Here is a 60,827-nt window from a genome sequence, read left to right on the forward strand (position 1 = left end):
TCAACAGTAAGACTTTAATTATCATGGGCATTTTTTAATTAATTAATTATCCACGTTGGTAGTTAGGATAATCCAATACTCAATATATTTAACAGTTTATTTCGCATAATCCAAGGAACCAAGGACAATTTAATGCTATTTACACTAATTTATTTAGAAGAATCTGTAGCTCATAATGGGTATACTTAATTTATTATTTTTGTTTAGTTGTTTATGGTCTTATTCTTACCAGATAAAATTATATAGAACATTTAATTTCAATGATTGAACTCTGATTTAAAAAAGGATATTATAGTATTTTCAACCTTGTACATAATTTGTTAAGTTTTTTTTTTAATATTATAATAATTTAGATGTTAGTTCGGAATGTTATTTCACTTAAATATGACACAATATTAAAAACTAAAAAATAAGTTAGGGACAGCTGACGCTAAATTTTTAAACTCTCGTTTCGTTTAGATTTCCTTGAAGCTAAGATGATGATATTTTGTTATATTAAATATAAAATTAACTCACTACGTGAATATACATTATGATTCTGAGAAAATCTTTCCAAAATTTCTTCTAACATACTTTACGGTTGTCTGTAATATTTTTTTATGCTTGGTGAAAGTATTGAGATTATTAAAAATGACCTATTCAAAGTTCTAATTGAGCTAAAAAGACTCAAATGAATACATGAAACCTTTCAAGCAGTCCTTTTACTCGAAAATATTTTCACTGAAGGAAATAATAAAAAATAAAATTATAAAATCAATATATTTCTTGCTACATTTAGAATCTAAAATTCTGAAATAACTTGTATAAGACATTTTAAAAATGTTCAAATACGGTAAAAAAAAAAAAAAAAATAACTATAGAAACGACAAAACAGCTATGACAATATTCATAGAAATTTTGACGAATTTTTAGAAATCTAGTTGTAATAAATTATATAATATAATAAAAATCTACTCACAAAATTGGCATATTGGAGTCGGTGTTAACTCCGCAGTAACTCAATAATATCATTAATTTTGGAATTATCGTGCTGAAGAAACTATAGTCTATAGCTAGATCCTAGGTATCTACAATAATAAAGATATACCCTAATATAATTTAAATATTATTTTAATAAGTGAACTCATTTTTTCATTACACAATAATAATATATTATCTCACATTAAAACATTCAGTTAATCTCTCTATAAATTATGTATAATAAAGTTAAGTCTTTCAGGTAAATAAACCAATAAACAAATTATTGCATAGACATTAGGCATTTTATATATATAATAATAATATACGATAAAAGGAGTTTCAATCACAGCAGTTACTGCCATATACATAAATATATAAATATGTTTTCAGAGAAACTTTCACAGTCGTTCCGGTTGGAATATTTTTAGACCCTTTTCTTCCTGAAAAAAAGTAGATCTATAGGCGTACGACGAATATAAATTATTTACTTTTTATTTTTTTTCTCACGCATCGGCAATTTATTATACACAACCATTAGTGATGGTGACTCGTTTGTGTAGTCGTATGTAAGTTTATTATACACTTTTGCAGTACTTACAGAAAACCCAGTGTAAGCATCTCAGTTCTTTTACTCTGTCTTTCGCTCTTTTTCTTTCTCTCTCTCTCTCTCTTTATCTCTGTTTCTCTTTCATTTTCTCGTAGAAGACACACGCCAACATACAAGATTCGTATCAAAAACAATTTCTAAAAAGTTATGAAAAAGCAATTATTATAACATATTCATATTTCAATATATAGTTATGAAGATAAAAGTTATAAGTTAATTTTATCTCAAAATTATTTTATTAAGTACACAAGATAAACATTATTCAGTTCATTAATATATTACATACTTTCTTAAAATAACCATTACTATGTTATAAATTTTTAAATAGAATGCAATTGTATTTGTATAGCTGGATCATTTTTTTAGTATACCTGCAAGAATTAGATTATAACACTATAGACAATAATTCTAATTACTAAATTTACTAAAGCCTTCTTCGGCATAATTGGTATAAATAACCAATAGAGTCTAAATCAATTTAAGAATCAATTAATGTTAATATAATTCAAAATCGCGTAAAGAACGATTCATGCTACTAAATATACCCATGTCTATTTTTTTGTTAAATAATACATTTATTCAAATTTTAATTTTCAAGTATAATATAATATATTATATTATAGTTTGATCTTATTTTTAAATACTTAGTTTTGAAAATCTTTATGTATCTATTCGAAATTCGAATGAGTTATTTTCTATGCTAATTATTTTGACGTACTAAGGATAATAGGTTCATATCCATTGCGATAATATGCTTAGAAGATATGTGGGTGATAACAATTTGGAAATTTAAGTTATATTATACTCTTTGATCTCTTTATACATATACGTTTATTTAAAATTATTTGAGTATAGAAAGTACCAGATTGAATATTACCATCTATTCAAAGTTTTTTTTTTTTTTTTTAAACCATTTTAACGGTTATTAATTATACTATAATATGCGTACTTTAATAACTCAAAAACTAATTGTTAGAATTTTTGGTTTGGATAATTTCATCAAAATTTTCAAAAATTATCTTTTCATAATGTACATAAATAGACTCAAAACAACTCTTAAATTAAATAAATAATCTAAGTAGATTTTTTTTATATAACTATTATATTATTAAGCTGTTTTAATGACTTTTTACTGCCGAAGAATGTTTTTAATTATTTTCAGAATATAATTTTTCTATGTGAGCGTTAAACTATTATAGCAACCATTAACCTATTATAATACTAAATAATAATTATTATACTGCAATGTATTATATAACAGACACATACTTGTATACATTATTGTCAATGTATTTTATTTCTAATCCTAATTCTATCTACCCACTCATATAATTATAGATCACCTCCAGTACAGGTATATAACAGTTAAACAATTTATGGTCATTTTTCGCATTTTGTGTTGTTGACATTTTCAATTAAATATTCGACCAACACAATCAAGTCAACCATTTGTACACAAAGTGTCATAATGCGATGGATTAATAATCGGAAAGGTTTAATTATCTAATTATTTTTTCATTATATCCACCTATTCCCTACTTTATTAATTATCCCACCAATAATTGATCAAAACGGCTTAGATGAACGAGTTAGGCATACTTATATGTTTAATGTCAATTCAACTTCGTGCTATTTATTTTAAAAATAGTAAACGATAGCAGCTCCAAGAAAGTGTTTAAAACGCGTTTTTTTAGCAAAACTCCCTTTACACACACATAATATTGATTAACAGTTGAAAATTAAACTTGGTATCAATATCAAAAATATAGTAACCATGTTCCATATTGAAATTATGTAGTAGGTTTTTATACCTCATAAGAGTAAATATGATTAAAAATCTGGAGTACTAGAATTATCAATCAATACGTAGAATCATGAATAATATTAAAATAAGATAATTTATAATACCGATAATGTTAAGTTAGGAATTATTTGGGTGAGGGGGACATATAAAGAACATTAGCTACATTATTTATAGGTACTTATTAAGTTATGCTCAAAACAAGATACTAGAGCAAGGAAATTCGTGAGAAAACAAAAAGGAAATCATTGATAATAAATCATTCTTCTTCAATCATGATTACCTACTCTGATGAGTCAGATTAAAATGGATCTATAATTACAACATTTATCTTATAAGCAGATTAAATGATTGCTGATCAAAATATAGTGTTTTTGTAACGCAATTCAGCTGTTCTGTTTTAAAACAATTATACTTGCACCAATTTATTTATTATACAATGATAATTATTTAAATATACGTGAATTCAACATACGACAAAACATAGCATATGGGCAACAACAGCACGTGAATTATGAGGGAAGAAGCTAACATTTTTAAAAATAAAATAAAGATTTTAGTTATTATATTTTAATTTAATAAAATATATTTACTTTATACAGAGACTTGAATTTTAACGAAATTATATATAGATTAATATTGTTTTCAAAACACAATAACATTTTCTTTTATTTAGTCTAATTTTAAACTATTTATACCATCAACCTATTTACACCGGTTTATTTTTTTTTTTTACACATCCAGTTGTTTTCTTTTTTTTTTATAAATATATTAATTTTTTTTATTTAGTTCTTAAATTATTACAAAACATTATGTATTAGTGAATAGTATAACACACAATGATTTTACTTTTGAAAATTAAATAAAATATTTTAATCTACACTGTCACATTTGTCAATCTATGTAAGTTCATACAAATTTGAATACAATAAAAGTGTAGAGTTGACAATTATTATGCAATATTACTACTATATAATATACATATTATATATTTAAAATCTTTAATCAACTTAAAATATCTTGAAGTAAAAATTCTTTAATACCTATAGTCAACTAGTCATTTCATTGATTAATTTTCTCTTTATCACTTTTAGTATTTCAATTAAATTTTAATTCGTTTTTCTCCACACAAAATGTAAGCAAATACAATACCAAAAATAATTTTCATCACAAAATTATAATAATAAATATTTCTGATTCTTGATAATTTTTCTTTTTACAGAGTTATTTTAAATGAATCATTCTTATTTTCTAGGTCACCTGATCTATTTGATTATTTCTTTAGGAGATTTATTAAAATATTACGTACTATTATTATTATTAACTACAAAGGAACTAAAAAATTGGCAATGTCAATTACATTGACTTTTGGTTCAGACTTGATGTTGTATGATTGACTAAGGGATACCAATAAAATATTTATAGATACCATAAAATATATTTGAAATGTTATTCTTTTATTTTATGTACCACAATATATTATTCTAAACCTAAAATCTAAAAATATATAAGTTTTTTAAACAGGAAAAATTATTTTAAATAACCATATTTTATTATTAGAATATGTCTCTCTGCTTGAATAACTGGGTTAAAATATTATTCGATTCACGTAGGTTTGAAGAAATTTTTTCATAGTTTTAACTATAATATAAAATTGTGTTGCGAAAAAAATTAAGTATTAAGTATACATTTTAGCAAGTTAGGTCAAAGAATTAATGCTGTAATTTGTTAAATAGTCAAAATTATACTGTACTTTTTAGCTTATATTACCTATTTGTATATCTACTATAATAATATATATTTCTAACAGAAGTAATATTACTTACATAAAAGAAAATATTATAAGAGTAAAAAAAATTATTTTAACCCTTTTAGACCCCACTATTTTATGTCAAATAAAAAAAAAAACAAAAATATTTTTAAATTATTTACAAGTATGTATCTATGGGTAATTTAATCCGTATTCTACAGAGTTCGGACAAATATTGAAATACTTACAGAAAGGTACACCATGGTGTACTTTAGAACTTTAAAACTTAATGGAAACTAAAAATTATTATTGATTTTCACTTTAAAATAAACAAACCTCGTTTAATAAAATTATTCTTAAATAACAAAAATAATATTTCATTTTATTTGAGCAAAAAAAATCATTCATAAATAATAAAAAAACAAAAACTTAATAGCCATAAACAAGTAACTAACTATGTATGAATTTCTATAGACAAACAAACTTCATTTACTAAAATATTTTTAAAAAAATCTCATATCAACTTTAGTAAGTATACTTACTAAATTCAGTCTTTAGTATAGTTTAAAAATATCGCAAAATTCATACTAAAAAAAATAAAAAATAAATAAATAAAATACTCGTAATAATAGATTTTATTTTATTTTGTATAATGCTAATCAAAACAACTACTTATTTTATCTATCCATAAATTACGACCGCACTTCTTCAAATAATAATGAGTTTTTCTTTTTTTTCACTTTTTATTTTTACACTATTTTTAGAGTATTAAAACCGGGTGCGTGGTCTAATCCGTTAAAACGATATTCTTTAGTTGGTTGTACAAAGTCCGCTTTGTTCCTCTTCAATAATGATACTAAAAATAATGTTACTCTCCTGATGGGCGTTCTCTTTTTCTGGAAGTGATTGTTTTTTGTCCAGAATTAATTTGTCAGCTAATTCCATTCAAAATCGCATTAAATTCATTATTTCTTTTCTTTGATACTTTAAAAATTTCAACGTCATTTTATATTGAATCCAAAATTAGAAATCGCCACATCGAATATATACATTATCGTTCTCGGGATCCATTTTATAGATTATATAAATATACGATAATTAGTTGATCCATTTTATCAACACATTATAACCTCTATTTCTGGCTTTTCAGTATCCACAAATTTCTTTTCTTATTTTATCTCAACGAATAACATAGTTTATCTCTCTAGATGCTATGAAATTTAATCCTAAATTTACTGTTTATAGTTGAACCATTTTATGACGCCATTATTACAACCTAGTACATTTATTGTAACTTCGAATATGGTTCCTCTATCCATCTTACGTGGCAAACATATATTTTAAGTTACTGTAGTCTTCCAAATAAGCAAAAATAAAAAAAGTATCAAAAAATAAAAAATTGGCTTTGCGTTTTGTGTAAGATACAAGACTACACTATTTCCAGAACCAACGATTTTTATTAAATTTTGGTTGCATTCTTAATATTCTTAAAATAGCAAAATATTATTAATCGTTCCATTTTCTCCACTTTGAAAACATTTTACTCTCCATTTGACAGATTTTCCCTTAGGCCTTAATACATAATTGTTTAATAGATAGTTTCCCTTTAAAAGAAACTATAGGGTGTTTCATTAAGAATGCCGGATTTAATTTCGTTATTACTTTATTAATATTAAATAAAGTAAAAAAATTATATGAACATGAAGTATACACACTCCGATTTATGTATGGAAAATAATATCTGGCATATGTCCACCTCTGCTTCGCTGGCAAGCTTCAGTTCTGGCCACAAAAAAAATATCCTTAAGTTCTTCAATGGTTCGCGGTTTATTTTCATAGACGTGAGCTTTAACGTAACCTAGCGTAAAGATAACCGATGATATTTACAAAAAACACAAGTCAGCCAACTCGTAATTTAAATCCGGCGTTCTTAATGAAACACTCTATATATGCTCATCAAAACACAAAATTATTTTCATTGGAAGACTGTGACATTTTTTTTTTTTTTTTTTAGAGCCTGCTTTTATAAACTTGTCTTTACTTATCCATTAAGAATTTCGTTGTTGTCAATGACATTTAAATTATTACGAAAAAAAAATAATCTGTCTTGAGGCATATTATGTGCAGTTAAAGTTAAATTTACTCACGAAACATATTACTTTTATAATAATGTAAATATCATAATTATTGTAACTTATAAAAACCTAAAAACCAAATAACAGTTCACAATAAAATAATTTAGTAAAAATGTCACGTTCGACGTTTGTATACAACATGACCAACACGTAAACATTCACCGACTATTATCAAAAAAATACACTGCGAGCATTTGCGCAATAAGATAGATGCGGTATACCACGAAGACTTATGGTACACTATGGTGTACTTAATCAAACAGCTCTCAATAAGTAAATAATAATACTAACAGCTTATTCGTTGCGTACACATTGATATTAATTCTTCTGATGAAAAAAAAATATTTATTCATTTCGATAAATATTTCGAGAAAAAGATTCGATGTAAAAACTCCACGTTTTGTCAATAAAAAAATTGTTAGTTTGGCTGTTTAATCAAAATTTAAACTTCTCAAATTTTGTTTTATAAAATATACGTTATTATTATCATTTATTTAATAATCAATAGTAACTGCCAATCGATAATATCTAATGAAAAAAATATTATTTATTAATAATACTGTGTAAGTATAGATTTCAACGTTGAAATATTACGAATCAGAAAAAATTTCAATAAGCCGTAAGGTACATTAAGTATATTTACGATATTTACTAAAAATACCAAAACGCATGTCGCTAAAAAATAAGTATCAGAAAATTAATTTTACTATTATAATAATATTATATTATAACTTAATCATCATTATTATTATTATTATTAATTGATTTTTTTCAATAGTAAAATTCATTACGTAGTAATGCGTAGAGAAATAGTTTTAATTTATAAATTGTCTGATTAGTTCTGCATGATCATCTAAAAAGATAAGAATTTGAAATTATCGGTAGGTGTGGTTTTTATCTAAAGTTAAAAACATTTTCACCAATTTTCAAATGAAGAGTTCCTTTGATTTTTTTTTTTTTTTACTCAATTGTAAAAGTTTTTTAGTTGACTTATTATCTCTGTGAATATAAATAGATTATTGCCGTATGTCGATTTGAAGCTATTTGTATTGCATGAACCCAGAAGTATTTTGTATCGGTAGTAGGAATTTTTTCTAGAATTTTCATTAAAAGATTTGATCATTATTTAATATTTACTTACGATTTACGAGAACTTTTAACACAGCGCACAAGTCAGATTGCTTTCAACCGCTAATTTTGTACAGATAGAAAAGTGATATTGGCATATGGCAGACATAATGCTATTGACCCAAAATCTACAGAGACGCAACTCTCTACGCTGAATTTTATTTAATTTTTATTAAATATTTCATAATATTTTCATTAAAAAATTTTAATTTTAGTTCAATGTAATAATTTTATTGTTTTACAATAACATTAAGAAAATACAATAGATGTTCAAAAGTTCAAAAATAAATTTAATTTTTGATCTTGTATGATATAATTAAATATGATTAAATATATTTCATACATTGTGTAATTAAAATTACATTTTTTTTAAATTATTTTAAGTGTAATTGTTAGAATTATTAAGAGGTATTGACTTATTTTTTCACAAACATTATATATCCTATACAAACCAATAAATCTTTACGTTTATTTCATAACATAGATAATAAATTGAACAATAACCGATTATATACCTATGTCAATCATAAATTTATAAAAATAATAATGATAAATTCTCCTCCAAACCGTGGTTATTTTTTTGCACTATACAAAAATATTAAACGATACATAGGGTTAAATATTAAATGCAAAAATGAATAATAAAAAATGTAAAAATAACAATAAATTATTATTTTTAGAAAATTAATTTAGACTATTTAGACTTAAAAACACACTGAAAGAGTAAATAAATAAAATCATTTTTTTTCTCAAATACCCACAAAAAAATTCACATATATATTATTTAAGGATATTTTTGCGTCGCGTTCTTAACTCCCACATGGGCCGTTTTATACCCGCTCCTCGGTTGCCATTGAAATGTTTAATAATTACGATTTCTTATTAACTACATTATATTTTATTTTTCAGTCCCTCTATCGTATAGGGTGATTCATTCGTAAACGTTTTAATGAACTTCAAACTTCAACTCATAGACCTAGTGAAATTTTAAGTCTCCTATAGAATCTTGTTTTTCTTTACCTTACTCAAACTCTTGAATTATCACTATTTTAAATAACGAATATACTTATCACTACAATGGATACAGTATTTTTAATTTTGGATAACTAAAATTAAGTTTTTAGTCAAACGTCTAATAGAAAAACTGAAAAAGATATTTTTAAGGTAAGTTTTTTGATTTAAAAAGTATATAACACTTGCCTATGACGGATTTTCTGGAGGAAAAATGCCATCTATATTCAAGAACTAAGGTTTATTAAAAAAAAAAAAAAAAAAAAACTGTAAACATTTAAGAGAATGGTTACCCTGTGTAAATACTAAATACCAACACATTCAATGCTGCTACTATCACTCCCGATGGTGTTTAATACTTGATTATTTTATAAAACATGAGCTGGTATCTCATCACAACAGCAATGGTATAATAATGATTGCATCGGCCGTTTCGTAGTATACACAGTATGTACCATAGATTAAATATACAGTATATACTTAATATATTTAATCTATGGTATGTACTAACTACCATTAAATATGTGTATATATAGGTAGTATTTTATAAATCAAATTTTTCGTCTTAATTCGAAATTCAGAATAAATTTTTATTTTTTGTTTTCCAAAAACGTGTGTGGTAATTTCTCAGTTCACTGTACTGTACGCAAATTAGCTAACCAACCACTTTCAATTTTCTTAAAAACGATAAAGCCGGTTAATCCTCTTGAGACCCGAACAAAAGTATAATATACAGTGAAACGTCCATATAACGAAGTCGAATAAACAACAAAAAAAATTCGTTATATAAAGGAATTCGTTAAATAGAATTACGTATTTTTTTCAACATTTTTTTTAAATTTAATTATATGTATATGTATGTAAAAACAACATCAAACATCATATTACAGTTTAATTTAATTTTTAACCTTAAATTTAATTTAAAAGAAATAATCAATAAGTTTTGTTTGCTTATTATTTTCGAAAATTGTCCTTTTTTCATAAAAAGTTTCTATATCGTCAAGTTTAAAAAAAATTTCATCGGGAACATTTCCTTGTTATCTAAAACCATTTCTTACACTGATAAAGCGTTTAACATATCTTCTTCTATGAGTTTGATTTGTTCTACTGCATGTTCCTTTTCGTTTTCTTTAATATTTCGACATTTTTTTTGTACGGACGAAGAGAAAACGAAAGAAAATTCGTAGTAAACTCGTTTGCATCAATATTGGAACTGAAGTACTACAGTAAAATTAATCAGTTTGCCTACCTTCGGTGTCTTATATTTATCTGATACATTGTTCATGTACAATTTTAGAACTACAGTCGAATTCGCTTATAACGATGCCGTTTACAACGATATTCCGGGTAAAACGATTCCAAGCAATGTATTTGGTTGGTTTTATATCTTATATGTTGTTACATTTTATAATCCGGATATAACGAAGTTCGGTTACAATGATCAGATTCTCTTGGTCCCTTGAAGATCGTAATAAACGAATTTGACTGTATGACTAAAATTTGATAGTAACAACATTTATAAAAACCAGTGTTTAATTCATAAATTTTATGAATTTAATAATAATAAGAAGAAAATAATTATATTATGTATAGATGGTGTAAATTAAATTAATATTTTTAAAAAAACCTAACACACGTGTATATTATGATCATTAAGTAGTAAGTATATAGTCATTTTCATATACAATATGCTTAATTTAAATATTAAATATTTAAAAAAGTATATTTTTTAAATTATATTGTATTACTTAGAAATGTGCTAAATATTGAAAATTTTTAGTGAATGGTTGATGTTATTGCCTATTTTTTGCTAAATATTAATTAGGTATTCTTATTACTAATGAATAAATACATTATTAGCGCCATTAACACCAATTACTCCCTGCGGTTTTTCTCAAGTCCTGTCCTCTAACCTAGGGTATTTACTTACAGCGAGTTTCATCGGTTCTAGTAAGAGTATAACATTATTATAATAATGTATATTTAATATTTATACTATATTATATCAATAACATAATATTTCTATCAATACTGTATAACAAAAAAATTAGATTATTTAGATTTTTAGTAGTACCTGTAAAGTAAAAATAAATAAAAAATGTCATTGCGTTCGGTAAAATTCATAGTAACATAGGGTGGAATACTTGAAAGGCCGATTTTAAAAATATATTTTCTCAGTAAAATAAGAATTATCGCTAAATATTATTATTAATTCTAAAACAACGCGTGCCATTTACTATTTAATATTCATAGAACAGTGGAGTGGTGCACAACGTGGTCGTCCGATAAAATTGTTTTACAAAAATAATGACAATTACGTAGCCGCACTGCGTTCATTCCGTCTTCGCTTTCATCTTAAACGCCATGATCCGGTACCATCTGCTAAAGCTATTAAAATATGAATTACTAACTTCGAAAAAATGTGTTCCTGGAAGAAACCTGTACAAAAAACCATTCGTCAACTTGAAAATGTACCACCTTTGGAAGTGATACACCGTATAGTGAAAAATATATGAAGTAGGCTCGAGAAAAGATGGCCATCATCTCGAGGATGTGATTTAAAAATAATAAGTGGTAAGTTATTTACTTCATTATAATAGATAATAATTAATTTGTATTCGTTTTTTTATTTTATAGCTTATCTTTGAAAATCGGTTGTTTTAGTTCCTCACTCTGTAAAATACATAAAAGTTTAGGAACCCACGATTTTTTTTAAACTACAGCAAAATAATTATTAAATCGTTATTTATTGTTTAAAAAGTAAATTACTCGAAATCGAAACTTTAAAATTTCTATAAATAAATAATTGCCTTAATATACACTATTTTACGATGAACTGACAACTGCAATAACTTTTATTCTATTCAACATTTTCAACTTATTATATTTTTAAATTATCAATTGTCATCTGTGTTACATTCAAGTTCATTTTTTGACTCTTATTTTAAATTTTGTATTATATACACAATAAAGAAATTAAAAACATTTCTATTTAATATTTAAAAAAATAAAATAGCCATTTTATTGATATAATTTTTAAAACATGTTAGCAAAAAAAAAAAAAGAAAAATTTTCAACTGTTTATTTTCTATGATTTTATGAAATTTGCATAATTTTAATTATTTCAAATAGATTTTTTAGATAATCGATAATCGATAATCGCTTTAATACTGATAATCAAGAAATAAATTTCAATTTAAGCAAACTTTAAAAATTGTTTAAAAATTATTGAGTCAATATCTTAGTAAAAGTTTTTGACACCAAAATTTTTCTAAAAATCAGATTTACAAAATTACTATCTTGATTTTTTTGAATATTAATGAGAAAATGTTTTAATTTTTTAATTTTACATAAAAAGGTAAAATATCGAAAAATATTTTAAATATAGCATAGATGACAATTATAAATTTAAAAAGAAAAAGAAAAAGTTGGAAACGTTCAATAGAACAAAGATTATTGCAATTGTCAGTTCATATGGTGAAACATTCTGTATTTTTATATTTTATCGTTTAAATATAAAATATTTATAAACTTGTGTTAAATTTTTAAGTATTTCTACTTGCAAAAAATTTTAATTATTTATTGAAAAAAAAAAAAACTAAAAAATTGAAAAATTCTTATGCCAATAAATAGCTCAAAAATAGTTAAAGTATTTTGAAAATTTAATCATAAATAAAAACGATATTTGATATTTTAAATATTTGGTTTAAAATTTCAAGTATCTGCAGTTACGTAAAAAATATATAACCTAAATTAAATTAATTATAATTTAATCATTAAATGTCTAAGCACTAGTGTAAAAAAAATAATAATAATAATAATAATAATGTAAGAAAAAGTTGCATACAGTATGGCTGTATAATTGATTGTTATATTTAATAGGAGAACTGAGAAAATAATATTATATTTTATGCATAGAGTATTTATTGTTGGAAGTTACCTATAAGTTAAGTAATAAAACATATTATACATAAGCCGTTTTTAATTTTATATGTGGAGTAGATGGGTAACTTTAATATTTGCATGTTTGCTCTTAAAAATAAAATCTTCCCAACGGAAGGTGATAATAAAGTGACTTTGTAGTTATAAAATTATAACTCAATATTTTAATAGCTGTCTTTTATTACCAATATAAATTCATATTATTATCAATGACATTGTATATAAAAATTTTTAATTTTAAATGTTATATACATAGTAAAATTTAAAATTCAAATGTATAAAAATGTTTATGCTTACTATAAATTTTGATAAAATTTAATGAATATGAAATCTGAATGTGTTGATGTGTTATTAATTATCTATTAACGGTTTTAGTAATACACTAATACTCCTGTATTGAAATTCTAAAATCTATCTCCATAAAATAAACACCCTAATATACTCTACTCTACCTATAGAAAATCTGACAAATATGTTTATGAAATTAGTTGAAAAAACACCACGAATAAAAATTGAGTGTTTGAAATGCTTCTAACCGAATTGTACTCCATTCATTAACCTTTTTTTTTTTTTTACCTATCAATTAATAATAATTAATCATTACGTTCAATAATGAAATGTGTAATAATAACAAATTAAAATGGTATTATATTAAAACCGAGGTTATATTTTAAGAGTTGTGCTAAGCAGGTGAGCGAAACCAATGCCTGCGACACCCAGCACTATGTATGATAATTATAATGTGTACCTAAGTATTCAAATATGCCACGAATTTGTATCTATATGGACTTATAGGTATCTGTTTTAATCCTGTCAATGCTTTTTCCGACATGGGAGTACAAACGGAACGCTTAAGACTATAGCAACAATATTTTGTATAATACCTATTAAATAAGTAGGTGTGTATTAATATTTGTGATGTGTAAACAAAATGTACTCGATTAATATTCAGTTCAAATATTACCCGAATAGAAAAATTAATTATCCGAAATAAAATTCAATTATCAAGACATAAAATTCCTAATATCTGTAATTAAACAAACAATATAGGTATACGTTATAATATATTAATTTGTTTTCATTTATTTTCATTTAAACAACTGTATTCCATTATTCTTACAGACCTGCAATATCCTGTAATCTGTATCAATTAGATTATTTCCATTAAAATAAAAACAACAATGACCCTAAGAAACACGCCCTTTCTACAACCCGAGCCAAGCTGCTAAGCACGTGCATGATTTAAATAAAAAGGATAGATAAAGTTAAGATATACAGATTATAATAAAAATAATTTGTTCTATTAACAGAATATCACTGTCTAAATTGATTGAATTGTGATATATGTTATAGTTTTAGATGTTGATATTATTCCAAAAACTTTGACACTATCTCTACCATATTTGATATTAGTTATCACTCTATACGCGTGGACACTGTTTTTACTTATACCACGGTCTTTACAAACAAAAAGTACTACTTTTAAATTTCTTATCAAAACTATTAGTATTCGGCCTAGCCGCCATTGAGATATATAAGAATTTGTATCTATCTCGATGTACCAGGCTTGATTATATCTAAATTAGATATAAAAATAGGTATGTAATTAATTCATTACATATTGGACAAAGTTCACTACTGCGTCGAACAATAGTCGATAATGAGTTATTTACACGTAAAAATATGTACCTATATTACTATTATTTATTACCTACGTAACTGCAGGTCTTCAAAAACAAGAAGTATAATAAAAACCAAAAAATACTTAATATTTGAGCAGCTATAAATCGTTAACGGTTAAATAGAAACTAATAATTATAACGTTAAAATTCATAAAAAATAGCCCTATTATTATATGACATTTAAAATATAGGTTGCCGTTTGAAAATTAAAAGTAAATAGTGGTTTCATTATTAATTATTAGCGTGAAAAAATAAAAATTTTGTATAATTCTAAAAAAAACATAAAACTAAATATTTTGAAAAAAAAAATTTGAAAATGCAAACAGTATTAGAATATATAATAACACTGTATAGAAAATTATATTAAAAATAATATTACTAGAATGGATCTTACAACTTATCTATCGGTATTTAGTTCTTAAGTGGGTAGACAAATTGGTTGACGTAATTTAACAATCAACAATTTAGCAAAGAAATACACACAAAACTATTTTTACACATGTCAGAACTCCAAATTTGTTACATACTCTTTGGCTTCCACTACCGACTCTTTTTGAATAGTTTTTGATCATTTGAAAATGTTAATGTATGCTCAAGTTTTCGTATAATACAATATACTATAGATAAGAATAAATTAGATAATTATAGTGATATTATATAACATGAACATCTGCTGCCCTGCAAGTCATGAATTTATATTACAAAAAAAAAATCATCTTGATACAAAAATGTATAATCACGTTCGTGTCTATAAATATGATTATTTTATAAGTCAATTTTTAATAAATTAATTTTTTTTAAATTATGTAGTAAATTAATTTACCCTATCCAACTGAGGCGAACTATCTATTAGTTGAACCAAGGAACAAGAAAAAAGTTTGATATTGATATATTTATAATTTAATACTAGTTAGGGACATACTAATTGCATTAAAAATATTTAAGAGAATATTTTTACAATATGAAAATACAAAATACTACAATTAATTTATATTACACCACTCGTAACATATTATGGATTATGATCACAACCGGAGGCTTACGCAGGGAAAAAATGCAGTTGAAGAGATCCGGCTGATGGTCGATGGGTACAATCCGAATGGATAAAATAGTCAAATCATAAAAGGACATAACAATATAATATAATCACAGATGTATGTATTATAATATAAACATTTGTATGATTTCATAAGCAATAAGATTCTGATGATGACACATTTTAGCCATCATTACAGTATCCAAATATTTTTATTGTAATAATTATTTGAAAAATTAAAATGAGATGAATAAATAAATAATTAAAAGTATAAGCATATAAATACTAAACCATAAATATATTTATTATAATCAAGCCGATCACACCAATGTCGTAAGCTAATAATCTTTTTACTACTGTAACCTGTAGGTCAAACGTTTTAAACTTTTAACAATTTTATTTGATAATCAGGTACAGTATACGTACTATGTAAAACATCTTAATACTAGTCAATGTTGCCAATAGATTCGGGGAATCTGATCACGTGTCAATTTATATCATAATTTTGTGAAAAACAAAATTATTTTACCTTCCCGAGTTAAATATGTAAGTTAATTATTCAAACGTAGCCATCAAATAGCATTACTATATACAATGTTATTTTATACGATGTATCTAAATATTATAAGTTTAAATAAATAATAAATTATAGGTAATAATTACCCCAGCGCATATAAATAATAATAACAATATCATACATCATATAAATAGCATGTAGAAACATATATTATATAATTATAATCTATTCTCAAAGTAATGAAGTGTAAGTTTATGAATTGTGATGTTTAAGTTAAGATCATATTAATTATTCATAGATTAATAAAAATCTATGATTGATAACAATCATTGCGTGATAAAGTACACAATTATTTCATGATATATGCTTAATTAAAACGCATAACAATAAATAATAATTTATACAATTATCAATCTCTGGCTAAAAAAATTGTACAAATTTTTTTCTTTTTTTTTTTTTGCAACGAAATATTTGTGTAAAACAGGATTTTCATCAAATGCATCAATTAAAACAAAACATCGCAATAATAATTAGATACTGAAGCAGACATGTGCATCCAACTCTCATCTATCAAGCCAAATATTAAAATACTAATCTGTGAAAAAATTCAACATCATGGATCACATTAAAATCGTTAAATATTAAAATTTATAAATTACTAAAATAAAATGTTTTTTTCTATTGAATTAATTAAATATCTTGTATATAAGTATTTGTATTTTAAAGAAAAAAAAATTAAAGAGTAAATTATTCACTATTTACATAATTTTTTATGAATTATTGTTGTCTCAAATATAGACTTCCTGATTTTTGGGGCTCCGTAATTTTTTTTTAAGAACATACAGTCTCCGTGAATAAAAAAGGTTGAGAACTGCTGATTTAGTGAATATTTTGTATTATCATGCGCATTGCACATCATATTTTATTCTTTTTTTATTCGATAAATATTTACCCAGGTAACCCAGACCCATTTCCTCGACATATTATCATCATCGCAAGTCGTAGTCCAATAACCGTGAACATAACAGTAGGATCAGAATCGGAAATTACAGTACTGAAATACTCATTTCATGAAATTTTAAAATTTTAAATACTTTTGGTTCAACATAACATGTAATTTTTTAACGATAATACCTATTTTTAGGAAACGATTTGGATTCATCGAATTTTTTAAGTCAATTTAACTTACATCATTAGTCTTGACATTCATTAAAATAAAAAATAAAAAAGTTTTTCAAAACATAATTATTCTAAAGGTAGTGTACTAAATGAAGTGTTTGATATACCTAGATATTAAAAAATTCAATGAAAAAAATAAAATAACTTGAAAAAAAGTGACCAAGTGGGTACTATTTTTCTTAACATTAGATGTCAAGAGGATCACTGTATTATCTAAGTGTCTGTGATAGATATGTTTAAGTTGAATTCAATTATACACCATTAATCATTATACATCAATTATATGTGAAAAACGATTCTGAGCGGAGAAAAATTATTAAAAGTAATATAGATTTTTGTATTGCTATTGGAGTAATTTATTTTACTTTTATTATCTATAAGACTATAACACTTTAGATTGATTTAATTTTTGTCGAAAACATTGTATTTATTACACTATTGTTACTAACTTTTGAGTCGATACCACTTAATCAAAAAACAATGTGAATAGGTTCATAGTACAATAAATAATATCTTAATTTAATCTACATATTTTTTAAATATCTCCATATTATATACATTTATATTTAAATCCCCTATCAATTTATGTTTTTAAACTATAATTATTGATAATATTGAATTATAATATTTGTAATAATACTAATGCTTAACTGTTTATCCTTGTCGTCTTCTTCTTTTTGCTGACGGTTCTAAGATCTATTATACAATATCCTCGTACAATGTTTGCTTCACACTCCAAAAAACCTTTGACAAATTTTCTACCTGGTATAATACCTTCAATCTATCACCTAATGACACTAAATGTAAATTAATGACTTTTCATGGCTCTAGGCCGACAATACCCTTTAACTACAAACTAAGCAGTCAATTTATTTAACATGTTAACAAGACCCAGGACCTGGCATTTCATTTGCATCTTCACTTTATTTTGACCCTCATATCGATTTTATAACTGACAAAGCCTTTCACGTGTTGGGTTTTATTTAGAAACAGTCAATTTTAATTCGCTGTTTTGCTAACTAGCTAAAAAGTAGTTAAAAATAGTAGTATATTCTATCCTTGAATATGAAACCGTCGTCTGGTCACCACACACCACCGTCGACATTCCACGCATTGAACGAATACAGAACTATTTTATCAGCTTTTCTGGTTTTTGCCTTAATATCTCTCATTTTAAATATGGTTACTTACTATTAGTTAAGCTCTTAAACTTAGTTTCCTTTCAGTTAAGCGTGATAAATTTAGTACCAACTTCATTCTAGATCTGGTAGAGGACTAAGTCGACGCTCAAAGGCTTTTAAATTATTTGATCTTTGTATTTCCAGTACTACTACACTTAAGTGTTCTTTTTATCCTCCCTACAATAAGTCTAACTTCTCCAGGAATGTTTCTCTTTCAAAAATGATAAACAATGCAAACTATCCTTAATACTTTTAGTACAGAGGCACACAGCTTTTATTTTTTTTATCATTTAAATGATTCATACCATATATGAATAAGTAGTATTATAATTTTCCACTACAATGGAAAATATTAGTAATAATTTTATTTCCTAAACCACCCTCGGAGTTGAAGATCAAAACATTTTTCAAATATGGTATCATGTACCTAAGATCATATACGTGCTCGTATTATTCATATCGTATTAATGTTGTCTAAAATAAATTATGAGTACATACTCTATATTAAAATAAACAGGACTATAGTAATTATGTAGATACCGAATAAAATATAAATTTAATTGGTACATACTATAAATAACAATAATATTAATTATACAAATCCTATAAGGTGTTACAGTAGTGGTGCCAGACATTTTTTATTAGATAGTCAAAGCCGGGCAAAATATATTCTTAATAGAGTATTTATATTCATATAACCACGTATTTTCAAGAAAGTATCAGTAAAAATGTTATGGGTAGATAATATTACGCTATTTTTGTAAATAAATAATCAAAACAAATTTTATATTTTATATTGAACCGAATATCTGAATATCAATAGATTTTATTAATGCTATTAAAATAAAAAACGAATAGATGAAAATAATTATAACAGTATAATTCTTTTATTACAACGAATGGAATAAAATTTATTTACAACTATATATCCAAACTTAAGTTCTTGTAAAGCTTTTTTCAATAGCTAATACTACAATAGATTTAAGTTTTTTTGTTGGACATATAAAATAATTGTGTTTTTATTTGTTTCAGTCTCAAAAAGTTTCTTCTTTTCATTGTGTTGTTGTTTTTTTTTAATTTATCACTACAACTTGAACTTAAACTATCTCTAAACCTTAAGAGCAAAATAATTATTTTAAAATTGAAACGCATACCTACATTTTATGAGTTAGAGAATGAGAAAACACAATGAGATACTCATTTTTTCACTTTTCAAGTCTTTTATTTCTTCAATTAATATGAACATAAATAAACAAATATGTAGAGGCAGTCTGGATTTTTACAATTTTTTTTTATTTCTATTAATTTTATTATAGATATAAATATTATGAAATTTAACCAATTGATAACTTATAATTATTACTTAAATTAATATCATTGTTTCTTTGAATTATATATTTAGTTAAATCTAGCTCAATATTATCTTCTGACACGGTTTATTTAACATATTTGTTTACCATGGATGAAAAATAAATGTTAATTGTTCTGGTTTGATCATTCTTTATCGCACTTAGTAAAATATTTAAGATGCTACGGATACAAAGTGTATATTATCTCATTTTGCATATTTTCATATAATATTTAAAGGTTTTTTTTTATCAATTTCGAATATGTAAGCGTTTATATATTTTATTAGGTATACCTAGCGTATTTTTTACCAACATTTTATGAAAAAATTATATTTTTACACTGTATAAAGTACTTTCAAGAATTGTCGCAACCGCAAAATGATTAAAAATAAAACACAGTAGGTAACATGATCATTATTTTATTCGGTTAATCAGTGTGTTGTGCTCGGATTAAGAAATTAGTGGGAAAAAAAATTATATGAAATAGCCATATCTTCTTAATAATTTTACAATGATTTATTCCGACCATTTCAGCCTTTTTTTTTTTTTAATCTGCATTTTTTAGTGCATTACGCATAGTTTTAGATTTTTAGTTCGTATTAATAAATATTTTATAGATTTTTAAGGCATATTGCAATGCATATATTAGTAGGTTTCAGTGCACAAATACGTACTTATTCAGGCATTTTTTTTTTTTTTTTTTTTTTTTGTTTTTAGTGCATGAACTTGGAGCCCTATAATAATAATATAAATAGCAACTAATTTTACGTTATTTCATATATTAACGTACGTTATAATAGGCGTGGTTACGGCCTACCGCGACAGCGAGAATACGGGCAACAACGCTATCTCTGGAGCGTTGCACGCGTACACGTTTTGGTGTGACGTCCTCTCAACGCGTATTATAAAATAATAAGATTGTATTTTTTTCCAATTATAATAACACGCCGATCAAATGATTACTGCATCACCGTAAAACAATTAAGTAGGTACCTGCAGTAAACGCGCCACTGTAATTTGCATCTTACACGCACGCACACTCGCGGCACGTTCAACAGCTCGTCAAATTAATGATTAAGAGTCTATTAATTATGAGTATATTACACTACAATATAATATTACTTATACCAACCGGTTAGCATTCTGCGAATTGCTGCGATACGTGCGGTACGCTCTCGTCGAGCCGTCGCAGTCGTTGTCAGTATGTCCGTACATCGTGGACGCGGTCTCTACCGAAAATCAAGCACGTCCGTTCTACGTAATCTGTGATAAGACGGTGGAGAAAACAAAAACGCACACTTGAGCACCGACCGAGTAAAACGTCATAACTCGACGCCGTAGCGACGTGGCGAACTTGAAGTCATTCCGAGGCAAGTCTAATACTTCACCCCGCACCCAAAACCCCACAAAGTCGTTTGCCCTTTCACATTTTTAATACTCTGAAATATTAGTCGATGCTAAATAATATTGTCGCCCATCTGCCGCCGTTGGTACCCGACCGCCCACCCCAGCCGTCGAAAAACTCGAACCGTCGCCAATCCCCTCCCCCGACCACATTGCAACCCGTATACCGCTGCCGTGACGGGATGCAGCGGTTACCGTCGTCGTGGCCGTTGGTGGTCGCGATAGTGGCCGCGTCGGCGTGCGCGTCGTCCGCGGCGAGGATATTGGCCGTGGAGACGATGGGCGGCATGAGCCACTGGAACTTCATGAGCGGCGTGCTGCGGGCGCTCGTCGACAACGGGCACGCGGTCACGGCGTTCACGCCGTTCCCGGCGCCGGACGGTCACCGCCTGCGGGACAACTACACGGAGGTAGACCTGTCCCAGAAACTGCGGGTCTCCGTGAACGACCGGTTGGAGGTAGTGCAGAGTGGGGTACGCCCGTCGGCAACGGTGTACGGGTGGGTGCAGTAGCAGGTACAAGTGCGACCAAATCTACGGCCACCCGGCGATGGTGGACGTTCGGCGGCACCGGACGGCCACGCGCAGTTCGACGTCGTCGTCGTCGAGCCGTTCCTGTCGGATTGCGTCGTACGTGGCCGGCCGGTTGCGCGTGCCGCTCGTCTACGTCATGCCGTTTCCGGTCGTCGGGCTGATGGATCGCGCGCACACCGGCCACGCGGACAATCCGCGGTCACGGCGCAAAATGGCCGACCACGGGATGCCCAGGACGTTCGCGCAGAGGGTGAGCAACGCGGCGCACTCCGCATACTGCGGTTTGACGATGGCGTACGCGAACGCGGCGCTCAGGTACGTCGAGCCAAGAGAGTACGACACGGTGCCGCCGGTCACGCCGTCGCTGGTGTTCGTCAACGGCCACTACGTCAGCGAACCGCCGAACGCCGTCCCGCAGTCCGTCGTCCACGTCGGCGGCATACACCTGAAGCCGCCCGGGAGCTTGCCGGAGGTACGTACGTAGCTTGGTATGCGTCAGCGACGCGCGCAGATTTTTCCGTCGGGTACTGTTTCCGGACCGATTTCTTGACACGGCGTGATCGTATCAACCGTGGTATGACGTTAAACCACGACATTATAGGCGCTTTTTGTATTATTGTCGTCAACAGTGTAAGACATCGGGATGAACAAAAACAAACTTATCCTTGTAGATTCTTGAGACAGTACCAGCTATACAATCGCCCGCGATAAAAGTCGTTCGTCAAAACGTTAGTCAACCGTGGTAATAGTTGTTGTGTATTACTGAACACTGTCGGTTTTCAAGTCGACGCCACCACACCGATGACCAGAACAAAATAACTATTGTTAGGTATATGCAGGGCAGTGTCCATGATGTCGATTGCGTGCCGGCAGCGGCGTTGAGTATATACTATTTGGAAAGAACACGTGTTCGCGTCATTTCTTTGCATATACACGAAATACATATTTTTAAGGAACTAGAACTGGTTTTTAGGCCGCCTGGATTAAACAGCACAATACTTTAAAAATAATGAGTTTGAACACTTTAATGAATCATACCTAACAAATGTGCATGTATATCATATATATAATATATACACTTTATTTAATTTAACTTCGTCCCTATGCCGATTTACGTGAAGAATAGTCGGTACTTGACTACAAACAAAACTTTGTTTTTGTATTTCATAAAAACTTGAGATAACCAATGTAGAGAACTATATTTTGAGTTTTAATGTCTTGAAACAGTTAAAAGTTTAATTATTAATTTCCATTAAGTACTTGAATAGTTTTGTAAGTTTTAAAGTTGCATAAATATTTGGATATAAACACGGCGAGACACTTGGTAATACCTATTTTAAAGTGTATACATTTTAAAGTTAAGTTTTTATTACTATGCCAAAGTACATTATAAAAACTTTTTGAAAACCATCAAAATATGATACCTATATACGGTTAGTCTTATTATTATTTAACTACGGTTATAAAATACATTGCACATTTATTACTATAATTTTCCAGTAATTATTAACAAAATACATAGATGCATATAAAGTTTTAATGAGCAATTCTCGTGTTATATTACTAACATTAACATAAGTAAGAGTGTAAGACGAAAAATCATTGCTATATATTATATATAATTATAATAATTTATATCATATTATTATTTGTTACCTACCGTACAGGTAATTTTATTAATTGATACAAGTACCATAAAAATGCCATAATTGACCCAAATCTGAACTTTAACTTAGTATATCTTCATAAAGATTATATTCTTGGAAAGCTGATTATAGTGGAAAAATTTGATGTTCCTTTAAACACGTTTAAAAATGAATATTAAAGTACTTTACAAATGTACATAACTGATTTTATATTATTTTTAAGTGATTACTCCAAGTTACTATTAAAAGAGCAAACCTTGGGCCATGGATCTATTATTTATTAAAAACTCATTTTACGCAGTAAATATTAAACTTGAGCAAAATGTATAAACCAATATATTATATCTAATGTTGTTAAATATATCTAATCATGGTTTTATAGGGGATTTATTTTAAAGATCGTTATTTCACCTCAAGGGCCAAGACTATAAAAAAAATTGAAAAAAATTCTAAAGAATTCCTGGAGCCCCAAACTACTGCAGTAGTCTCTCTTATGGATCAAAAGTAAAAAATTACCAGAACTTGAAAAAAAATAATCAGAAAAATACGAAAAAAAAAATAAGGAAAAACTGAAATTATTACTTATAACTATCATTTAACAAAAACGAAATTGTTTTTTTAGTCGTAAACTAAAATTTTATAACAGAGATTTTCTACCAAAAAATTATAAATGAGTTTTTTTTTTAAATATATGATATACATTTAAGAATATTTCTATTTGTGCTATTTTTAAAAGATTTAAAGATTTCAATATTATTAGTTTATTTTCCATTTACCATAAACACACTACCATTTTTGTTAATGAGTAAAAAAAGCTTGAAAAAATAATATAAGGTTTCTTATAGTATAATTAAATAATATAAAATGTTCAAAATTGACATTATTTTAAATTTCAAGTTTAATTTCAATTTTTTTTTTTTAAATCGTCAAAAATAACAAAAATACGTAATATATAAATTTTAAATTATTATACCTAAAGATTAAAAATCCTTTTTAAACTGCAGAGTGCAGAGTGGCTTTTTTAGTTTTTTTTAGACTATTAAATTTATACACTGCAGAAATTTAAAATAAATAATTTAAAGTTAGTTGACTATGCAGTATGCGACCAAACAAAATAAAGTAATAAAAAAATCAATTCATATAAAATATAACATGAAATACTCTAATTTCAGGATATATTAGAGTTCATACAACAATCTCCACATGGAGTTATTTATTTTACTTTTGGTTCAACTGTTAAATTGTCTTCGCTTCCTCAACACATCAAAAATGTGTTTATTGAAGTTTTCGCACAAATTCCTCAGAGAGTTTTATGGAAATATGAAGATGAATTAGAAAATAAACCAAAAAATGTGATGATAAAAAAATGGCTTCCTCAACAAGATATACTTAGTAAATAAATTATAAAATACTATTGAATTATTAATACAAATTTTAAATTTTAATTATACTTAATTCTACTCTTTAGTGCACCCTAATGTAAAATTATTCATTTGTCATGGTGGTATATCTGGTTTATATGAAACCGTGGATGCTGGTGTACCAGTTCTTGGATTTCCATTATTTGGTGATCAATACAGAAACATAGACAATTTAGTCAATGCCGGGATGGCAATTTCCATGGACTTGTTTTCTGTATCTAAAGAAGCATTATTAAAACATGTTTTAGAACTTGTCAACAACAAAAAGTAAATTATTATTATATTATAATACCTTTTACCGAACAAAATGTGTGAACATAATTTGATTCATAAGCACCAACTATATAATTATTATTTATTGTTATTTTCTATAGGTACCTAATAAATGCTAAAACTACCTCGAACATATTCAAAGATCGACCGATGACACCTGCACAATTGGTTGTGTACTGGACCGAGTATGTTCTTCGTCACAATGGTGCTCCACATTTAAAGTCTCACTCACTTAATCTAACATGGTATCAATATTACTTATTGGATATTATTGTTTTTTCAATAATTTTGATTTCTGTAATTTTTTTTTCAGTCTATAAAATTTTAAAATTTATTTATAAATTGTCTTCAATATTTTATCATAATGTGAAAGTAAAGACAGAATAGGTTATAAACTAATAACTGATTTGTAAAATTACAACACTATTTCAGATTAACGAAATTCTTTTTTATTTATATATTTTTTTTATATGTTTTTCCGCGCTTTTGTAAACCATGTCAAGGTGTATTAATAATATATTGATAGTAAAAGTTAATTAGCTATTAGCAACTCTAATCTTACTCGACTTGATTTTGAGTAATTAAAAATTGTGTTGCTGTAAATTCCGTCCCATTTTAAATTTTTTGTGTAAATTGTGGCCCGGGTATATTTTGTATATATATAAACTACGACCGAGGTATAATTTGTATAGAATCAATTTATTTATTAAAACCAATATTTTCATTCCCATTTTTCAGACTTAGGACTGGCAGTATAATTGTTTTAGTATGTGTATAGTTAAAAATATTGGTTTTGCTGTTTTTTGTTTATAATTAAAAATTTATGATTAAAAAAAATTGTAATTAAAAAACTGATAAAAATTTATAAGATGATGATTTCCGCACAAAATCTAATTGATTAATTTTTTTTGCTTGCAATTCATACATTTTTTCCTGTATAAATGTTTCTTTTTCTGTCACTTTTTTGCTCTTTGTTCCCTGACTTCTTAAGCTGATATACGTATCACATTGCATGTATTTTAAAATTTCAACGAAAATAAATATATTTGGGCTGAATTTAATGTACTGTTTAATTTTTATGAAATGATTCACAATTATTTATTGTACACGTTGTTAAGGATATAAATTCGGCCCATATCTGTGGTGGAAACTCTGCGTCATTGGTTAAATAGGTTTCAAATATGTAGTCAGTATTATCCTATTACCTTGCGGTTGCAATGCCTTTATATCGTACACAAAACAATCCGAAATCGGAATATCCAGTGCCGCAATTTACGTATGTCATAAAAATACACAGGCCGCAATTTATACGCATGTTTTAAAAGTACATGAACCGCTATTTACATAATATATGACTATGACCTTTTTTGGGGGATGCAATTTACAGACTCTATAAAAAATAAGCATTACCTAATTCACTAAACATAATATTACCCATAATTATGCAGATTGTAGATAGATAATAAATTGTAAAATTAGGTACCCATTTATTTCAATATTAAACTTCAAACAAGTAAACGAGATAAGATAACACTATTATATTCGAAATATAAGTACCTACTCAGTTGATACGTTTTAAATTACGTATAACTGTATAAGCACTATAGTATATAAAGATATAACCCATGTCAATATTACATCTAAATATCTAATAGCATTAATAAAAAAATACTTTTATGAGAATTAATTTGAGCAACAAGTATAATTTTTAAGTACTTGACTGTAGTATTAGTAGTTTTATTCCATTGGTAAAAATTAAAACTAAATACTAAAATTATTAACTAAAAATTTAATTATACAATATACGTCTAACGTTAAACCATTTAAGTAAAAATAAGCGTTGGAATAGAATAAATTTAACTACATGTTATCATAGGATAGATTGACTCAAGTCTTTAAGGGGAATTTATTCTATCCCTTGCCTACTATGAAAAATATATTTAAAATGAAAATTATTTAAAAACATATATTTATAAAAATCCAATTTGCTATAAAGTTGATGGTACCTACTACCCATACTACACTAGTTTACAACAAAGCCGAGACTAATCGTAACCCACAAATGCAGGCGATGGGACACACTTGATCTGATAGGAATCACATTTATAGTATAGTGATGCCGTGGATTTTATGTCATAAAAATGTTAACTAAATATAGTATAAAGCATAATAATATTTTATTATGACGTTACAGAGAAATTTGTATTTAAAACATAAATAGTTACAAATAATTTCTGTAACATTATCAAATATAAATAGTTTCAAACAATTTCTGTAATATTATTATAAAATATTGTGAGACATGAATGCGTGGATTGTACGAGTACCTATAATAATAGTCCGATAAAAGTTAAATTATATAGGTACCTAGGAATTATTATAACTGACGAAAATTATAATAATATTACCAAATAAAAAAAGTTTCAAGACGATAAATAACACAATTTATTTTCATTAAACAGTGAAAAAAAATTAACATAGACAATATTATTATAATTAACGATTTTAGGAAAATCAAATAATCTAAACTAATTTTTATAATAATATGATATCATTAAAACAATTTTAAGTTAAGCGCTTGGAATATTTATTATTTTTCTTATTGCTGTAATTTTTCCTACATTTAAATATGTCTAGAATTTCCAACTTTATCTGCAGCATTGGCACAAATACAATTTGGAAGGGTATTGACGTCGATTTATTATTAGCCACGCCCTTTTTGCGCCTATATCGATAGAACTAGATGCACCTACTGACAACTGGCATGCTGCCATAATAATAAGTCATATTCTTAAACAATAAATCAATGCTTGAGTATATCATCTTTTATAAATTATTATTATGTAGAACGACATTAAAATATTTCATGGACAGTAAACTTTCATTAAAAAATAGCATGTATATTACAATGTATAACTACTAGTTGCTGATAACTATCTTAGTATCTTATCCATTATGTTATAAAATAACAACAGAATTAAACGACTAATCTCGTTTTGAAATAATATGTTTTAATAAATAAAAATTTAAACTTAATCAATAACGATTAGTTCGAAAATAAGAATCTGAAGATTACCGCTTTGCTGTACATTAGGTGTCGAGTGACTCATTGTAATAGATATGTTAAATTTGAATTCAATGATATTTTATCATTGTATGCAAAAACTGATTTACCATAAAAATTGGCATTTTTCCTTAATTTTTTCTTGGTTAATGACAGAAAGAAAAAAAACACATCATTATAATATCAATAGATTCATCTCTCCGCTTGGAATCTAAAACAAAATTCGCATACAGCTACGCCATCAAGCGGCAATCAAAAGAGGTTTTTTATGCTCTTATTGGAAAATTGAAAACAAATCATTGTTTGCCGTTTGGTTAGTTGTAAACGGAAGAGATAGATGCCGATGCCGTTGTTTTCGGATAACCGAACGGCGGCTCAGATGTTCGGTAATAAAAACAACAAAAAACAAAAATAATTATTTTAAATTTACTGTATGGACAACAATACATAATATTATACAATATACATAATTAAAATATTATTATTTAGATACACCATTAGTCATTACCCCCATTTTATATTACCTATATAAACCTATTTAACTCAATTTACACCTAAATATTTTGCGTTTAATTATAAGTATTTTACAATTTAAAAATGTACTTGAATAATTAAATACCAATAATAACTTCCAAATACAATGCCACAATAATTTACTTTAATATGTGTCTAATTAACCCGTAAAAAGCGTACAGTACAGTTAAAGATTTAAACCACAGAAAAGATAAAATTTCATCTATTCTGTGGTTAAACTATTAAAAAAAAATAATAGCTATGGGCGTAGACCGTTTGGGCGAATAAATAAATACTATTTGGGTGAGGGTTTATTCAACTGAAAATACCGTTAAGGCGGTATAAAAATACTTTTAAATTTTAATATACATTATACATTCAACAATTAATTAAACAAAATCTTATAAAATATAAATAATTAATAATAAGTCATATTTAAAAAAAAATATTGGTATAGATATTAGTAGTATTATATAGGTAGATAGTAATCTACAGTCAAAAATAATTTCACTCGCCCAAACGATATAAAATATGATAATCGCCCATAGTATCGCAGTCTTCGTTTAGCGTACACTACTAGAGCTAAATAATATTTTATTTTATTTATTTATTTCACATAATATCACATTATATTTAAATATTTTAAAGACTAAAGTAGATGATCTATCATCTATGATACAATTTAAATAGCATCAAAAAGTTAAATAGTAAATTTATTTTTTAACTATTAATCATTTTAAGTATCTTCTACTACTATAAATACATAACTAAAAACATGTATTATTTATGTAGGTAGGCACCTATATTGATAATAATTAATATAAGATACAAATTGAGAATGAAGATATTTATGCCATGTTACCAGACTATCCATAGTATACGATACTGATCGTTTAAAACGAAAAACAAATACCTGACTTTTATTTAATTTAATGAAAAAATTAAATAAGTTAAATTTTAATAGGGATTCTTTAAGTTTATCAAATGCTCATAATTTAATTTAATACAATATTTATTGTGTAAACATATTTTTAATTATATAGATAATAGATATTATCTCTATATGCAAATAAACATATAATATAGATATTTGAATTTGAATAATTTGATATTATTTTTTTTAAGTTTTAACTACTTAGTACCCATTAATTTCATACTTATAGATTTTAAACAGAGCGATGAATATATTGATATAGGTATTCAACATTTTATTAAATATTTATACTATGATTTTCTATTTACGATCAAATCTTTTTTGAGCTATTTAAAAGCATAAGAATTTTCAATTTCTTTTATAAATGGCGATTAAAAACTATTCGTTTGGTAGAAATGGTTGAAATTTTAAAAAAAAGTTCTTCAAACGTTTTTAATTTATTAACTAAAAAAATTGAAATCTACTGTCTAATCACAATATATTTTTATAAGCGTTTAATAATCAAAAATTCATAAGAATTCATGTTTTCTACTTAAGAAAATCAAAACTAGGTTCTTTATGGGGTTTTCAACCAATAAATTAAAAATAAAAAGCAAAATAAAGTTTTTATGAGCATATTAACTTCAAATTTTTACGACATTCACTATTCACCCTTAAACTAATTATTTCTTCTCAATGTTTGATATTTTGTTGTAGATATTTCAAGATTAAAAAATTACATTAGATGCTTGAAATATTTCTATAACCATACGTAGGTAATATGACTTGTATACTTCAGTTTATTATTGTGTAAGAACTATATAATAAATGACAATGATCGAAGAAGATCTCTTCCGAATTCTAAGAACTAAAAAGTCTATGATAATTATTTATCATAATATTATACATTTGCAGGTACAACATTGTATTTTAGAACTAAGAAGTAAAGAACTAATGACTAAAGAGTAAATCGTATGATTTTATTTTAATGTTTGTTAGACAATAGACACCATTCGACAATACTAGCTATAATAAATTATTGTTACCGAAATGCATATAAAAATATTTATGGGTTTTTTCAAGTTTTTCTGTTTTTGTTTATCGATATCTACTTATCGGTCGTTGATTACCTAATGACACTATACAGTGTACATAACTGTGACTCGTGTGGAGTTAGTTGTAGCGTAGGTATTATATAATATATAGGTATATGATTTATATACTATTTATAATTTTAGTTAAGAATTTTGAGTGTTTTCACTGTTTTCAGTTTTGATTGTTAAGAGTTTAAATCTATTTATTAAGAAGTATTGCGTAGACCGTAGTTAATTACTTACTAAATAATATATCGGCGTATTAATTCAATTTTGTAATATTATTTTGTTGTCTATACTTCTTACAGACCACATTCGTTTAGATAAAACTTAATTATAACTTTTGGAGCACAATAGACGACAGACAAATAATATTACTCTTAATTTATTATTATTTATATTTTTTGCGATATTATTGTACATCAAAAATAATTGTTTAAAATGCAGATTCCCGATCGAAGGTAAGTTAATAGATGTTAGGTATTGATTTAGTATTACCTAATTTAAGATTTAAACCAGTGATTTTCAACCTTATTGGACTAACGATCCACTTTAGTTATCTAATTTTTGTGACTCATAAGTACACGTTTCAGAAAAAAAAATCAATAAATAGTAATATATATATGACTTATGACTTATTAAAATTGATCAATTTAGTATTAGCATAAGTTAATTTTATCTTATTCCACCAATTAAATTAAATACTTACATTTTTACAATAGATAGGTAGTTTTTTTCACTGAGTGTTGACGACTAATTTAAACTATGTGTTGATATGAAGTTAATGATTTCAGATCTTTAATAAATTCAAGTTAATTGCACTTGATACATTTTTCCGAGTTAATTTTTTTTTCAATCTATTTGGTTACATAATATATCATTTTATGAGTAATTGTAGGTTAATTAAATACAACCAAGTTCGAAAAAATAATTAGAAAAATACAGGATGACAATAATTTTTTAAAATATTAAAATATTGTACCTGGTATTGTTTAAAAAAAATACTTCTTATGTATGCATGAAGTTACCTTAATTTATTCATAAATAAAATTAACTGCCTAAAAAAAAAACTATTGGTAGGTACCTATTTTTTCTTAAAAATGTAAGTAAATGATTCATATATTGTTGGGGTATCTATCTATTAGGTAAAACAAAAACTTAGTCTTATTGATATTTACTTGAAAAAACTGAATTCTAAAAGGTTTGGTTTCTTGCCTTAATTTATTTCTCAATTATGATTTAGGTACCTAATTAATTTAAACTCTGAGAAACTTTTCTCAACATAATGAAATTTTTTTAAGTAATTCAATAAATAAAATTATTTAAGCTCGTTAAATTTGACAATTCTAAAATTTCTGGACTAAGTACATTTACACTATCTGTTATACCTATTTAATAAATGTAATAGTTTGAAAAATGACTTCTATTAAGTTTTGAAGAATTGACTATTGATCTTGATATATAATATTTTATTAACTAAATTTAAATTTAATATTAATGATAAGCCATTCTAAATCAAAATAAATAAATGTTTTTATTGTGGTATTTTAGAAAACTATTTCAAAAACGCCATCATCGTAGGGAAGAAATTGAAGCTCAACTACGTAGAGCACAGATTGAAGATCAATATAGTACTGAAGATTCTAGTTCTGAAGATGAAGAGTCATCTGAAGGCGAGTCAGATGACGAAGAGTCATCAGATGGTGAATTAGATCAAGTAATAAATGAAGACGAACTAGAAGAAGCTGATGAATCTGAAAAGGAAGATGATGAATCAGAAAAAGAAGAAAATGGATTAGAAGAAGATGAAGTTGAATTAGAAGAAGAAGAAGACGAATTAGAAGAAGAAAATGATGAATTAGAAGAAGATTGCAATATGAGTTTAAGTGAAAATAGCTTATCTAATGGCAGTAGTAATCATAATAAATCCAATAATATATCTTTAAGTACAATAAAAATTGATGATAGGTAAAAAATTTTAAACATTAATTTTTTATGAAAAATTATTATTTTAATTTTTTTTTTTTTTTTTTTTTTTTTCAGTGAAATGTCTGTTGTCTGCGATACAACTAATGAGACACTTTGTGATAATACTCCAATTGCTAAAAATAATAATGTACTAATGAACGAAAATAATTCTGATGATGATACATTACAGTCATTGAATGACTCTAACTTTGATATGAATGATCAACAAATCCAAGTTGTTGAATGGATGATTACTAGAGAAAGTCAAAAACCATATGGTGGAATAATTGGCAAGTTTAAATTAAAAATATCTGTTTAAAGTAATTTAATTTACTTTATATTTATACAGCAACTGATGGTACCACTGATTATAAAATTACAATATTAATGAAGTTGTTATTGAAATCCAATGTTCCTAATTCATATAATACACAATCAGAAGGAGAGTCTGATTTGGATGAAACTATTTTCTCAAAAGGATGCACATTGATTTTATGCCAAAGATCAAGTATAGATGATTGGATTGATTCTATTGAAAAGAATATACAACCTGGCACATTAAATGTATGGGTACACTATGGGAGAAATAGAGATATATCACTATACGAGTAATTTATTTTGTTATTATTAAGTGCTTATATATAAATAAATTAATTGCAATAAATTTTTTGCTTTTGAAATTCTAGTTTAACTCAAAAAGATATTGTTATCACAACAACTACATTGGTTGTAGCAGGATTCCGCAAAAAAGAAAATGTAAGAATATACAATTAACTTTTTATTAAGGTCATGGTTATTTATTTTTATAATGTTTGCTTTAAAGTTTACGCAATGATTTTACTGAAATATTAACTTTTGTCAATACTTCAGAAAGGTTATTCATTGGTTTAATACAAATCAAATTTAATCAATGAATTGTGCAATATATTTTATTGTTTATTTCTAAAACTATAATTAAAACAAATTGTTACGTTTCAAAAAATAATTATTAATATTATGAATCAAAACCTGTATACAATATTGAAGACATGCAAATAAAATATTAAAGAAAATACTTTATTTTTAGAATCCATTTTATCAAATAAATTGGAAGCGAATAATATTGGACGATGTTAAGCTTTATAATTATAAACAACAAACTTCTAAGGCTTTATGTCAGTTATTAGGCATTTGTCATTGGGTTTTTTCTGCGCCAGCAATTATTAACAATGATGATGATGAAGCTATGTATAGTTTAATTAAATTTATAAATTATAAACCATTAAATATGTTTGAAGTAAGATTAAAAGTAAAATACGCTACACTAATAATAAAATAACTAATTTTTTTTTCAAATTTGATTTCAGAATTGGAAAAATTGGATTAAAACAAATCAAACTGTATCAATGTATGAAAAGTTAAAGCATATATTGTATAATGATAAGAAAATTGTTTGATTTCAAAGCACCTACAATATTTATTACTTACATGTTATTAATTATTATTTTATTCAGATTTTAGTTATGTATTTTTTTATACTAATGTTTAAAAATTAAAGAGAATTGTCGATTTTGTAATTAATTATTGATGATATATCAAAAAAGTGTTGTATAAAATATATTAAATTAATTTTACAATACAAATATAAATTTTAAAGGATGTCTCGTAAAATATTTATAATCATACATTACTATAATAATTGTATTCAATTCAACTTCTATGGCTACAAGAAGAGTTTATTTGTTGAGATCTCTGGTCTAAGTATCGGTCTAGTGTATATAAAATTTTAAAAACTTAATGTGTGTTTTTCTTTATCAAGATTTTTGTATACTTGAAAGCAAAAATTGTATTAAACTAAAACAAATTAAACATTTCAATCAATTCTATATGTAGTGTAAAAAGCTAAAATATTTTGAAAATAATATCTAGTAAATTCAAAAATGAATATTTGGTGAAAATTTCAAATCTTTTCAGTATTTATTTTTTAATTAAATAAAAATCGATTTTTCAAAAAACTGATTATCTGAGAAATGTCTGTTTTACTTTTGAATCCACGAAATGCCGAGTAAAATCAGTTTCCTACCAGAAACCTCACTTGATATTTAAAATCAAAACGTTTTATAGATGACGTTTGAAACAAGATAAATAATAATAAAAAAAAACACTGTAAAATCGACATTTATTGTTCCGCTAAAAACCTATAAAACGTATTGATAATGAAATATTTATTGGGTAATAAAAACGACATCGCCTGTAAAAATATATTATGCTAGAAACGTGGATATTCTCACCAAATCATGGTAGCGTATGGAAAATGACTATAACCGTTGATTTTAAAATCAATCCTATTGAGTATTGGCATATTGCTTGAATTTTAAAATGACGGCTGGACGAAATAAAAATAATTTAACACGTTAACGTATAGGTATGCTAATGTAATGTGTATTATTGTACTACGAATTCGACGACCTGAGTGTAGCTGTAAACGCATAATATAACGGTTATTAAATGACCGTGTGAGTTATCTACGATTTAATTTTGTGGCCTACGTTTAAGTCGCTGCGAACACCGTGTGCGATCCAACGGGTCAACGGTCAACCCACTCGGCTCGAAACCACGCGGAACCATCACATGATTTTTAACAATTTCAGTAACATCAGTAAAAGTCGAAAGATCATTTAGTCGGTATATAAAGCAGTTTTACAACTAAATCGAAGATCTTTTGAATTTGAAAATTTAAAAATACATGTTATCATTAAATTGTAATCAAGTTAATTAATATTTTTATTCTTCTAGCTTTTTTTTATTTATATTTTTAATAATTTTATTATTTAAAAAAAAAAAAATTTATTATTTAAAATATAATTTTATTTTATTAGGAGGAACTCATATGGATAAATAAATATATTATATGATTAAATATTAATAAATAAATAATATTAGTAAAATACATATTTTGAGTTTTTTAGTACATATTTATTTATATATTTTGGTTTTACAAATACATATGAATCCGAGCCCTACTAATGATAAATAAACTTACAGAAAAATATTAATAGTCTGAAAGGGTTGATATATATTTGTACATCCATAAGCAACGTATGACACTGGAATAATTTAATTTAAAATATGAACTAAATAAGTATAATAATAAATCAATTATGTTCTAAAGAAATACGAATCAAATTAATAGTAAAGTCCACACACGTATAAAACCATAATATAGCATAATATAACCATAATGCTTATTCAAAATATTTTGCCAACCATGAAATTGGCGGGAATAAATTATTCAACTTCGCACGATAACGCGAGTACCTTATCTAGTATAATAGACATCTGAGACAAAAGTAGACGTAAAATAAAAAAAAAAATAAATGTACATGTATCTAGGTAGCACAGTCGTTACTCGTTATATTAATAATATAGCGGGAAACTGGTTGGCATTTTGATATCTTGAATAATAGTTTAAAAAACGATAGTCAAATGACCCAAGCGCGCTTTGTGTACAATAACTATACTAAAAAATCAACAATAATTTTAGTCGACAAGACAGAATTTCTGTTTCAACATATTAACATAACAGAAATTAAATGTGCACCGTTTACATATAAGTATTTGACTGCAAAGATTAATAATTAATGACAATGCCTATGTTAAAATATAATGTTGAGTTTTAAATTCAATATTTTATTTAGAATGTATGAATTAAAAAAGAAGAAAATATTAAATTTAAATAGATATACATTCAAAATCTAATAAAATATTCACTTTTTTGTAAAATTGACCAAATATGCATTATGAATTCTTGATTTTTAAACTCACTATTTTTTTTTATTGTAAATCTAAAAGCTGATCCATGGTTGTTTGATCAGTTTTTGGTACCTGTCACATATTTGATGTCATCAATTAAGTTGAAGTTGTTTCGTATCTATGATTGAAATAATTTGTAATAACACTGAATATTGATTTAAATTGTAGTTGAAATACTCCCTACTCTCACTATAACATTAATTTATATTATTGTCTTATATTCTTGTTTTAATTTTTTAATACAACTTTACTTCAGATTTCCTCAATCATTTTTGTTTTATATAGGTAAAGCTATAAAAATATATTTTGATTTTCCTCTATTTGTTTTATTAATTTCTATTTTAAAAGTATTAAATAAATAGAACTATTACAAGAAACTGGAAACACACATAGGCAGATAAACTCGAAAGAACCAAATGATTCTTTTATATATTATTACAATTATTAATTTTATCATAAACTGAAATATAAAGCAGATAATAAAATTATAGATCACTAAAAATGTATAACTATAAAAATTAATTGACTATTTGTACCATTAAAATTTTTTATTCTAATTTAAAGCAGTTTAAATCTGTAATGGAAAGATTAAATAAAATGTCATTCAGTGAGAAAAGATTGCTTATTCAGAACTGGATTCAAGATTTATATTTTGTGTTATTTTAATTTTACTTATAAAGAAGATGGCATGGATAAAAGCATTGAACAGAGCACTAATGGCTCTAAATAAAACAATAATTAACTATACTTAACAACTGACTAAACCCAACTTATACTAGACATGTTTAGTATTTACTTTAAGTATCCATTTCTATTAATTCAGCATTTAATTAGTATCCTTAATAAAATATACAGAATTATATTTAATATAAATAGTATATGATATATTTTTTAACAATTTAATCTAAACATCATATTTATTTGAATATTGAGTATTATTTATGCCTTTGACAATATATGTTTTTTACGTGGTCTGCTCTTCATTGTACCCTAAAACAAACATAAAATTATAATAACAATATATTAAGTTTATTAAAAATATGCTATAATACATAATACAATTATATGAGCTGAGAAAATGTGTACTGCATAATAAGATAAATTTACCATTTGTAAACATAACCACATTTCTAAATAATTGAAAAAATTATTAAACTAACCTTAGTTGGAAATCGCATACAACTATGTTCTATTAAGCAACATTTGTTACATGATTTGCAATGTTTCCATGTTCTTTTCACACATCTTTTACATAAGTTACAGTGTATGTATTCACGGCCATTCTGTAAAATTAAATATTTAATTAGCACAGAGTTTAGAATAAGTTTACATTTTGATAGATTGTATTAAATGAATAACAAATAATTATTGTAATTATATACTTGGCTAGTCAATCTAATTTTTCCTACAGGCAATATTCATATTGTTTTATTATTTTTTATAATAGTAAACAAAAAAAAAAAAAATTTCTAAGTTACAAGAGTTTTTTCAATATCTTGTAAACAATTTGAATTGTTTATTTGTAAAGATTTAATTATAATGTATTTTTAAATTTGTGTGTATTTAATTACTAATATCTAAAAAGTAAAAATACTAAGACACATTTTTTTTTTTTTTACTATGAAAATTTGGTGAAAATATTGTGAATACTGTTTCTATAAATTTGTTTTGCATTACACATTTTATATGATTTCTCAACATTTTTGAAATTTATTTTAAGGTTATGGAAATCAATTATATATATATTAGTACAAATTATGAACATAAAGATACTTGAAACTTTTATTACTAATAAAAAATATCCCCAGAAAAGAATATTTAAATACTAATATTCTTCAAATAACTTTAAATCTAAGAAAATTACGATTTTCTTTATTACTATAGTAGTATTCAACAGTTTAAAACACATAATGAATACTTATATAAATTACAAAAATTTAACTATTTTCATATTAATAAAAGTACATTTACCTTTGATGTACAACTATTGCACTTGTAACAGTGTACATTTTCTGAGCAAACCCATCGATTACATTCATCACAAAATCTATAATTTTCCTCAACAGGTAAAGATATCTTGCACTGATCTACATTAGTAAATATTCTAATTGGTGATCCTTTATTCCTCCCTAAATATAATATAAAATAAAGGTATTTTATTATTTACAGAAAAATACAGTATAACAATATAAAAAATACAAACCAGAACTATTAAACTTTTTATGATTTATGTAGTCAATTTTATAATCTATCATTGACATCCCAGGTATGCAACTGACTACAAAACGTTCCATAAAATAAGGTAATACAAGAAACTCTGAAAATTAATATATCTATTCAAAATCAATTTAATGTTAATGAGAAAGATGAAATTTACTTACTTGATAATATGCACTTGTTGTTTTTTTTCCTAATTTGATCAAATTTTTCTAGTGTATATGCTAATGGTTCAAGTCTGCCACCAAATGGAGGGTCAATAAATACAGCTGTAGAATCTCCTTGGGTCAAAATGTCTTCCAACACAAACTCTGTGTCACATTCTTCAAGTATGTGGCAGTTATACATGTTAAACCATCTGAAATGGCCAGTGTCATAAAATTGCAACTGAAGGAAATATAAATATCAGTTTATACCATTAAGTCAAATAACTTTAATTATTATTTTACATACGTATCTATGATCAATGTCAAGTAAAACACTGCTTATCTCAGGTATGTCACATAATATTTTTTCGTGTATAGTAGGAGCACCAATACAAATAATATTAGTTGTACCAACAGAACGAAACATTTTGACTAACATTTCAATAGTGTTTTCAGTAAAAAAATACTGAGATTCACTTTTTGATTCTTGAAGTGGTCTAAACAACTAAAACATATCTATAATATAATAACTAAAACATATTTATAATATTATTAATATAATAACTAAAATAAATTTATAGTTACAATAAATTATAACAAAATTAGTACCTGTGAAGGGTGAGATAATTTTAAATCATTTATATCTTCTACTAGCATTTCATAATGGTCTGAATGTAACTCTCGTTGAGTCTTAGAAAATAATTCACCACATTTCTGACAGAAACATCTTTCTTCTGGGGTTAAATTTTTTATATCATTGAACCTGAAACAAATTTAAAACAGTTTTTTTTGAAATTGTATACATTTTAGGTATATTATTTTAGACTACTTATTAAAAATATATAAACATTAGAGTAAAATTTCATTTTCTACAATCATTTTTAAAATTTGGGATCTTCTCTAGCTTCTTAAAAACATATTGTTTTTTTTTACTGATAAATGTTTAAATTAAATAAACATGATTCCTTTTAGACATTAAATGTAACATTAAATAATTTTCATTAACCTGATATATAAAGATGGTGAACAAAAAATGTCTTGGTGATTTGAATAACCCTCAAAACCTCCAATAATTTAGACCAGAACTTCTCGACCTTTTTATTGTAGCTACTTCCCTTTTTGAATTTCAATTTTTTAGTGACCCCTACATATATATTTTTTTTATATACTCACATAGATTATTATTAATAATCAATATTATATATTAAGTACTGTACACAATACAGTGTTGTATTTATTGATTTTATTATTTGAGCTTTAAATTTCTGTATTGATTTAAAATTTAAATCATACGTTAACGACTCTAAATAATAAGTAGGCAACCTGTTTTGAAAAACACTGATCTAGACAATATTAGGTCTGAATTTTTCCAAACTGTTTTATATTGCCTATCTCAGGCAATAATTTTAAGATGTCCATTGACTTTGATAACTATATTTATTCATAAACATGATCATAACAGTTTTATATAAAATAAAGTTCTTGAGTTCAATTATCTATTATGAAATAGGTAGGTAAATAACATTAATTATTATTAACAATCTAATAAAAGTTACATTAAAAAAACATATTTGTATGAGAAAACAATGTTAAAAATAAAAAGATAAGTTAATGATTATTACCTGGATTGTAATTTATATCTCATCATTTTTGTAACAAAGAGATCTCTTTCATATTGTTCCATGTATTTTTGTCCAATTGTTTCAATTTGATTTTCCCACACAAAAAAAGAACATTTTTTTCGATCTCTATGTGCTGAGCAAGAGTAAAACTTTTTATTGTCAGATCCTCGAGAAAACAATAGTGTTGGTCCTTAAAATAAATAAATTAAAAAAATTAATAATAAATTAAGTAATTACTAATTATATAACAACAAATTGCTGCCTTAAATTTAAAAATATGATAAGCAAACAATTTTAAACTCAGTTTACAAGTATGTAATTACTTAATAAAAAGAAGATTTGATATTAGAGTTAATATAGATTATGAGCCAATGATCACGATTCATGAATATTTGGTATATGTTATTAGTATTTCAATATCAATAACATTTTTAAATTCTATATTCTATACGGTTTAAAATGGTTTTATTGAGATTACTTATTTCCTATCTTTGTAAGCCATGTAATACTTAATTTGTGTGCAAAAAAGGACACAAATAATTGTAAAATTATTGACTGACCACTAGAATACATGACAACTATGGCTCATTTACACCACAATATCAATAAATTAAAACAAACAACAAATAATTACCATGAGAGCAATGAGGATGTGTATTCAAATTGTCCATGTGAACGGACACTGTTTTAATGTACTCCTCCGTCATTTTTGTGTTGGCAATTACTGGCAGAGTAAATCACGATCAGGTTAATGCCAAACGTTGTGGTTGGTCAAACGGTATTTATTCGAAGGTATTATAAGTTAGAACACAAACGTAATCTAATAATAATATGAACACTGCAAATCCGACACAGAATACTTGATTGGTTGACTTAAAAATTGACGAACGAGTAACGGCTATACTATAGTACTAAGTACTAACTACTGCGCGCCTTAGCACTTCTAAGCCAGTACTGGTCACGGTAGAAGAGTGGCTATTGTGGTAATCGCAAGACACTACAGTGCAATCACCTTATAGAATAGACAGTGACCATGGCAGTCGATGACGCCAAAATGCCAAAATATAGTTTCATAATATGAAACGACGATATTGTAGTCCGTGAAGAATGAAGAGTGAAAACTGAAGACAGAAGAAGTGAAGAGTAACGACACCACGTGTGTAAACGATTATACTGATATGATGTTGTTCATTGTTATCATTTCAGATTTCGTTCTGTACCCCAATCAATGTTCCGTGCACACTTGTTGTTGAATGTAGATAGTACTATCTACAGTTGTGGTCTCGTTCTTACAGACAAGTGATAACGATAAAAAGAGAAATGATTAAATTACGTGAAAATGGAGGGAAATTCACTAATTCATTTTCATAAAAATCAGAAATCGTCATAACAATTATTACCGTTACTCGTTAGTAATTAGTTAATATTATATAAATAACTATAATATAGTTTAAAATTTAAGTTAAACGTATTAGCTATAGTATATATTTCTATCGAATGACTCACTACTTAGTATACTATTTTTTTAATGAGTTTTTTAATAATATAAATCAATCCGTAGTAAATGATTCGAGTGCTACTATAACCGTTTTGAATTTCAGAATTATTTCCGGTTAAGGATACAGAGACATTTAAAACAATACAAAACTTACTGCATTGATCATTGATTAATCATTTGCCGGTCTACCTGTCTGCCATCCGTTGATAATGAGTGAATCTGAATTTGTGGCGCACCATTTCCTCAGGTGCCATTCAAAAACCGACAGTGATTCAGCAGACGTTTCTACACAGGTAACAATGAGTAATAACTAATAATTAATTGTACTCTTGTGATATAACAGAGGTGGGCCGTGGGCAACTGACGGCCTACGGGCAACAAGTCTTGTTTATTTGGCCTGTGCTACAATTTTCAAATTACATCATATAATTTTAAAGTTTAAAATTCACATTATAAACAAAATAAATGCTAATTAAAATGCATATTTTGAATGACCCTTTTTTTTTTTTTGCTTTCTATGCCCTGGCCTCCTAAGTTTTTAATTTTCTAAAAATTGGCCTTCTAGTAATTTTGAGTTGTCCATTCCTGTAATATATCACAGTTCAACAATACATAAGACACAATAATTTTGTTGCATGTGATATGTTAATGTACAGTTCATTGTGGGTTATAGGTATGGTATGCAGCGTTTGAGCCATCTAGCAAGTCTCACTTGGTGGCAACCTGTGGTGGCAACAAGGTCTGTGTTATTGATGTGGAGACTGGAGTGGTCCAATATAGATATACTTATCCCAAGTAAATAATTTAATTCCATTATGGATTTCCTTTTTTCTAATAATAGTATTAGTTAAATATTAAATGTGCTAAGTACAATGTATATCAGGTGACTATACTCCGACTTAAAAGAGAACACATTAATTTATCCCTGTGCTATATCCTACCATAAAAATAGAAAGAATATGTTTCACTGTGGTATGGTGTTTCTTAGCGATATGTTGAAGAACTAATTTTTGTTGAGCCGTGGTGTGTCTTCTAAAATTACTGGTCATATCTTTAATGGATTTTGCTATAATATTGTAACATAGTGACTTTTTCCAATTAAAAATGTTGTATTACTCTTCATTATTTTTTCAATGCTTTTTATAAGCTATATGATTATATTTATTTAAAAGAAAAAATTATAAAATATTTATTTTTTGATTTTAAGTCTAATATCTTTTTCATTTGTCTAGAATCCATAACATGGAATAAATTTGAAACATTTAATCATACACATTACATATTATATAATAAAAAAAATATTTTAATCATATTATTATGTCTATAAGGAATCTAGGGAAAAAGCCACAGAAACAAAATTGACTTAATTATATATAAAAATTTATCATACTAAGTTTTAGTAATTGTATTATTAATTCTGTAATAATTAAGTCTTAATTAATTTTAAATCAAAGAATTTAAGTTGAAAATAATATACTATCTCAAAGACCAACTTCTGTACATGAGGTTTGGTATTGTTTTATGTTTATATTATTGGTGGTTTATTAAGTAGGGAAACTATTATGTGTGTTACCTGCACGCCACCAACAAAAATTGGTCCCTTCTAAACACTAATGGAGCATATAAATAATGAATGATTAATAAAATGTTACATTTTTTAATAGAATATAGATGTCCTGCATACAATTTAATATGTACACTGCATCTGCATCTATGCAAGGTATTGAAATTTTTGTTTGTGATTTCATTTAAAAATCTGAATAATTTTTAGAATAATGAGTAAAGTTGTAACTATTTTACATTTGAAAATTAATTACCCTGCAGTGTATACATAAATGTAGATATTTTGTTTATCTACAAAATATAACATTATTTTTTTTTATCCAATTTTTAGTATTTGTTAACATTTTTCTGTAGAAATTCCCTTAGAACCTTTCTTAAGTTAAGGTAAGTATTGAGTATAAACTATTAAATAAAATACTTTCAGTCTTATACATTTACTTCCATTTTCCAGCATTATAATATTTTAGTGTTGTATAACTTGTATATTTAAAATATATTTTCAATGAACATATTTTTTTTCAATTTAAAAAAAAATTGTTAGTTATGTTGGGAGGAATACATGTAATTAAAAATACTGGAATTTTTTAAATATTATTACTGTGGCTTTTTTCATATTATTATTTATGTTTTAAATTTTAATTAAGAATGAATTTTACTTTAGAATATATTTTAGTAGGATATTTTTTCAATTCTTTTATTTTTGTAGAGGACTGTTATATACATTATCATGGAGTACAGCGTGCCCTCGCAACAATATATTGGCCACTGGTGGAACAAACAATACAATTGTACTCATAGACTTGTCTGCCAATTTAGCATACCTTCACTACAGTTTACCTCAAGGGAATAGTAAAAAAATATTTATTAGCTCAATTTTATTTCATCCTTCTCAAAATGTGTTGTTTTGTAAGTATTTTCTTCTCAATTACTAATTTTTGTTGCATTATTTTTATTTATCAAACAATATGTAAATGTGTTTGTCTATTTTCAGGTGCCCTAAACAATGGATACTTATACATACTTAAATTTGAAACTCTCAATTATCGTATTGTAAACCTTGAACAACAATATTTCATTGATCTCAAGTGTGAAATAATTGGATTAACATTTTGTGAAATAAATGAATATTTACTCATTGCCACTAATGCTGGTTTAAAAGGATGGGATAATTCTCAAAGGTACTGTATATTAATAATCTATTTAAAATATAAATTGATCATTCATGTAGTACCTAGTTGATCACTTATCACTTGTAGGACTGAGACTTAAAGCAACAAGTATAATATGCTTAGATGGTGCATTCAAACTGTTTACATAGGCAGGTGGTTGAAAACAATTTTTCAAGTAAAACAAATACTTATAGTCTATAGATAGATAATAATGTATTACATTTTATAAATCATTTAACAAAACACAACAAGTAGAAATTTCATCTATATAACTCAGTGGTTCCCAACCTCTTTAGCTCCACATAGATTTTCAAATCTTGTGCTCCTCCTCCAATAAATTGAAAAAATTACAATCTTTTTTTATATACCTAACTAATAAACTATTCAATATTCAAAATTACTACTTTTCTTATTGATGATAATAATTATAAATATAAATCATAATAATTAATAGAATAATATATAATATTCTTAATTGAGAGGTATCCAATAACCAGTCATTATTTATTTTTCATTTTTCTCTACATTGTAAAATGAAAATAATTTGACAAATAAAATTTTACTTTGTAATGACTACATATACCTCCTCAGCCATGTTTACACATCCCTATGTTGGGAAACACCGATATAACTAAATGCAAAGAAATGTAATGTAATAATTTATGAAGTAAATTTATTAAACTTTACTAACACTTTTTATCATAATTTAAAGAAATATTATCTTGTATCATATGTATTCAATAGTTATTTTTTCAAAATAATTATAATTTTAATTAATAAACTAACTATATTTATTGACTAACTTACTTTCATCAACATCTCAAATTTTACATATTTTTCTGTTAAGAAAAAATATTTTCATTACCGTTATAACATATCTTTTCTAAATATTTTAATTTTATGAGTATAGTCATTAATTTATGATTAATAACTGTTCACCTTTTCTTTATTATAATTGATATATAGCCAAGATCAAGAACTCCTTGATTTTGAACTACCCAAAAACCCTAATGAATTGTATAAGGATCAAAATGAAAATGTGATTGATTCAATTGAGATTGTTAAAGACAGTTGGATTGCCATTAAAGTTGCTCTGCACGGAGTTATATATATTTTTGATCTAAATACAACACTGTCCAAAACTAAAAATAACAAGTGCTTAGTATTACCATCTTTTGTACTAAAATGGAGTGATACAGACAACTATTTTATGAGCTGTTGTGTTGGTCTTGGTATGTATTTAGTATTACTAAAATTTAAACCCAAATGCTCTACCTAATGAATATTTTATTTATATGATACAGATGGAAAACTTTTAGCATGTGGAGATGATAAAGGAAGTATATGGCTTTACAACTTGGAAGACATATCCTTTAAATGTTCAAAAGGTGATCCTAAGATCATTACTGTCAGTTCAGTGTTGAAATGGCCCAAACTTAATGATAGTTATTTGAAAAAGAAAAAGAAGTTGGAAGTAGATGTTTATGACATAGTAATAGCAAAATGTGCCGTTCACTTTAGTGGAAATTATCTTGTAGCTGTAACTAATAACAATTTTGTTTGTTTGTATAAAAAATAAAATATGATTTAGTACTTATTATGTTTAATGTTATATTACTTCACAATGTATTAAGATAAATGAAAAATTATAAATAAATGTTGTAAATAAAATAATAAAAAAAAATTACACCCTTTTTCATTAATTTACAGACTTGTAAAATACCTAATGTTTATGGCTAACTTAACTATACAAGGATCTTGTGTTACAATGTTTCTTAAAAAAAAAAGATATCACAAAAAGTTAATAAAAATTTTAAAAAAAAATCACGACAGGATACATAATTACATTAGTATTTCAATTAGTACCAGTAGATCCAAAACCACCTTCACCTCGTTCAGTCTCATCCAATGTCTGAAATAATAAGATAAAAATGGTAATTAAACATATTATAGCTTAATTAAAATATATACAATATACCTCAAACTCTACTACTTCTGGATAGACTATCTTTTCACAAATAAGTTGAGCAACTCTATCGCCTTTATTAACTGTGAAGTCCTCATCAGAATGATTGTATAATATAACACCAACATTTCCTCTATAGTCACTGTCAATTACGCCCGCTATAACGACAGTAACAATGTAAAAATCAACTTAACTCTTAAATATTTCAAATTTTAATACATACCACCAACATCAATGAAATTTTTCCAAGCAAGACCAGAACGTGGGGCAACACGGCCATAAGTACCTTGTGGCACTTTAATCTGAATGTCGGTTTTAATAAGCTCTTTACCATGGGCTTTCACAACATATGGATAAGCACTATGAATAGGCAAACAAGAATATAATTAGCTATACATACAATAAACAAAACTACATCATTGGTGATTAAATTTTTGTAATTCACAATTATAATGATTAATGAATATTGTCTTCCCCAACAGTACTGTTATACCTACACTTACATTCTTGACACAACAATTTTCGTTTTCAATCAAAAATTTAAAATGATCCGACACAGAAGAATAATAATTAATAGTACATATAAATATCTTATGGTATAAATAGCTCATTAATAAAATGGCATGGTTCCAAACATTGGTTAACGAGTTAATTTGAGAGCTGTCGTCACCATAACATGGTAGGTACCTAATATTATAGTAGTTAAAACCGCCTGTGAAAGGAAAATTAACATGTGGTAGGTACTAATGACTAAAAAACGAATTGTTAAAATTTGAATGAGACTGGGAGAACTAATAACTAATAATTCAAACATTAAAATGGCTCTATTATGCCAGATTACATTACCTTCTCAGATCATAACCAGCCGCATGTTCACTACCTTTGGTCGGCGCGAAACCGTGTTCGGAGAGTTTGGAGAAAGCCAAAACGTCTTCGTTGGAGAATTTACGTACTTTTTTAATTGGGCTTGGCATGATAGCGATGGTGTATAGTACTCGATAAATGCGAAGAAAAATAAAATGAAATCTTAAAGGAATTTAAATGCGACGCTGTACGTGGGAAGACAGCAACGGCCAACGAGCGAATGACAAACTTGACAAAAGCAAAATGACAATACGAAGATTGCAGAGTGGGAAACGTAGACCGTAACGACTGACGAGCAAAGGCAAACATACGAAAACGTGTTTTTTTTTTTTTTTTATCGCGTCGTGAAGAATGGACGTTTTACCGCCAATTTGGAAAACGCGGGAAATCCAGCGTTTACAATCTATCAGTGTGACCGCAACAGATGGCCAAACCAAATATGTACTAACAATGATATTATATTATTATGTGGGTAATTGTTAATATTATGTTATAGTACTATAATGGCAGTCGGCAGATTTTTATTTTTTAGGAACTATTGGTCAGCTCGGGAACGTAAATACGCCGATGATAAATTGCATTACAACGCGTCTTACAAACATTCTAAAAATAACCAAATTATTGGAAATTAATAGAATAAATTGTTGATGTTATAGGACATGGCGATAACAACCGATAGGCGATAACGTACCTACTGTATGAAAATATTGAAAATCAAAAATCAAAATCATGTTTTCGGTTACGTATTTGTATACTTTATTGGAGTTATATTCAATATTGCTTATTTCCTTTATTATATAAAACTATGCCAATGAATAGCACTTTAAACTCAAAATTAGCAAAATAGCACTAGAAACCGTATATATGCTTTAAATTAGTAGAATTAAATTTCTCATACGATATCAGGAAGGTGTAAAACAAAATTATATTTTTCGAATTACCAAAAAAAAAATAATAATAAGAACTTCCAAGCCTTGTTGATAAATTAAAATACAATCGAAGAATGTCATATTGAAATAACGGTAAGATGACAAATATCAAATAATTGGGAAGACCTTGACGATTTTCTTATTCAAATTATATTTACCCTCACTTGATTGCAGTCTCTTAGATAGATTTACATTTTTATTAATTTAATTATTTTAATAATAACATCAATCGTTTTTACAATATAGTTTAAATTAAATCAAAATACCTATACACAAATATAAATAAATTTCTTTATTTTCAATTAACATCATCGAGTTCTGATAATAATTATTATTATTCTTATGTAAAATATACTACTGTTTTATGGTAAAATATCTTGTATTAAATCGTAAATATGGTATCATTTCATGATTATTTTTTTTTTATTTAATAATATATAAGGCTCGCTCTTTCTATCGAGTTGTTAATTGATCCAGTCAGATCGTTCACGGTCTTCCGAGTTCCGGGTATCATTGTAGACTGTAGAGTTACTTGTCAGTTGTTACGTTTGAACTAGGGAATTTTCAAAGCTATTTTTAAACATTTGTTATATATAATAATTTACAGTTCATTAAATAATTTACTTTTTAAATTCAATGTTTTTATAATATTATAAATTATTATTTATCAAACATAATAGTATAATACTATTTTAGTTTTTAGATTTTAATTTTGATGTAGAACAACGTTACTATTTATGTACTTAATTTTAAATAACAAGGTGAATTTAGAAATCCACCTTGCTTTGTACAAGGTTTTTCCTCAGCGAATTATATTAACGCGTTATATCATACTCGATATCATCAGGACAATGATCTAAGATAATAATTCATAATACAAACATATGTAACTAAGTTAAAATAATTTATTTTATTATTCTATTATCTAATTATGTAATTTATTAACAACAAAAAAAAACATTGTTTCAACAAAGATTTTGTTGAAACAATTAAAATTTTATAAATAATAAAAAAAAACGTGTTTATGGTTAATGCGTAATATAATAAAATAAATTTATTTATTAGTATATTAGGTACATAATATATACTATTACAATTGATTAATCAATAATACATTAATACGTATACAAATATTGTGTTAGTAATTTTTAAGAATATTCTGACTAATCTATATTTCCGTATTAGAGTAATGATTGAAACTTCTTAAAGTTTGCAATTTGTATGCGGTAATTTGTTTTTTTTTTTTTTTATTTGTTTTACAACTGCAATAAATTTCTAGTCAAATATAGTAGAGTAAGTTTATTTTTATTTCATCGAATACTTTACTCTTAATCTTAAAGTACATTTTAAACCTTTCATAGTTACTGATGTATTATATAATTATAATTTATTTAGAATAATTAAATTTTAAGTGTCCCAACCATCCCAGAGCGAAAAAATGCCTAATATTTTATACAAGACCAACACATTAAGGTAAAAGTGGTTTTTATTTTTTAATGTTTCTATTAAATATTATATAGTATGTAAGTATGATAGTTATTAGTTAAAATTAGTTGTAAACATTATACAATGTTTTATTTAATAATATAAATAATAAACAAAAATCATTATTTTGTTAACAATTTAACATTTTTTTTTCTATCCTAGATTTAATTGTAGCGAAGTGCTTACTATATTTACTATTATAATTAATTAAATATTACGTATCACGTATGAGTGTATGACTGGAATTGGTATAAGTTTATCTCTTATTGAGTAATAATTTAAACATATTTTTCGTTTAATTATTGACTTACTGTCAGTTGTTTCTAAGATTGGGGGCAACTATAACTACAGGGCGCAACACGATTGCGAATGTTTTACCCTTTTTATAATACGATTGCAAACAAATGTTGTTTATCGAAAACTATGTTTTTCAGCCGAAAAATGAACGATTACAAACATTTTTATAGATTACGTTGCCGATTTTATAATTTCTAAGTATGTTTTATTTTGTTTGGGAATTTAATTAAAAATTTTTTTTAAATAAAATGTATTCAATATTAACAATACAATGTTACATTATAACTATGTTACAAACTAAAATAAAATTATACATGATAATATGAAGTGTTCAAAATGTTGATAAATTAAAATAATTTCAAAGTATAAATATTAATAATATTGTTACACAATGTATAAACTGAAAAAAATAATAGTTTTTAAAATGTTTTTCTACATTTTTTCTTTTTTTTAAATGTTTTCTTAGGTAGAAATTTCCAGTTTTTTATAAAATTAGATACTTGTGTATTTTGTAAATTATAATCATTAGAATTATTTAATGTTGATTCAATTTTAGATGTATCTTTTTGGCCATAGGATTATGTAAACTGTTTTAATAGCGTAATAACAGAAAACTCTTATACCTACTATTTAATTATTTTAAAAATTATTATTTAAAATTTGTAATTGACTAACACCATATCTGGCAACCTGATTAAATGCAGTAAAAACGTTCGCAATTTGTATTACGGGATAATGTCCGTTCATAATCGTATATCACCCATAACTAGAGCCATGAAGATTATCCCATAATATCATAATACAAAACAATAAATTTTATATTTTTTTAATATTAAATAACTAACAATTTAAAAAAGCCAAAACTCAATAGTCAAAGGTTGCACATAAATTGTAATATTCGATACTTGTTACTTTTAATAATATTATATAACTTAACACGTAAACTGGAAAATATCAATAAATGTTAGTTAAATATACTATGTTTAATAGTCAAGAAGCTAGTCGAGATAAGTGACTATATAGATACTTAGTTATTTATTTAATTACTTCAAAGCATCTGACGATAAAGCTATTTAACAATAACAAATTATTTTTAGCCATAAATGTATTTAATATTATATGGAACTACCTCGTATCAGTGTACTCAATTCGCTTACGTGACTACAGATTGCCTATGCATATACCGTTTCAACAAAACGTGATGAAATATTTAAAAGTAAATCATATTATTTTGTTGGAAAAGTATTCAATATAAATATTAAGTATTTAAAAATTTAAAAAAGAAAATTTTAAAAGTATTCGATATGAATAAAAATATTTAAATGTTTTTACTCAAACATTGTTATCAACTTGAGATATAAAGAACAAAATAATTTATTGCATATTAATCTAAATTTTGCAAATAATAAGTTGCATCCATAAGTAAATTATATAGTTGTGTAACTGTAGGTTAATTTACATAATAGGCACATGATATTATAGTGTACCTATTTTCGTTTTTAACCTGCAATAATTAAAAATAAAAACAAGAAAGTTTTGAAAGTTACTATGATAAACTAATGTACTCGTACATCAATACATCTGTAAAATAATATAATTTACGCTGATATGAAGGTAAATTATACGAGTTTTTTAGTATAGTAATTAGTAGGTAATAATAATATATTATATTATTTTTAGACGTACCTATCGTGTTTTTTAAGCGTTGCAGTAGCAATATGTGCGGGTCATTCACAAAACGATGAAACGATTGTGCATTTGGATGTAACAATATCAAAACGGCGAATAAAAAGAAGTATTATTATATTTCGAGTTGCAAGGTCATCGCGTATAATACATATTGTTATACTTAGGACGTGTGTATAAAATGATATTGGCGCTTGCAATGCCGCGTACATTGTCATCGGAGACGGAGATAGGTGCTACATTTATACATAAATATATAATATTATAAAAATAATAAACATGTATATTATGTTATGTTATTATATTTTGTCGCGCGCATGGGTGTGTGAGTGTGTTTTGTATGCTTGCCGACGTGAAAAATATTTACAAAGAAGGTATATATGTATACATTGGTACACCACATTCACATACTACATACATAATATATTATAATATTTTATGGAGATAGAAACCGATGACAACAACGCTATATATATATATATAAATATGAGTACTCACATATATACTAAATGTACATAGGTAAATGCGCATGAAAGAAATTCATTCATCGAACACCTATTTAATATTATATACAGCCATAAAGGGTGATTTACTAAGTATGCCCACTCTTTTTTCTTTAATAGTGCGTACTAATTCAAATTCTAATTTTTAAAAATTTTAAATACTCTCGACGGCTATATTTTTAAATACTTAGTTTCTGCATTTTCAAAATGTTTAAATAATAGATAGTTGTTAAAAATTTTTTTTTTTTCAAAAAAATAAGGTTAATAGTATATTTAATCTAGTACCTACCTACCTATTTTATATACTAGGATAATTTTTACAGATTGTAAAATTTTAATATATTTTGTATAAATTACTACAACTATTTTCACATTAGGTATTCAAATCCTCATATTTTTAAACAGTTTAACACATAATTGTGTAATTATGGAAATATAGCCTATAAATTATCTTTAGTACACAGTAATTTATAGCTCAAAAATTAATATTAAAAATTTAAATTTAGATACTTAAAAATATTGAAAAAAATCATCTGCTAAATAATTTACAGTAAAAAAGGTGGTTCTCGTTTAAAAAGAAAAGGTTACATGCTACATCATCACAAGATACTCTTTAAAATTTAAAATTTAAATAGTATTAAGTATATGTGTAATTGAAAATACAGTATTTTATAAATTTTATTACTACATTTAAAAATTTTAAAAATAAAATTTTTAATAACTACATTATTGAAGAAATAAGAGGGAGAATGAGGGAGTGAACCATGCTGTATATATGTATATAATCAAAGCACAGATATTAAATTCGAGTGTGAGTTATTTTACACTTTTGTGCCTCCAAAAACCACCCTTACATGGCTACACACACATGTGCACAATTGCAGGCGAGAAGAAAATAATACTAAGACGATTATCGTCATTCTTGATCTGCGACCGAGGATTACCATCGTTTTCGAACTCTCGTCGCGGCGTTTCACGTACGCTCTTTGTAAACATAAACGCCGTCTCGTCAATGTATACACATAATATATATATATGAGTACATGGTTTAATCCTACTTGTCAGAAATAATATTATTGTTATTATTACTATTATATTGTTGTCGTTGCTGATGTTGCTACCTATTGCTATTGCTGTGATGTTTTGTTGTTGTTATTACTATTATTAACATCATCGATAAGTGTACTCATCTGATTGGGATATGAGGTTGGGGGCAATACCCATAAAAATATAATGTCTCATATGTGAAACACCCCTAGTAGTATAAATACGAGTATTATTTATTTTTATAGTTGATGCCATGGATACTTTTATATAATTTTATATATAAGGTAAAATTCTTTAATGGTAGACTTGTCAAATTATTGTTTTATGGAAACAGACACTTGACGACAATTTTTCAAGATGATTATACTTGTTAGTTTTTTCATATACGAAGTAAAAAAAAAAAATTCTAGTAACTTGCTTCTATTGTAACTCATCTTTAAATATAAGTCACCCCGGATTTGAATTTAACGATAAATCATTGTATAATATAATATACAAATAATTCCGGGCGATTGAGATTTTTGGATTATTAGATTAGATTATGTGTAATATTATGATATGATGTTTTCTTAATTTGACAGATTAATTAATATTTATCAAGAAAAAAAAAGTAGAATTTATTAAGGTATTATAAATTATGAGTCATTACCGATGTACTGGAAAATATGGTGTAGATATACATACTCGTGTTATAAATAGCTTAAAAAATGAGTCAGTCCAAATATTTTGAAAATTTTACTGTAATAGAAAATTAATTATTATAAATTATAATGTATTCAATGGCCAATGATTACAAGTTTTAAGTCTCTATAATTAATATTTTTAAATCACGTTAAAATATTTAGAATAGTTGAATAAAAAATAATTTTTTTTAGATTAAAAAAATATCTATTTCGTCTAAATATTAACTTTATAGCCGAAATAACGAAAACATTTACTGCTGCCATATTTCAAGGCCAATCACCCGATTTGATCAAACCATACAGTGTCATAGACCTGATTATACCTACGTCATACGTGTATTAGTATCGACTATCGGTATTCAAATTCAAATTTAATAATTTCATTCATATTATGATATATTAGGAGACAGCATGGTTATAATAGAGCGGCTTTTCTTGAGGTAGGTAATCAGAAGAAAGTTTTGTTACATCGCTTTGTTCGTCCGCATAATATACACGATCTCACTGAAGAAACGACAATAACAATATAACTATCGTCACGATGATAATTGTCATCGGACATTGGTCCGATGGTATAAAGATAATAATATAAAATAGGGATATGGATTATATGATATTAATTAATTAGTATTGCTGGAGTAACGACGATTATGTCCTAGGGAGGCAACATCGAATCGGTTTGCCTCTTTTATACATACCTACTTACTATATTATACAATTCAATAAAGATTCCACAGGTAGGGTGAAGGCCAGTGGGTGCTACACCCACCGATGTTTAAAAAAACTCTTACTCAATATTGATGAATTTAATATTATTATTTACCTGTGACTCGAGAATGTTAGGCGTATTTCGGTTGTTAAGATATACATTATACGTGTGAACTATTTATAAATTAATATTATTACTTATTAGTTAGGGGTAACATATATCATCAGTTTTATACGACAAAAATACATTATTTATAATTGTGTGTAACGGCTCCTCTCGCGTAGGTTCATTTTTAGCTTTTGGCCTACAATGTACCTACACGACTACACGCACGCACTCCATCTACATAGACCTATTTTATATCGCATAAGTGATGGAAGCAAAAATCCACTGATCGACGCTACAGCGAGTTGCTGTTTGTATTAATATAGAGAATAAAAACGAATTCTTTTAAAAACAAAAATAGATCAATACTTCACTCGGTACTCGTGATTATTATTATAGGCATTGATAAAAGAAGGACTGTATAAAATAAACGTGAAACATTCAGACATAATGACGAACACTTTTGGATAAAAAGTCCAATTATCTATACAAGTCTGCAGCTTCAAATTGTTTACTACATCGATCTGTAGCTTGTCGTGGATTGTGGGTTGGCTTGATAACGTCGTTAAAAGGTATCGAAGGTAAAAATCAAAAGTATTTCGAATTATATATTGTATGGGCAAGACAATAAACCACTCATAGAGACGATTTTATCAATAATAAGGAAAACGGAACAATAAGATGAACACCTGCATTCATCTAAATTCGTGTTTTTTTTCAATTAATGCTCGTCGTTTTTTGGACTTAAATAGTTTGATTTAACATATTATTATACTCGTAGAAATTAATGCGTATCTATTTAATCATATAATAGTAACGGCTAATTATCTTTATTTATAAATAATATGAATACATGAAAAAAAGATCTTATAAGTTATATTAGCGTTTGGTTATCACAAGTATTACTCTTAACAATCTCAATTACTTTTCAATACTAAAATGTATTTAAATGTTTTTGATTAACCAATACGTTTCTTGTAATGTACGTACTTTTTTATTATAGGCAATGAATAATGAGTACAGAGAATTTTAGGTCTTAAATGTTTAGTATTTAGAATCCAACTAAATTAAAAAATAAATAAACAAGAGTAATTATTAAGCATTGCTGAAATGTCAATATTAAAAAAAAAACATATTATTTACAAATATACTTGGAAGGTAGAACCTTTCTCTACTATATACATGTTGTAATTCAATGTTCGCTGCGTGGGATCTCCAACTTGAGGGTACCTTCTAATATTTCATATTGATTATTGTTGTGATTATGATCACAATAATATAATTTTACGGCGTAAATAAAGGTATATTGGTTCATTCAAAAAAATCGGATGTATATTAATTACAGCAAAATTATATTTTGGCCTGTAAGAAATTTGACACCGACTATCGTTCCTCTAAATTGTTTTATAACAATATTATGATCTCGCTGGTTTGTATTTTAATAATATACATCATACTTACTATAATTTTGAAGTTAATTCATAATATTTAATATGAATAATATTATAAGAGAATTGAGCATAAATAAAATCAGCAAAAACAAAAATTACTTCAAATCACTATTTTAAATATTGCAATTTAATTTAATTTTTTTTTTAAAAAAACCTCAATCAGTATTTGAGTAATATTGAAAAAGAAAAATTATATTATATTGTATTATAACAAATTTTATATCGTATTTATAATTAAAAAAATATTTAATTTTATAATTTTTTTTTTTTGCTTTTCTAATCACAATATATAATATATTATATCGACAGCCACGGGATTGATTTATATATATATACAAAAAAAGGCAAAATTCTAAGTGCTGATAAAAGGCAAAAAGAGCTTAGCAACAGTTTTACTACTTTTTAGTAGAGTAAAAGTAATTTTTTTTTATTTGTTCTGAATTTACGTGTTGGGGTTTTGGTTTTTACTAAAAATTTAGGAATATATTTTATAATTTATTTGTATTCGATATTATCTTAAAATGGATATTCTGAGTACTTGAATACTATTTATTCAGAATATTGCTTTCGATAATATTCTTGTCGCTTTATTAAAATCTTAAGAAATTTAATAGAATACTTTATTGAGAGAAATGTTTAAAATTTGAAATATCTAACAAACGTTTTTTAGCATACTATACCTAATCTAATCTTATTGCGTACTTGTGTACTATAGATACTCGTTTAGAAAATATTTGGAAAAACTGAGAAAAGGGAATAATACATTTTTAATTGTGTTATCTGTGTAAAAGCTTAAAATGTGATAAACAACAATATTAATAAAGGTCAAACACTATGTGCAGTTTTTTGAGTAGTTCACATAACTTTAACGAGAGTCGCTTTTACTTCGAAATAATCTACTTTATAACATCAAAATCACTTTTTTCGAAAAATAAGCATTAAATATATCAATATTTAATGTGGTATCACACAATGCGAACCATTCGTAACGTTCGCAATGTAAATAAAGCGCCCTAATTTTAATATGAACATTTGCTAAAAATTAATCACAACAAATTTCAAGCGAGTGTTCGCGTCTTGTGAAACTGACTTAAATGATTATAGGAATAAAAATAGCATATCTGTGTGTTAAAAAATTTAAAATATGTGTTATTGCATGTAGAATACATCATGTTTCTAAGTCCTTTTTGCCTTTAATTGAAGTCAATATATTATTAAAATATAATATGTTTTATAGGGATGATCAAATAGAATAGATGCCATTGAAAGCGTAAGGTTACATTGTATACTATTATACTTAATAGTCTTAATTCGCGTCTTGTAGTTATATGTTATTTATCAGATTAAACGTTTTTTTTTATACACAATATTTTTACACCGACGAAATTATTATTTATCGCAACAAATAAAGATCTTTTGTAGTCGCCCACCGTGAAAAATAATTTTACACCCCATCGTTCGAGTGGCCGCCAAACATATTTTTGGATTTTAGAAACCGCTTCGAGACCAGTATAATATATACATAATATAATATAATATGTATTTATTATATATATTTATTGAATTAATAATACCAAAAAAAGTAGATTTATGAGGACAGTTTAAATACTTCCAAGTTTGTACAATATACAAATATGTACCGCCGTGTCGTCGTCATGGGTCGTGGTCGTAAATAAACTATAAAGACGGATAATAATAAACGTCCTTTTTAGTAGGGAATGGAGGAGTGCGAACGGCCATTAACACAATGCGTACATAAAATATGGCTACAACCACCGAGGAGTACACCGGAAGCTCGGTGCGGTGTCTGCGCGTTTGTGGAAAGACGGAGAAAGAGATGAACGCGAATGAATAAAAATATTCAAAAAATGCATCGTTGGAGGTGGTACTCCGGCGACGGTACATCTCATCGCGTCGCATTGTGTAGATATCTCAGCGGGCGCGAGAGAATATTATTATTGTTGTATCAAAATCCGTTTGTATACCGTTTGGCGACGCGACGGCGCCACTCAAACGAAGGGACGCAAAAATGTTATACACGAGGCGGCGGAGGTTGACGGTTTTTGTTACAATAATTTCAGAGATGTAAACATATTGTGTGTGTGTGTGTGTGTGTGGGTGGGTGTATGTGTGTGCGAGCGTGTGTGAAAAAGGCGTTGATCCGACAAATACAAGATATAATATTAGACGTAGGTATCCAATATACGTGTCTTCAACGGAATTTTGTATCGTCGTCTCACGGAAAACACGTCACCTAGGCTGGTCGATTTTTGAATGAACTGACACCGAAAGAATACGTCAATATACACATATGCACATTGACATATACATTATATATATATATATATATATATATATATAGATAGGTACTATACAAAATATTGTATTATTAGTACTTAACCTACCTAACTAAAATATAATAATGCAAAGGACGAGAAGTGGCTTTTATTCGTACAGTGTAACAAGGACCAGTTCATAAATTCATTTAAATGATACATTTTTTTTTTCGTTCGATAACTTTGAGTTTTCAGAATTATTTACGATTTTTATAGTTTCAATTAGGATTGGATTTTTTAATTTTCACCATTCTCATGTTACCTGTACTTAATTTAGTAGGAACAATAATAGGTATAATGAGAAAAACCTTTAAATAAGAAACAAAAATATACTCGTATAGCGAAATAAATACTATTTTAAATGAATACATGCTAATATTAACTAAAATCAGTAAAAAATCCATTAAGATAAGTTTCAATTGGTAGGTATCTTATTGGTATCTATATAATAAGACTTGTAGTCAATTATCATTATTATACGAACTTATTCTCATACATTCATATTTTATACGAATACAATAACACTAATTTGCTACTATTATAAGAATACTATTGCAGGTACTACAGGCTTAATGCATGCTATTAATTGAAATGAATAATGAGTTGCATTCAACGATTGAACACAGTATTATATCTTATAAAGCTACGGAAACAAGTATATTAATAATGATAATAACAAAACGGTTTAAGATTGAAAGCAGATGCTGCAGGTGTTCAATACAATAATTGTTAGTGTACTGAGGCCTATATAATATATATAAATACATAATACAGTCATGGCTAAATCGAATTTTTTCTACATATAGGTAAAATGACTAAAGAAACGTGTACGTATTATAATGTACAACATAACCAGCAGCTGTAAACGCGGTGAAATTATTAGATTAATAATAGTTGAAAAAGGCTCGTGGTTTAATTATTATTGAATAAAAGTCGATCAATCGACAGATTAAAAAATGATTTTAATACATTTAAAAGAACTATACTTATGAAAATTGTGTGACTTGTTTTAAGACGATTTAGATATAATGAGCAATATCAGCGTGATAGTGATGTTTTAAGACTTTAAGAGTTTTATTGCATTGTGTCTGAACAATTGTTCGAAATTATGTTTGACTTGCAATAATCTGGTGAAATATTGCAATCCCTGATATTATATTAAACAGGAATGCGGGAATAAAAATAAATTAAAAACCGGTAAAGTTAATACGAAGTTTTGACGAAAAAAATCGAAATTTTGGAAATATATTATTTTAATATTCTTTAATATTTCTATATTTTCTGAAACTCTGGGAAAAAAAACGATTTTTCCGATATTTTGATCCCTATTTGAAATATTTCTATGTATAAAATTAAATTTTCAGTAGCTTATTAATTATAATTTATAAGTATTTATAAGTTTAGATGAGGAGTACAATAGACGAAGATTTTTTTGGTTTTTGATTTACTTATATTAATAATTATAGCATAATTTAATATATTTTTGCATATTTAATATCTTTAAAGTGTGTATTTTACAATTTTTTTTAAGTATGTTTATATGCATATTTTGTCTATTTTAATTGCTTTAAATAATTTAACTCTTGTACTACTCATCTAGAATTAGATTCTTGTACATCCAAGTATTTAAAAATATATTTTGCTTTGAAATA

At 26.3% G+C, this 60,827-nt stretch overlaps 4 protein-coding genes and 1 pseudogene across 7 annotated transcripts; 3 read left to right on the plus strand and 2 right to left on the minus strand.

The window, feature by feature from the left end:
• The first annotated feature begins 21,282 nt into the window (after positions 1-21,282).
• LOC112595903 lies at positions 21,283-26,206 on the plus strand (annotated as a pseudogene).
• Positions 26,207-31,266: 5,060 nt separating this feature from the next.
• On the plus strand, positions 31,267-34,571 carry LOC112595905 (transcription termination factor 2-like). Its single transcript, XM_025341292.1, has 7 exons — positions 31,267-31,600; positions 32,691-33,107; positions 33,183-33,397; positions 33,457-33,715; positions 33,794-33,863; positions 34,174-34,383; positions 34,454-34,571. Exons 1-7 carry the CDS (start codon positions 31,581-31,583, stop codon positions 34,541-34,543), a joined length of 1,281 nt encoding a protein of 426 aa, XP_025197077.1. The 5' UTR covers positions 31,267-31,580; the 3' UTR covers positions 34,544-34,571.
• A 3,197-nt stretch (positions 34,572-37,768) lies between these two features.
• On the minus strand, positions 37,769-42,061 carry LOC112595883 (zinc finger CCHC domain-containing protein 4). 2 transcript variants are annotated; one of them, XM_025341273.1, is made up of 9 exons: positions 41,519-42,061; positions 40,885-41,074; positions 39,872-40,025; positions 39,570-39,767; positions 39,281-39,503; positions 39,103-39,177; positions 38,871-39,028; positions 38,060-38,182; positions 37,769-37,889 (listed from the first exon to the last, which is right to left on the minus strand). In XM_025341273.1, exons 1-9 carry the CDS (start codon positions 41,589-41,591, stop codon positions 37,839-37,841), a joined length of 1,245 nt encoding a protein of 414 aa, XP_025197058.1. In that variant the 5' UTR covers positions 41,592-42,061; the 3' UTR covers positions 37,769-37,838. The 2 variants fall into 2 exon arrangements, with proteins under 2 accessions (XP_025197058.1, XP_025197057.1); XM_025341272.1 differs by having other exon boundaries at positions 39,103-39,216; positions 41,519-42,060.
• Positions 42,062-42,189: 128 nt separating this feature from the next.
• LOC112596043 (leucine-rich repeat and WD repeat-containing protein 1-like) lies at positions 42,190-46,733 on the plus strand. 3 transcript variants are annotated; one of them, XM_025341490.1, is made up of 7 exons: positions 42,190-42,285; positions 42,486-42,675; positions 43,056-43,177; positions 44,652-44,851; positions 44,937-45,123; positions 46,081-46,346; positions 46,419-46,733. In XM_025341490.1, exons 2-7 carry the CDS (start codon positions 42,592-42,594, stop codon positions 46,691-46,693), a joined length of 1,134 nt encoding a protein of 377 aa, XP_025197275.1. In that variant the 5' UTR covers positions 42,190-42,285; positions 42,486-42,591; the 3' UTR covers positions 46,694-46,733. The 3 variants fall into 3 exon arrangements, with proteins under 3 accessions (XP_025197275.1, XP_025197277.1, XP_025197276.1); XM_025341492.1 differs by having other exon boundaries at positions 42,211-42,292; XM_025341491.1 differs by lacking the exon at positions 42,190-42,285 and having other exon boundaries at positions 42,353-42,675.
• A 27-nt stretch (positions 46,734-46,760) lies between these two features.
• On the minus strand, positions 46,761-48,269 carry LOC112596045 (deoxyuridine 5'-triphosphate nucleotidohydrolase). The gene is made up of 4 exons (XM_025341493.1): positions 47,927-48,269; positions 47,304-47,440; positions 47,093-47,238; positions 46,761-47,026 (listed from the first exon to the last, which is right to left on the minus strand). The coding sequence occupies exons 1-4, from the start codon at positions 48,052-48,054 to the stop codon at positions 46,970-46,972; spliced, it is 468 nt and encodes a 155-aa protein (XP_025197278.1). The 5' UTR covers positions 48,055-48,269; the 3' UTR covers positions 46,761-46,969.
• Between the last annotated feature and the right edge of the window lie 12,558 nt (positions 48,270-60,827).

This window comes from Melanaphis sacchari, unplaced genomic scaffold (genome assembly GCF_002803265.2).
Source record: "Melanaphis sacchari strain LSU unplaced genomic scaffold, SCAv2.0 Contig2_pilon_pilon, whole genome shotgun sequence".
NCBI classification, from domain to species: Eukaryota; Metazoa; Arthropoda; class Insecta; order Hemiptera; family Aphididae; genus Melanaphis; species Melanaphis sacchari.

What these genes read in the sequence shown, in the direction of transcription:
- LOC112595883 (XM_025341272.1), bottom strand. Translation starts at nt 41,591, where the DNA reads ATGACGGAGGAGTACATTAAAACAGTGTCCGTTCACATGGACAATTTG. An exon ending in AGATATAAATTACAATCCAG is followed by an intron (nt 40,026 to 40,884) that starts GTAATAATCATT and finishes AATTTGTTTCAG; the next exon opens with GTTCAATGATATAAAAAATT. An exon ending in AATTATCTCACCCTTCACAG is followed by an intron (nt 39,768 to 39,871) that starts GTACTAATTTTG and finishes GATATGTTTTAG; the next exon opens with TTGTTTAGACCACTTCAAGA.
- LOC112595905 (XM_025341292.1), top strand. Translation starts at nt 31,581, where the DNA reads ATGCAGATTCCCGATCGAAG. An exon ending in ATGCAGATTCCCGATCGAAG is followed by an intron (nt 31,601 to 32,690) that starts GTAAGTTAATAG and finishes GTGGTATTTTAG; the next exon opens with AAAACTATTTCAAAAACGCC. An exon ending in AACCATTAAATATGTTTGAA is followed by an intron (nt 34,384 to 34,453) that starts GTAAGATTAAAA and finishes ATTTGATTTCAG; the next exon opens with AATTGGAAAAATTGGATTAA.
- LOC112596045 (XM_025341493.1), bottom strand. Translation starts at nt 48,054, where the DNA reads ATGCCAAGCCCAATTAAAAAAGTACGTAAATTCTCCAACGAAGACGTT. An exon ending in AAATTTCATTGATGTTGGTG is followed by an intron (nt 47,239 to 47,303) that starts GTATGTATTAAA and finishes CTGTCGTTATAG; the next exon opens with CGGGCGTAATTGACAGTGAC. An exon ending in CAGAAGTAGTAGAGTTTGAG is followed by an intron (nt 47,027 to 47,092) that starts GTATATTGTATA and finishes TTATTATTTCAG; the next exon opens with ACATTGGATGAGACTGAACG.
- LOC112596043 (XM_025341490.1), top strand. Translation starts at nt 42,592, where the DNA reads ATGAGTGAATCTGAATTTGTGGCGCACCATTTCCTCAGGTGCCATTCA. An exon ending in GGATGGGATAATTCTCAAAG is followed by an intron (nt 45,124 to 46,080) that starts GTACTGTATATT and finishes ATTGATATATAG; the next exon opens with CCAAGATCAAGAACTCCTTG. An exon ending in GAGCTGTTGTGTTGGTCTTG is followed by an intron (nt 46,347 to 46,418) that starts GTATGTATTTAG and finishes TATATGATACAG; the next exon opens with ATGGAAAACTTTTAGCATGT.